General features: G+C 32.4%; 6 protein-coding genes across 7 annotated transcripts in view; 1 reads left to right on the top strand and 5 right to left on the bottom strand.

Annotated features, from left to right (window-relative positions):
- Positions 1-22,177: 22,177 nt before the first annotated feature.
- Positions 22,178-25,245, bottom strand: LOC112791442 (protein RTF1 homolog). Of its 2 annotated transcripts, none has more exons than XM_025834283.2 (2): positions 24,787-25,245; positions 22,178-24,415 (listed from the first exon to the last, which is right to left on the bottom strand). In XM_025834283.2, the coding sequence occupies exon 2, from the start codon at positions 24,384-24,386 to the stop codon at positions 22,434-22,436; it is 1,953 nt and encodes a 650-aa protein (XP_025690068.1). In that variant the 5' UTR covers positions 24,387-24,415; positions 24,787-25,245; the 3' UTR covers positions 22,178-22,433. The 2 variants fall into 2 exon arrangements, with proteins under 2 accessions (XP_025690068.1, XP_025690070.1); XM_025834285.3 differs by having other exon boundaries at positions 24,686-25,150.
- A 419-nt stretch (positions 25,246-25,664) lies between these two features.
- Positions 25,665-30,037, bottom strand: LOC112791443 (phosphatidylinositol N-acetylglucosaminyltransferase subunit A). The gene is made up of 8 exons (XM_025834286.3): positions 29,774-30,037; positions 28,608-29,180; positions 27,273-27,427; positions 26,859-26,949; positions 26,604-26,720; positions 26,419-26,522; positions 26,043-26,133; positions 25,665-25,949 (listed from the first exon to the last, which is right to left on the bottom strand). The coding sequence occupies exons 1-8, from the start codon at positions 29,981-29,983 to the stop codon at positions 25,857-25,859; spliced, it is 1,434 nt and encodes a 477-aa protein (XP_025690071.1). The 5' UTR covers positions 29,984-30,037; the 3' UTR covers positions 25,665-25,856.
- A 166-nt stretch (positions 30,038-30,203) lies between these two features.
- Positions 30,204-32,487, top strand: LOC112791444 (epoxide hydrolase 2). Its single transcript, XM_025834287.3, has 5 exons — positions 30,204-30,548; positions 30,650-30,855; positions 31,345-31,512; positions 31,608-31,843; positions 31,964-32,487. Exons 1-5 carry the CDS (start codon positions 30,479-30,481, stop codon positions 32,211-32,213), a joined length of 930 nt encoding a protein of 309 aa, XP_025690072.1. The 5' UTR covers positions 30,204-30,478; the 3' UTR covers positions 32,214-32,487.
- A 645-nt stretch (positions 32,488-33,132) lies between these two features.
- Positions 33,133-36,278, bottom strand: LOC112791445 (cytochrome P450 736A117). The gene is made up of 3 exons (XM_025834288.3): positions 35,915-36,278; positions 34,835-35,346; positions 33,133-33,991 (listed from the first exon to the last, which is right to left on the bottom strand). Exons 1-3 carry the CDS (start codon positions 36,270-36,272, stop codon positions 33,386-33,388), a joined length of 1,476 nt encoding a protein of 491 aa, XP_025690073.1. The 5' UTR covers positions 36,273-36,278; the 3' UTR covers positions 33,133-33,385.
- A 21,119-nt stretch (positions 36,279-57,397) lies between these two features.
- Positions 57,398-67,145, bottom strand: LOC112791446 (cytochrome P450 736A117). Its single transcript, XM_025834289.3, has 3 exons — positions 66,558-67,145; positions 60,297-60,844; positions 57,398-58,310 (listed from the first exon to the last, which is right to left on the bottom strand). The coding sequence occupies exons 1-3, from the start codon at positions 66,913-66,915 to the stop codon at positions 57,705-57,707; spliced, it is 1,512 nt and encodes a 503-aa protein (XP_025690074.1). The 5' UTR covers positions 66,916-67,145; the 3' UTR covers positions 57,398-57,704.
- Positions 67,146-68,871: 1,726 nt separating this feature from the next.
- Positions 68,872-72,089, bottom strand: part of LOC112791447 (wings apart-like protein 1) — an 8,961-nt gene continuing 5,743 nt past the window's right edge. Inside the window, exons 8-13 of the mRNA XM_025834290.3 lie at positions 71,883-72,089; positions 71,296-71,555; positions 70,500-70,650; positions 69,933-70,030; positions 69,735-69,816; positions 68,872-69,296 (exon numbers count right to left, since the gene is read on the bottom strand). The exon at positions 71,883-72,089 is cut by the window's right edge and continues 371 nt beyond it. Of these exons, the coding sequence (XP_025690075.1) occupies positions 69,213-69,296; positions 69,735-69,816; positions 69,933-70,030; positions 70,500-70,650; positions 71,296-71,555; positions 71,883-72,089 (882 nt within the window). The 3' untranslated portion in view covers positions 68,872-69,212. The remainder of the gene's footprint in view (positions 69,297-69,734; positions 69,817-69,932; positions 70,031-70,499; positions 70,651-71,295; positions 71,556-71,882) is intronic.

The following is a 72,089-nucleotide window of genomic DNA, read 5'->3' on the forward strand; positions in this document are numbered from 1 at the left end:
GGTACTATTTTGGTAATTTACTTTATTAATATATAGCTTATGATTCCAATCATTAGACTATAATAAGAGTATGTCTTCGTGTTTAACTGTGTCTTAATAATAAATAATTTTTATTAATACTACATGTACAAATATTTTTGTAACAAAATCTAATTAAGTTAGCATAAATCTAACAAAACAATATTATCATTTTTTCTTTTTCATGTTTTTTCAGTACAAATTTTTTTTTATATAGCACAAATTTATTGATATAATTTTTACATTTTTACACATAACACATAAATATTTGCACATAACACATAAATCTTTGCACATAGTACATAAATCTTTGTTGCGAGTATATTTTTTTAGTTTGATGAGTCAATATTTTGAGTATATGATCTTTTAAAAACTTTTATGCTGCATACCAAAATTTATATGCTGTGCGTATTTTATTGGTTGGTGTTATTGTTTTAAGCAAGTCGTCCTTCAAAAATTTTATAATGTGCACCAAAATTTCAGTATTTTACATTAAAATTTATATGTTCCAATTTTTTGAATATATATACAAGAATAAGAAGATAAAGAAGACCATGATGATAATAAAGGAGAACGAGAAAAAAAAATTAAACTTAAAAAGAAGTGAAGAGGAAAACACATGAAGTGGAAGAAAAAGAAGAAAGTATTCACACATTAAAGAACGTGAAATACGTATTAGTAAAAGAAAAAGTCTAGAGGTCAGTAATTTCATTAAATTCTGGCCAGTATGTAACAGCAAAAGAAAAGTGAGTAATCTCATATCATTGGATGAAATCCCACACTATTAAAATCATCATTGATAGCTATTTGATGACTACAAATCACAAAAATTGTTGACCCCTAGCACTCTCCTTAGTAAAAAGTTGGAGTGTATCTAATACGCCCTCACTAATAAAATTAGTAACTTAATTGTGTTGTGATAAGATTGAATAGGTGGATGTCCATTCTCAAGAGAGATTAAATTTAATGAATGTTGAAAATGTTACTTTTTGTATGCCTATAAATAGGAAGCTAATCCTCAGGCAATATACACACAACATCAATAACAATAATCTTCTCTCTCTATTATCTATATACGAAACTTTTCTCTCTCTCTTTCTTTCATACGCTACTATATATATATATCATCTCCTTTATAATAGTAATTGTAGTGAATATTACTACTAGAGATATCTAATTATATTTCATATTTTATATTTGTTACCTCTTTCTTATTTATTTATTTAGTTATTTTATAACACGTTATCAGCACGAGATTCTGATCCAATTTTAGGAAGACTCAAGGTAACAAATTTTTATTATGTCGAAACTCTTTCATCTGGAATTTAATGCTTTTGATATATTTGGAAATAATTATTTATCATGGATATAGATGTTGAAATCCATCTTGATTCAATGGATCTTGGAGATACCATTGAGACTGAAAATAATACATTCCAGAAGGATAAAGCCAAAGCTATGATTTTCCTTCGTCGTCATCTTGACGTATGATTGAAAAATGAATATCTCACATTAAAAGATCATGCAGATCTGTGGAAAGACCTTAAAAAAAAGGTATAATCATCAAAAGACGGTGATACTTACTCAAACCCGATATGTTAGAGAAAAATTTCTCGACCTTCCATGCCTCGAATGTGCTCCTGCAGCAGCAGTATCGAGAAAAAGAAATTAAAAATATTTTGAGTTAATTTCTTGCTTTATTGTTGCTGAACGCAACAATGAGCTACTTTTGAGAAATCATGAAGCGCGCCCAGCTGGCGCAGCCCCATTTCCTGAAGCAAATGCGGCAAATTATAACCCCAAAAGAGGTAAATGGCAAGATTTTGATAACAAGAAAAATTATGGAAGGAAAAGAAATTATGTTAATAAGAAATGATCTCACCAGAAGTGGGATAAAAAAAGAAATAATGGGTAAAGTAAATCAATTGAGGATAAATGCTTCCGTTGTGGTGGAAAGGGCCATTGGTCACATACCTGTCGTACCCCAAGGCACCTAGTTGATCATTATCAAGCATCCTTGAAAAGGGATGACAAAGGAAAGGAAACAAATTTTGTTTCAAATGATAAAAATTTCATCACTCATTATGATGTATCTAATTTCTTTAAGGATTCTGAAGTAAATATTGGCTATTTGATCAATGATGGAATAATTTGATATGTGTATGTGTTTGTTAAGTATTCATGTGAATAATTTTACTATGCATGTACTTCTACTCATTTTATTATTATTATCATTTATCTTTGAAGAAAAACGGTAAGGACATATTCTGAAAATATTTGCCTTACGGATAGTGCAAGTTCGCACACTATTCTTAAAAGTGATATATATTTTACCCATCTTGTGTCAAAAGAAGAATGTGTTAATACTATAATTGGCTCAGGCAATATGATAGAAGGCTCCGGAAGATCTATAATTTTATTTCCTGGAGGAACAAAATTTATAATAAATAATGCACTATTGTCTACCAAGTCTCGAACAAACTTGTTGAGATTTAAAGATATTCGCCGAAATGGATATCATATTGAGACTTGAATGAGGGAAATCATGAGTATTTATGTATCACAACTCATGATTTAAATAAAAAGGATATATTAGAAAAGTTACCCTCACTTTCATCTGGATTGTATTATACCAATATTAGTGCAATTGAATCACATGCCATTGTAAACCAGAAGTTTACTAACCCAAATGAATTCATAACTTGGCATGATAGATTGGGTCATCCGGAAACAACCATGATGAGGAGAATTATTGAAAACTCTCATGGACATTTACTAAAGAACCAAACGATTCTTAAATTTAGTGAATTTTGTTGTGCCGCATGTTCTCAGGGAAAGTTAATTTTAAGGCTATCACTAGTAAAGATTGGATTTGAGTCCCCTGAATTCCTAGAAAGGATTCAAGGTGATATATGTGGACCTATTCATCCACCATGTGGATCTTTTAGACATTTAATGGTCCTAATAGACGTATCTTCGAGATGGTCACATGTGTGCTTATTATCTTCTCGCAACCTGGCGTTTGCAAGATTACTGGCTCAAATTATTCGATTAAAAGCACAATTTTCAGAAAATCCAATCAAAGCAATTCGCCTTGATAATGCTAGTAAATTTACTTTCCAAGCTTTTGATACTTATTGTATGGCTAATGGAATAAGTGTTGAACATCCAATAGCTTATGTTCACACACAAAATGGGTTAGTAGAATTACTTATTAAGTGCCTCCAATTAATTGTTAGACCCTTGATTATGATAACAAATCTCCCAACCTCGGTTTGGGGGCATGCTATTTTATATGTCGCAGCACTTATTCGTTTGAGGCCAACGAGTTTCTATCAATTCTCTCCTATGCAATTAGCTTTTGGCCAGCAGCCAAATATTTTCCATTTAAGAATATTTGGGTGTGCGATATATGTTCCCATTGCACCACCTAATCGCACCAAAATGGGACCCCAAAGAAAATTGAGGATATATGTTGGATATGATTCTCCCTCTATAATGAGGTATCTTGAGATACAAACTGGAGATATATTTAAAGCTCGGTTTGCAGATTGTCATTTTGATGAATCAAAATTTTCAACATTAGGGGGAGAGAATAAGCTTCCTGAAAAGGAACTTAATTGGAATGCATCATCGTTGATGTATTTAGATCCTCGATCAGGGTAATTTGAACTAGACATTCAAAAGATTATACATTTGCAAAGAATAGCAAATGAATTGCCTAATGCATTTTTCGATACAAAGAGGATAACCAAATCTTATATACTAACGGAAAATGCCCCAATTCGAATTGATGTCCCAGTAGGACAAGTATCCACTGAAGCAAATTCACGCCAGAAGCGTGACAGGGTGGAAAATGTCCCAATTCGAATTGATGTCCCAGTAAGACAGATAGCCACTGAAGTAAATACACGCCAGAAGCATGGCAGGCTTGTCGGTTCCAAAGATAAAAATCTTCGAAAGAGAAAAGAGGTAAATACTATTCCTATTGAAAAAGACATAGTAAAGACACCTGCAGTTGTCCAAAATTCTGATATAATTTTAAAGCCAGAAGACGTTCAGGTACCTAAAAATTATGAAAATAATGAGATCTCGATAAATTATGTCTTTATAGGAGAGAAATGGGATCGAAATAAGACAATTGTCAATGAAATATTTACATATAATGTGGCATTAAATATCATGCATGAAAGTAAGGATCTTGAGCCAAGATCAGTCGAAGAATGTCGACAAAGGAATGATTGGCCAAAATGGAAAGAAGCCATGCAGGCGGAATTAGACTCACTTGCAAAACGTGAAGTCTTTGGACCTGTAGTCGATACACCTGAAGATGTAAAACCTGTTGGATACCGATGGGTATTTGTGAGAAAACGAAATGAGAAAAATGAAGTTGTGCGCTATAAAGCCCGACTTGTGGCACAATATTTTTTACAAAGGCCCGGTATAGATTATGAAGAAACGTATTCCCCTGTAGTGGATGCGATAACATTACGTTATTTGGTTAGTTTATCTGCATATCATAAACTGCATATGCATTTAATGGATGTGGTAACGACCTATTTATACGGCTCATTAGATCGGGATATCTATATGAAAGTCCCTGAAGGACTAAAGATATCTAAACCATCCAATGAATATTCACAAGGATTATACTCAATTAAATTGCAAAGATCTTTATATGGTCTAAAGCAATCTGGACGAATGTGGTATAATCGTCTTACAGAGTATTTGGCCAAAAATGGATTTAATAATAAGGATATCTGCCCCTGTGTTTTCATAAGAAAAACTGTATTTGGATTCATTATTATTGTTGTATACTTTGATGATTTAAATATAATTGGAACTCTTGAAGAGATTCCAACAATTATAAAAACTCTAAAAGAAGAGTTTGAGATGAAAGATCTTGGAAAGACTAAATTTTGTCTCGACCTGCAGATCGAGCATACAAAAAATAGGATCTTTATTCATCAAACAACTTACACAGAAAAGATCTTGAAAAGATTTTATATGGATAAGTCACATACATTAAGTACCACAATGATTGTAAGATCTTTACATGTGGAAAAGGATCAATTCCGTCCTAAAGAAGAGAATGAAGATATCCTTGGTTCTGAAATAGTATATCTTAGTGCCATTGGAGCGTTAATGTATCTTGTGATACGTAAAAATTAAGAATTTCACGTACAACCGGCAAGTATACCGGGTCGTATCAAGTAGTAAGACTCACTAAGAGTGAGGTCGATCCCACGAGGATTGGTAGATTAAGCAACTTTAGTTAAATGGTAGATTTAGTCAAGCAAACATAATTTTGATTTCATGAGCATTTTGATTTTTAAACATAATTGCAAGAATTTAAATGGCAAAGAATGTAAAGAACTAGAATAAAGAAATGAAGTGCAAGTAAATGACGGAAACTTAAATTGCAAGAAACTTAAATAACATCAAAGGTAAATGGCAAGAAATTAAAGGGTGCAGAAATTTAAAGAGCATAAAAGTAAATGGCAAGAAGTAGATGAACAGAATGTAAATAACAAGAGTAGTAAATAGACAGAATGTAGAAAGGGATTGGGAATTGGGTAATCAAATAGCTAGAGCAAGAGAAATGAGAGTTAATGATAGAGAGGATCATTAGGGATTAGAGATGTTAGTTTTCATGAATTGATGTTAGTCAAATCCTTCTCAATCATGGGTATAGATCCATGGCAAATGGATGATTGAATCCCAATCTCTTGGTGATTCAATCTCTCTCAACATAGCCAATTGCCACTCTCGTGATCTAATTGTTCATGAGAAGAGATGAAGATCAATTTTAATCCAGCCACACAATTTCCAAAATCTCAACCAAGGAGAGTTACATCTCACATACTAACCAAGGTATGTTGATTGAGGAAATCATGAGAGGATGAACTCTAAACTGAATTATGTGGCTCATTCATCAAATTCACCACATAATTCATATAGATTAACCCCTCTCTCGATGGTGGTTGAATCTTTGAAGAACAAGAGTTCCCTCTTTAGATCAACCACTAAAATTGAGAAAGAGAAGATGGGTTCACCAATTCATTCCAACCAACAGAGCTCCTCCCCCTAATGAAAAGGGTTTAGTGAATCATAGCTCCAATTTCAACAACAATTGCCATCAATCAAGGTTAAACTAAATTGCAAAGAAAGATGAAGAAGAAGAGGTAAATGCTTGAAGATTAAGAAAATGAAGAAGAGAGGTTCCAAGATGAACCAAGAGTAGCTCTCTGCGTCTTCTCTCGGAAGTACCCAACAAAACTCCTCTTGAAGCATCACATTTCTCACATAACCGAAACACTCAATCTCCTTCACCATCATTTTCTAAGTCACCGTGCTTACCTCATATCTCTCATTCACAATCATTTTCCTTGTGCTTGAGGACAAGCATTCAACTAAGTTTGGTGTTGTTAGCCTGCGTTGTCCTCAAAAACGCCCCTCATCTCTAGGCTGGCAACGTGCTCGAGGCTCCAAATTAGCTCTCTAAGATTGCTTGGGTGGGCGTTGGCAACTTGGTTCTAGAGTTGGCAACGCCAACCTTGCTTCCAGGGCCAAGTTTGCTTGCTTGTGGCTTGTGTGTGGCGTTGGCAACTTGGTTCTAGAGTTGGCAACGCCAACCTTGCTTCCAGGGTTGCCAAGCTTGCTTGGTATGATTGTCTGTGGCGTTGGCAACGCCAATCCCAAGTTGGCAACGCCAACTTCTTGCCTTGGTTGCCTCCAGGGCTAAGCTTGCCTTGTGTTGTGGAGTTGGCAACGCCAATCCCAAGTTGGCAACGCCAACTTCTTGCCTTGGTTGCCTCCAGGGCCAAGCTTGCCTTGTGTTGTGGAGTTGGCAACGCCAATCCCAAGTTGGCAACGCCAACTTCTTGCCTTGGTTGCCTCCAGGGCCAAGCTTGCCTTGTGTTGTGGAGTTGGCAACTCCAATCCCAAGTTGGCAACGCCAACTTCTTGCCCAGCTTGCATCATTCTTGCTTCCATGCTTCCTTGTTTCATCACCTATCATCAACAAGGGAAATAGCTTCAAAGTCTTACCAATTCAAGCAATAAATTTCATGAGATTCATTCATACTCATTCATATATGCATTCCTTAAATCATTTGCATGAATTTGGCTAGAATTAACATGTTCCTTGATAGCATCATGCATGGAAACAAAACTCATAAAAGGACTTGTTTATTAAGAGAAAATGAGTGAATTTAAGCTAAAACTAACTGAACTAACTAACTAATAAAGCAAATATGCACTTGCATCACAACACCAAACTTAAAGTATTGCTTGTCCTCAAGCAAAATATAAAGGACTTTGTCACAAGCGTTTAAGATGTAAGACTTGAATGTTCTTCCAGAGAGTCATTTCTCATTGAGCATGTCATCCTCACTTGTGTGGTCATTAATTTATTGTAATTGAACACAACTATTCAACTTTTTCAATTAAAATGCTTGCTTCACTACTAAATTGGTTAACTTCACTAGACTTCTTTCATACCTTAGCACATGATCCTTGAACCAATTTTTTTTGCTTATTTCTTTTTCCCCTTTTTTTTTTCAATTAAGCTCGAAATCTTGTCTTAAGGCGGCTCTTTAGCATAAGCTTTCAATCAACAATCCCAAACCAGTTGGTTCAAGTTGTTAAGTGTTGAGACACTCTTAAAGATTTACTCACTCAAGCCTCTTTCCTTAACACATTCAGTCACAGGCATATAACATTGAAATTTTTGTTTGGATAGTGGTGTCCAGCACCTCTTTAGGTTGCTAAATGTTCTATTATAGAGCTACTCTTGATTGTGGGTTTTCAATCGATAATCCCGAGTTAGTTAACTCAAGTTACCGGGTGATGAAGCACCCCTCGGATTTACTAGCCCAAGTATATCTCTTAACATCAATCACCACAGACACATATCCAAATTCTGTCATTGATGCCTAGCCTTTCATTCTTTGTACTCTATTTTCTTTATTGTCAAGGTTATTTGTGCTTTTACTGTTAAAGTCTTTGTGATCCTTAACCAAACTAGTCTTGTATAGCAAGCATTCTTTTGAGTTCATTGAACCTTGATTCTTTCACAATAAATATACTAGCACTTTTCCTATGGGACAACATGATCCTTTTTAAACTAGATTTCTCTCTGTTCTTGCTCAAACTACATCTTTTATTCCAATGACAAGTAAAAGTATTAAAGACAAGCAACCATTCCAAATCTGTGAGTGGTGATGCATGGAATGGGCAACATAAAAGACAATGCTTCCAAAAGAAAATGCATCCTAGAAGGTATACCATATTTCAGACATACATCTTCTTTATTTAATAAAACATAAAGAAAGACATAGGAACTTCACCACCTTTAGTCTTCATGTCCCTTTTCCTTTGCTTGATTCCCCTTGCTTTCCTTTGCCTTTTGGGTCTTCTTTCTTTTTGCTTCTCCTTTCTCCTTGTTGTTGTGTTGTTGCATCTCCTTTTGGATCTTCTTTCTTTTTGCTCCTCCTTTCTCCTTGTTGTTGTGTCGTTGCATTCCCCTTTGGATCTTCTTTTTGCCAAATTCCTGAGCTTATCATTGTCTCCTGTAGCCTCTGTTGATTGAATCTCACCCTTGCTAGTTCTTGCTGTTCAAATATCTTCCGAGCCTCATTAAAACATTTGATTTGTGGGTTGATCAATGGGGGTGTGGAACAGAGGTAACTAAGCTTTTCTTGGGTGCATATGTCATAGTCAAGTCTGTCCTTGTGCCTGGCTTCCTTGAACATTCTGTTTTCATTGAAATCTCTGTAGAGTGTTTCATGTCTAGCATCCAACCTATGGAGAAGTTCTCTTTGCTGAGCTTGCTCTATCCTTAGTTGAGCTTGTTCTTGTATCACTTTCTCCATGGCTTTTTCATGTTCCATAGCTGAATTGTTGATGGCTTCTTGCATCTTGGCATATTGTTCTTGTTGCAACTCCATCATGTGTTTTTGGTACTCATTTTGTTGGTTCATCCATTGAACTTGAACCCCTCTTTGTTGATCCATCAATTGCCAAAGGTCCCTTTGTTGTTGTGCTTGTTCCTCTTGGCTTCTTTGAATTTGTGAATATTGCCCAGAAATCCCTTCCAAGGCGGCTTGGAGTTGGTTCATGTTCAAGGTGTGGGATTCATCCATTTCTTGAGGCTCCTCCTCTTGTCTTACTTCTTTCCTTTTCTTCCTTCTTGCTAAAGGTTGCCTTTCCAATTGGGTTGTGGTGATGAACTCCAACCTTTCTTTGGTAAGAGGTTTTCCAATAGAGACCAAATCAGTTTCTTCAAATTCTCCCAGAGGCACTCCAGCTTCTTCACATAGGCGCAGAATAGTACTAGGATATCCTAGCCAGCTGTCCTGTTTGACCTTTTGAGCTATTTCAATGATGTTCTTGGCTATAATGTCTCCAACATTGATTTCCCCTCCTTTCATTATGCAATGGATCATTATAGCTCTATTCACCGTTACCTCAGAGTTATTTGAAGTAGAGATCAATGACCTCCTCACTATGTCATGCCATCCTTTTGCTTGAGGTATGAGATCACCTCTCTGAAGTTTGAGTGGTCGGCCATGTGAATCCAATACCCAATCCGTGCCTACTCTGCATAAGTCACTCACCACATCCACATATCTTGGGTCATTTTCAACCCTTTCTTCATAGCTAGGTCGTTTGAACTGTTTGTGCTTGACCCTTAGCACCCTATTGATGGTGTCCGGGCTAAAATCAACATCCACACCCCTTACATAGCTCATGTATGGTTCTTCATCATCATATTCTCTTATCACATTAGTGAAGAACTCATGGATGAGAAGCATGCTTATTTCTTGAGGTTGGTCACAGAGAAGCTCCCATCCCCTTTTTCTGATTATTTTTTGTATCTCAGGGTATTCATCTTTTTTAAGCTTGAATGGTAGCTCTGGAACAACATCTTTGCTTGACATCCAACTAAAGATCCGCTCATTGTGTTTGGATTTGAATCTTCTTTCATCAAATTCATCTTCTCTCCTCTCTCTTGATGATGAGGCCATTGAGATTCACTTGCAAGGTTGAATCTCCCCAACACCAAACTTAGTTGAATGCTTGTCCTCAAGCACAAGGAAAATGATTGTGAATGAGAGATATGAGGTAAGCACGGTGACTTAGAAAATGATGGTGAAGGAGATTGAGTGTTTCGGTTATGTGAGAAATGTGATGCTTCAAGAGGAGTTTTGTTGGGTACAGATGAGGTTCAAGGTTAGAATTTGTGAAACATGGAGTAGGTTGGAGGTTGAGTATGAGTTCGGTTAGTGAAGTGAAAGTTGGTGGGTAGAAGAATGAATGATGAATGAATATGGTTGAAGTATTTAAAGTGAAAGTTGGTGGGAAGGCATTTAAGGCTCGGTCATGGCATGCTTCCTTGTGCACAATGCATGTTGATTTCTTTTTCCCCATGCACAAAGTTCAAAATTCATGTGACTACCCTTCCTTATCTATCCGTGATCTTTCTTCAAGATTCCCCATCATTTCTTTCCTTCTTTCATTATATGCTTCCAAGATTCCCCATCACTTCTTTCTTTCTTTCCTGCAACAAAATGCCAAAGGCTTGAGATTCTTAAAGTGATATTAATAGCTAAAAGCTTATGATGATATTCCTATGCAAAATTAACTAAGCTAAAATTAAAAAATTATGAATTGATTCCCTAATCTAATTTTTCTAGCATTAATAATGTAAGTAAAGACACCAAACTTAGTTTGTGACTAAGTGTTCTATGGAATTAATTTCAAAGGTAGCCACATCAAACTTAGTATTTTACCTACATTATATGCTTTTTTCACGTTTTTTTTTATTTTATTTTATTTTATAACTAAAGTAGATGACAAAACTTTCATAGCCTAGCATTTTCGTGTATGTATGGACACCAAACTTAGTTTGTGGCTAAGTGTTATAGAACACACATTTGCCATTACTTCAAGATTGGCCACACCAAACTTAGTGCCTTGCATACACCATGTACTAGTCTACTTGATCATTATTGGTTACTAAAACATGAAAATAAAAGACTCCCTGTGCATGGGTTGCCTCCCATGAAGCGCTTTGTTTATTGTCCTTAGCTTGACATTGCAACTTCTTTGCTCATGTTAGGAGTTGCACACTCTCTTCCTTACTCCAAGGGTCACCAAAGTAATGCTTCACCCTATGTCCATTGACTGTGAATGTTTGTTTTGAGGCTTCATCAAGCAATTCAACATAGCCATGAGGTGATACTTTGGTGATGGTGTATGGACCAGTCCATCTAGACCTCAGCTTCCCAGGGAAGATCTTCAATCTTGAATTGAATAATAACACCTTTTGGCCTGGTTCAAATGCTCTTTGAGAGATCCTCTTATCATGCCATCTCTTTGCTCTCTCCTTGTATATTTTGGCATTGTCATATGCTTCCAATCTGAACTCCTCAAGCTCATTGAGTTGTAGCAACCTCTTCTCTCCTGCTGCTTGAGCATCTAGATTTAGAAGTTTGGTGGCCCAGAAAGCCTTATGTTCAAGCTCTACAGGGAGGTGGCATGCCTTTCCATACACCAATTGAAATGGAGATTTTCCTATGGGTGTCTTGAAGGCTGTCCTATATGCCCAAAGTGCATCATCCAGCTTCCTAACCCAATCCTTTCTTGTTGTTCCCACAGTTTTCTCCAAGATCCTTTTTAGCTCTCTGTTGGCAAGTTCAGCTTGTCCATTGGTTTGTGGGTGATATGGGGTAGCTACTTTGTGTGTAACACCATACTTGTGGAGTAAGGAATTGAGTTGCTTGTTGCAAAAGTGGCTTCCCCCATCACTTATAAGCCCTTTGGGTACTCCAAATCTTGTGAAGATGTTCTTCTTGAGGAATTGCAAGACCACGTTGGTATCACATGTGGTGGTGGCTATTGCTTCTACCCATTTGGAGACATACTCTACTGCTACTAGGATGTATTTGAACGTGTAGGATGGAGGAAAAGGTCCCATGAAATCTATTCCCCACAAATCAAAGAGTTCCACTTCCAAAATGAACTTTTGGGGCATCTCATTTTTCTTTGACAAACCCCCTGTTCTTTGGCATTCATTGCATTGGCTCACAAACTCCCTAGCATCCTTGAAGATTGAAGGCCAATAGAAACCACTTTGAAGGACCTTTGCAGCAGTTCTTTCAGCCCCAAAATGACCACCATAGCTAGAGTTGTGACAATGCCATAGTATGTCCTTCATCTCACCTTCTGGCACACATCTTCTTATCATTCCATCTGGGCATCTTTTGAACAAGAATGGTTCGTCCCAAAAGAAGAACCTAGCCTCATGCAACAGCTTCTTAACTTGTTGTCTTGTGTACTCTTGTGGAATGATTCTTCCTGCCTTGTAGTTGGCCATGTCTGCAAACCATGGGACATGTTGAATGTGCAAGAGATGTTCATCTGGAAACTCTTCATTTATTGATGGAAGGTTGTCTTGGCATTCATCTTGTGGCACCCTTGATAAGTGATCAGCAACTTGATTTTCACTGCCCTTTCTATCTTTGATCTCAATATCAAACTCTTGTAAGAGTAGCACCCATCTGATTAGCCTTGGTTTGGCATCCTGTTTTGACATAAGATACTTAATGGCAGCATGGTCAGTATACACTAAGACTTTAGATCCAATCAAATATTGTCTAAACTTATCAAAGGCATACACCACGGCTAGTAACTCTTTCTCTGTTGTGGTGTAGTTTCTTTGAGTTTCATTCAATACCTTACTTGCATAGTAGATAACATGAAGCCTCTTTTCCTTCCTCTGCCCCAACACAACACCAATTGCAAGGTTGCTTGCATCACACATGAGTTCAAAGGGTAGTCCCCAAGTTGGGGGTGTGATGATTGGTGCTGTGGTGAGCTTAGCCTTTAGAGTTTCAAAAGCATGTTTACATTCATCATCAAAGATAAAAGGATTGTCTACCACCAGCAAATTGCTTAGTGGCTTTGCTATTTTTGAAAAATCTTTGATGAATCTCCTATAAAATCCAGCATGCCCCAAGAAACTCCTAACGGCTTTCACACTAGTTGGCAAAGGAAGTTTTTCTATAATTTCTACTTTTGCCTTGTCAACCTCTATACCTTTTCTTGAAATTTTATGACCAAGAACAATGCCTTCGGGTACCATGAAATGGCATTTCTCCCAATTCAAAACTAAGTTTGTTTCTTGGCATCTTTTCAAGACTAAGGTAAGATGGTGCAAGCAAGTATTGAAGGAATCACCAAAAACAGAGAAATCATCCATAAAGACCTCAATGAATTTTTCTACCATGTCTGAGAAGATTGATAGCATGCATCTTTGAAAGGTAGCTGGGGCATTGCAAAGTCCAAATGGCATTCTCCTATATGCAAAAACTCCAAAGGGACAAGTGAAGGATGTCTTCTCTTGATCCATGGGGTCAACCACAATCTGGTTATACCCAGAATATCCATCAAGAAAACAATAATAAGCATGGCCAGCCAACCTTTCAAGCATCTGATCAATGAAAGGTAGAGGGAAGTGATCCTTCCGTGTGGCATCATTCAGCCTCCTATAGTCGATGCACATCCTCCATCCTGTCACTGTTCGTGTTGGAATAAGCTCATTCTTCTCATTAACAATGACAGTCATGCCTCCTTTCTTAGGTACTACTTGCACTGGACTAACCCATGGGCTGTCAGATATAGGGTAGATGATCCCAGCCTTGCACAACTTCAGAACTTCCTTTTGAACAACCTCCTTCATTGTGGGATTCAATCTTCTTTGAGGTTGTACCACCGGTTTGGAACCCTCCTCTAAGAGTATCTTGTGCATGCATACAGCAGGACTTATGCCTTTCAAGTCATCAATGGTCCAACCCAATGCTTCTTTGTGAGCTCTCAAAACCACAAGGAGCTTTTCTTCTTCCTCTTCATTCAATGTGGAGTTGATGATCACTAGGAAGCTATCCTTCTCACCAAGAAATGCATATTTAAGATGAGGGGGTAGTGGTTTCAACTCTTGTTGTGGTGCCTCTTCTTTGGTAGCTTCACTTGGTTCCTTTGATGCTTTCAACGTGTTTTCTTCTTGTCCCTTGATGCTATGGACTTCCTCTTGTTTCATTTGATGGTTTGTGTCAAGCACTTCTTCAACCAAAGAATCTACTACATCAACCCTCATGCAACTTTCTTTCTCGACAGGGTGTTGTATTGCTTTGAAGACATTTATGGTCATTTGCTCATCATGCACTCTAAAGATCATCTCTCCCTTTTCCACATCAATGATTGTTCTAGCTGTAGCCAAAAAGGGTCTACCAAGAATGACTGAATTATTTCCCTCTTCATCCATGTCTAGGACCACAAAATCAGCTGGGAATATGAAGTTTCCCACCTTCACCAAGAGGTTCTCAACTACTCCATTTGGTACTTTGATGGATCTGTCAGCAAGTTGAAGTGACATCCTTGTGGGTTTGAGCTCTTCAATCATCATTTTCTTCATCATGGTAAGTGGCATTAAGTTAATGCTTGCTCCCAGGTCACAAAGTGATTTGTCAACAGCCATGCTCCCAATCGTGCAAGGTATGAGAAAGCTGCCAGGGTCTTTGAGTTTTGGAGGTAACCCTTGTTGAATGATGGCACTACACTCTTGATTGAGAATCACGGTTTCTTTTTCTTGCCAACTTCTCTTCTTGGTGATCAATTCCTTAAGAAACTTTGCATATAATGGCATTTGTTCTAGAGCCTCTGCCAATGGGATGTTGATTTCAAGTTTCTTGAAGATCTCTAAGAACCTTGGGAATTGTTGGTCTTTTGCTCCTTTGTGTATCCTAGTTGGGTATGGAAGCTTGGGTACATAAGCTTTCACTCCTTCATTTTTGTTTTCTTTTTGTGAATTCATACCCTCCTTGCCATCACGGTTGCCTCCTTGACTTGGTGGATTGCCTTGTGGCTTGACAACCTCCTTGCTTTTGTTAGATGTTGAAGCCTTTTCTTCATCTTGCCTCTCCACTGTGTCTTGCTCTTTGGGTTTTGTTGCTTCTTTATTTGAACTTTCACCAACTACCTTGCCACTCCTTAACTGCAGAGCCTTACATTCTTCTCTTGGGTTGGGTATTGTGTCACTTGGAAGAACATTGGTTGGTCTCTCGGCTTGTTTGGCTAGCTGTCCCACTTGTCTCTCAATGTTCTTCATGATGACCTCATGTTCCTTGTGTCCCTTAGCTAAGGCTTGAGTGGTTTGAGCAAGTGCTTGCAAGGTAGCTTCAAGACTTGCAATTCTAGTCTCATGATGGTCAATTGGGGGTATGATGGGGGGTGATTGTTGTTGGAAGTTGTAGCTATGATTCACTAAACCCTTTTCATTAGGGGGAGGAGCTCTGTTGGTTGGAATGAATTGGTGAACCCATCTTCTCTTTCTCAATTTTAGTGGTTGATCTAAAGAGGGAACTCTTGTTCTTCAAAGATTCAACCACCATCGAGAGAGGGGTTAATCTATATGAATTATGTGGTGAATTTGATGAATGAGCCACATAATTCAGTTTAGAGTTCATCCTCTCATGATTTCCTCAATCAACATACCTTGGTTAGTATGTGAGATGTAACTCTCCTTGGTTGAGATTTTGGAAATTGTGTGGCTGGATTAAAATTGATCTTCATCTCTTCTCATGAACAATTAGATCACGAGAGTGGCAATTGGCTATGTTGAGAGAGATTGAATCACCAAGAGATTGGGATTCAATCATCCATTTGCCATGGATCTATACCCATGATTGAGAAGGATTTGACTAACATCAATTCATGAAAACTAACATCTCTAATCCCTAATGATCCTCTCTATCATTAACTCTCATTTCTCTTGCTCTAGCTATTTGATTACCCAATTCCCAATCCCTTTCTACATTCTGTCTATTTACTACTCTTGTTATTTACATTCTGTTCATCTACTTCTTGCCATTTACTTTTATGCTCTTTAAATTTCTGCACCCTTTAATTTCTTGCCATTTACCTTTGATGTTATTTAAGTTTCTTGCAATTTAAGTTTCCGTCATTTACTTGCACTTCATTTCTTTATTCTAGTTCTTTACATTCTTTGCCATTTAAATTCTTGCAATTATGTTTAAAAATCAAAATGCTCATGAAATCAAAATTATGTTTGCATGACTAAATCTACCATTTAACTAAAGTTGCTTAATCTACCAATCCTCGTGGGATCGACCTCACTCTTAGTGAGTCTTACTACTTGATACGACCCGGTATACTTGCCGGTTGTACGTGAAATTCTTAATTTTTACGTATCAAGTTTTTGGCGCCGTTGCCGGGGATTGGAAAAGATTGACAATGATTAAGTGAATGGTAGTTTAGATTAAGCATTTTCTTTGTTTTTGCTTTGTACAGTTCTTTTAATTTTTTTTTATTTTCTTTTTGACATTAAGGTGTTTGTGTTATTGCCTCACTAAGAAATTCTCATCTGAGACATGTATTTTAATTGCTTTGTGATTGTGTTCTACAAAACTTAAATGGAGTTTATCTCATCTTTTGATCAAACAAACTTTCTGGGATATCACCCACCACCACCAATCTCTAATGGTGGCTGGGAGTATCGCCAAGAACTTGAGGTGATAAAAGAACATGATACGTAAAAATAATTGATACGTAAAAATTAAGAATTTCACGTACAACCGGCAAGTATACCGGGTCGTATCAAGTAGTAAGACTCACTAAGAGTGAGGTCGATCCCACGAGGATTGGTAGATTAAGCAACTTTAGTTAAATGGTAGATTTAGTCAAGCAAACATAATTTTGATTTCATGAGCATTTTGATTTTTAAACATAATTGCAAGAATTTAAATGGCAAAGAATGTAAAGAACTAGAATAAAGAAATGAAGTGCAAGTAAATGACGGAAACTTAAATTGCAAGAAACTTAAATAACATCAAAGGTAAATGGCAAGAAATTAAAGGGTGCAGAAATTTAAAGAGCATAAAAGTAAATGGCAAGAAGTAGATGAACAAAATGTAAATAACAAGAGTAGTAAATAGACAGAATGTAGAAAGGGATTGGGAATTGGGTAATCAAATAGCTAGAGCAAGAGAAATGAGAGTTAATGATAGAGAGGATCATTAGGGATTAGAGATGTTAGTTTTCATGAATTGATGTTAGTCAAATCCTTCTCAATCATGGGTATAGATCCATGGCAAATGGATGATTGAATCCCAATCTCTTGGTGATTCAATCTCTCTCAACATAGCCAATTGCCACTCTCGTGATCTAATTGTTCATGAGAAGAGATGAAGATCAATTTTAATCCAGCCACACAATTTCCAAAATCTCAACCAAGGAGAGTTACATCTCACATACTAACCAAGGTATGTTGATTGAGGAAATCATGAGAGGATGAACTCTAAACTGAATTATGTGGCTCATTCATCAAATTCACCACATAATTCATATAGATTAACCCCTCTCTCGATGGTGGTTGAATCTTTGAAGAACAAGAGTTCCCTCTTTAGATCAACCACTAAAATTGAGAAAGAGAAGATGGGTTCACCAATTCATTCCAACCAACAGAGCTCCTCCCCCTAATGAAAAGGGTTTAGTGAATCATAGCTCCAATTTCAACAACAATTGCCATCAATCAAGGTTAAACTAAATTGCAAAGAAAGATGAAGAAGAAGAGGTAAATGCTTGAAGATTAAGAAAATGAAGAAGAGAGGTTCCAAGATGAACCAAGAGTAGCTCTCTGCGTCTTCTCTCGGAAGTACCCAACAAAACTCCTCTTGAAGCATCACATTTCTCACATAACCGAAACACTCAATCTCCTTCACCATCATTTTCTAAGTCACCGTGCTTACCTCATATCTCTCATTCACAATCATTTTCCTTGTGCTTGAGGACAAGCATTCAACTAAGTTTGGTGTTGTTAGCCTGCGTTGTCCTCAAAAACGCCCCTCATCTCTAGGCTGGCAACGTGCTCGAGGCTCCAAATTAGCTCTCTAAGATTGCTTGGGTGGGCGTTGGCAACTTGGTTCTAGAGTTGGCAACGCCAACCTTGCTTCCAGGGCCAAGTTTGCTTGCTTGTGGCTTGTGTGTGGCGTTGGCAACTTGGTTCTAGAGTTGGCAACGCCAACCTTGCTTCCAGGGTTGCCAAGCTTGCTTGGTATGATTGTGTGTGGCGTTGGCAACGCCAATCCCAAGTTGGCAACGCCAACTTCTTGCCTTGGTTGCCTCCAGGGCTAAGCTTGCCTTGTGTTGTGGAGTTGGCAACGCCAATCCTAAGTTGGCAACGCCAACTTCTTGCCTTGGTTGCCTCCAGGGCCAAGCTTGCCTTGTGTTGTGGAGTTGGCAACGCCAATCCCAAGTTGGCAACGCCAACTTCTTGCCTTGGTTGCCTCCAGGGCCAAGCTTGCCTTGTGTTGTGGAGTTGGCAACTCCAATCCCAAGTTGGCAACGCCAACTTCTTGCCCAGCTTGCATCATTCTTGCTTCCATGCTTCCTTGTTTCATCACCTATCATCAACAAGGGAAATAGCTTCAAAGTCTTACCAATTCAAGCAATAAATTTCATGAGATTCATTCATACTCATTCATATATGCATTCCTTAAATCATTTGCATGAATTTGGCTAGAATTAACATGTTCCTTGATATCATCATGCATGGAAACAAAACTCATAAAAGGACTTGTTTATTAAGAGAAAATGAGTGAATTTAAGCTAAAACTAACTGAACTAACTAACTAATAAAGCAAATATGCACTTGCATCATCTTGCTAATAATATGCGACCTGACATATCATTCGCGATGAATTTACTAGCAAGATATCGTTCCTCTCCAACCAGAAGACATTGGAGTGGAATCAAACATATCTTTCGATATCTTCATGGAACGGTTGATATGAGATTGTTTTATCCCTATGGATCCAAGTCACAATTAGTTAGCTATGCAGATGCTGGATATTTGTCTGATCCACATAAAAAGAGATCTCAAACAGGATACCTATTCACATATGGTGGTACAGCTATATCATGGAGGTCCACGAAACAGACGATTGCAACAACATCCTCTAATCATGCTGAAATACTAGCAATACATAAAGTTAGTCGCGAGTGTTTTTAGCTGAGGAGTGTGATCCAATATATTTTGTCATCATGTGGACTGATTGATCAGAAGATAGCTCCAACTGTCCTGTTTAAAGATAATACAGCATGTATTGCTCAACTTAAAGGCGGATATATCAAAGGTGATAGAACAAAGCATATTTCTCTCAAATTCTTCTTCACTCATGATCTTCAAAATCAAGGAACAATTGATGTCCAATAGATCCGCTCAAGTGATAATCTGGCAGATTTATTCACAAAGTCACTCCCAAAATCTTCTTTTGAAAGATTGGTAAATCAGATTGGGATGCGCTGATTTCGAGATATAAAATAATGTCGGCAAGAGGGGAAGACTGTACTCTTTTTTCCTTGGTCAGGTTTTTTTCCATTGAGTTTTTCTTGACAAGGTTTTTAATGAGGCAGTCCCTATCATTAAAGGATATTGTACTCTTTTTCCTTCACTAAGGTTTTTTCCCACTGGGTTTTTCTTTAGCAAGGTTTTAACGAGGCAATAATCCTAAATGGACATCCAAGGGGGAGTGTTGTGATAAGATTGAATAGGTGGATGTCCATTCTCAAGAGAGATTGAATTTAATGAATGTTAAAAATGTTACCTTTTGTATGCCTATAAATAGGAAGCTAATCCTCAGGCAATATACACACAACATCAATAACAATAATCTTCTCTCTCTATTATCTATATACTCTATTATCTATATACGAAACTTTTTTCTCTCTCTTTCTTTCATACGCTACTATATATATATATATATATATATATATATATATATATATATATATATATATATATAAGAATCATCTCTTTTATAATAGTAATTGTAGTGAATATTACTACTAGAGATATCTAATTATATTTCATATTTTATATTTGTTATCTCTTTCTTATTTATTTATTTAGTTATTTTATAACAAATTAAACTTAGTTGTAAAAAAATTTAAATGTGTAATGAGACTGTTTTTAAATAAATTTAAAAATAATATATGCTATTATTTATTGAAGTAAATAATTATTTTAAATATTTTATATAATTAAAAATTACATTGAAAATATTTTTTAAATTATTATTTATTTTTAATATCGATAGATATTATTATGTTTTTATCCAAAACAATGAGACATACTGTATATTTTATATATGTTATATTCTTATATTTCAAAAAAGATTGAAAGTATTCTATACTTATATTTTATAATTTATAAGATGCACTCAAGCCGAAGTCGTCAATTTTAATTTAGTCCAATTATATTAGTTAAATTATTAATATAGTTGAGGTCAATGCAATATAAATAGTAAATGAGAAGAAATAGAAGGAAACAAATCTTTGTAAATTAATAATGTCACTCAAATGAAATTATTTATTCGCATATTAAAATATATTAAAATATTTAAAAATATTCACACGTGACGTCTTGTGCTTAATTAGACTTAGTCCCATATTAGGCATTGTCTCCATGATTTCTTTAATTTTTCTCTTATTACATTCTTTTAGATTAGGAGCCCAACCCTTCTATAAACACTGCTTACGGTTTTATCATTTTCATCACATCATATCAGATATCCTATAACACGGTCTCTTACATCAAGAGATAGAAAAGAAGTCCATTATTGAAACTAAAACATGAAGGGGCATATGAGGGCAATGCAATCTTTGCATGTGTTTTTGCTTATGATTATCGTTATTGTAGAAGGACAGGTTCATTCTGCTGAACCTTGTTACAATGAATGTGTAAAAGAATGTGAAGCGAATCCGTACGGGCAAGATTTCTGTCAAGAAAAATGTTGTCCTCCTCATTCTTCCTTTGAAAAATGCACCCGTAATTGTGTACATATCTCACATGGTATACTTTCATACTCCCATAAACACTTCTACATGTATTTATACTTCTAGAAGCACTCTTGGAATACATTTGTTTACAAAAACTAATTATTGATTCTGTTGATAATATAATGATTCGATCTTGTAGATAAATTCCGTCCAATAAAATAAGATATAACTTTTTAAGGTCTAATTATGTTTTTTTATGTTACAGGTGGAGTTTATGGGAAGAGATCATGGGATCTTTGCCAGAAAAAGTGCAAGACACTGCTCAACTTGTAATAGATCATTGGTGGAATGTATTCCTCAATATGTGACTCAAATAAAATCTTTCAAATAAAATATATTTTTAAATATATATTTTCCATTCAGAGCGTTAGTTATTATTATTATTATTATAGTTATCCTTATAAGCATATACTTTTTATGCCTCGATAACATCTATTCATGGAATATGTGTAAACTCTCAACTTTGAATTATATTTGCAAGCAGAAATAGTGACATATGCAAATCAATTACCGGATTCAACTTGCCAATAAACGACACTAATCTAATCCTAACTTAACAACCGTAACCAACACATCTAAGCTGGAGTATTTGTAGAGAGAAGATTGGGCTATTAAATTTGTACTCAAATAACTATTTTTGTAATTATTAGTTGTGATCAAATTAGCATTAGTAAATAAACAATTTAATCTTGTTGGAATAAAGTTTGTTCCTTTCTCCAGAGATGCGATTCTGTTGTTTGGTCCATTGCAAGGGACATCGCTGTTTAGTCTGTATGCATGACCAAACTCTATCCGTATACTCATCATATTGATATTTCATTATTTGAGTAATGTTTATTATAAGAGAAGATAAATTATATTCATTTTTATCCCTAATATTAGACCTCATTTTAGTTTGGATTCATGTATAAAATACCCAGATACGATCAATTAAGAGTTCATATTTGTATTGTATTAAATAATTTTGTTTTCTGCATGTTTTAGAAAGGTTAAAAGTAGTGCTATATGTTTCTATACTGTTTTGGAAGTGCTACTTACTTAGAGTCTTCTTTTAATTTTTGTTTTATAAAGGTAGCATTCCAAATAATTTAGGTATGAATTGAACTCTATATATTTTGTATCAGTATGAGATCAAATATACTGATGTAGTTACTATATATTTGCATTGCCGCGAGTGCATCCTGCAACCACAATATCCTAAGCAAGAAAACTGAGAGTAAGAAAATTTAAAAGATGGTTAACATTCAACAAACATATTTATTATTTTAAATTAACACTTTCTCACAAAACCTGATTTTTCTGTGCAATTCATCATTTAATGTGTCTATCTTTAACTAGAATTATCAAATTTCGTTTAGGCACTTTCATGTGAAGTTCAAATAAAATGGTAAAGGCACAGCATTATTGGAGTCAATACAAACCATCCATGGCTTTATGGCACCGTGGAACTTACCTCACTGGCATAATACTTAAAAGGGAAGGAGCAGCAAATGTCAAAGAAGTCCTCTCCTCCTTTTGTAATCGCTCACCGTCAGTGTTAGCGCATGCCTCCGGCCGTCATTTTCCAAGACTCGAAATCCAACGGTAGCTTCAATTCTTTGTTTTCTTGCCATGAATCCTGCCTGAGCTCCTTGAGCTCCACCAAACTTTTGAAGCAATGCTAAAGAGATTGGAAGCTCAAAATTGTGCAGCACATTCGATGAAGTCCCTTGATCCACCGGAGCACTTGTGTCCACCAACTTCCCTGCATCAGCAGCCGCTTCCAAGGCTGCAGCAGTAGCCACCATGCCCGCTGCTCCATTGCTACCTGCACCAGCCACTACGCCATTGGCACTATCATTTCCAGCCTCAGCCTTTTCGCCAGGTTTCGAAGCGTAGTAGTTCCTTGATCTAGTCCATCTCCTTGAGAACGGATCATAGCCTGCCTCCCCTGCTCTCAATCCTGTATTCACCGGCTTCAACTCGGAAGCATTCTTAAAATTCTCAAACCTGTTTTTTCTGTTCATCTCAGCCAGCCTCAGAGCCTTGGTATCCTTCACCTTTGATTTCCTGGATGCCTCTAATTCTTGCAGCCTTTTCTTGATCCTCTCCACTTCCGTTTCATCATTCTTACTTTGTGCTATTTCCATTTCCCTCCTCAGCCGGTCCTTCTCCGCCGCAACATTCAGTGGTCTTGCTGTGGCTGATTTTTTCTCCTGTAACATTTGCTTCACAGTAGCAGCTGAGTAGACAAATGTGAGGGCCTTTTGTATGGCTTGTTTTTTGTCCAAGATATCTTGTTTCGTTGGCATCCGGCCACCGCTTCGATCAACTTCCTTAACCCACTGTTTGAACTCCTCTTCAAGCGGACCAGAGTCACTAACCATAGCCATTTGCCACCTAGCAGCTGAACTTTCGTTCCCCCAAACAACATTCAAATACTTGTGAGTAATTTTGTTCTCCAATTTATAGTGTCTATCTGGTTCTGAAGCATCGACATTTTTCACCATGCAGAGCCTGTAGATAGGTCCAGTTTTTGATCTACCAATTCCAACTCTTACAAAGCAACCAACTATTAACTCCTCAAAGAAAGGCTCCATGAACCATCTTGCAAGTTTCGACCTGCGAATAGTTATTTCCTTTATATCCTGAAATGATAGCCCATCGGAACCTGCCAACGCCCTATCATCATCACTGTCACCGATTCCTCCATCACCAGTTGAACCTTCATCATCACTGTGAGACCTACTTTCGCTATCACTATGGCTTGAACTGCTGAGACTTGCTGCAGTGAAAGCTTTGCGCTTTGGTGGAGTAAAATGCTGGGAGCCTGAAACTCTTGATGCCTCCCTCAATCTGCGGTGAGCTTCTGGATCTTGCTGCTTCAATCTCTTAGCACGCAATTCATTCAATGCATCATTCTTGGCTGCCCTGTCAGCAGATCTGGCTGCTGCTCGCATTCGCGACGACGACAACGGTGGAGATTGCTTTCTAGGAACTGTTATCTTTCCTTTAATATCACGCTTGGATGCTATCTTCCCCAATAAATTCTTGTCATCCTTTTTGGTGGCTCTATCTGACAAGATCATCTCTCTTTGAAGTTCAGTCATCTCAGAAAGCTTGCGTCTATCATCTTCATCCTTGTAGAGATCATCACCAATGTTGGATTCATCACTGCTTTCGCCCGGGCGATCACTGTGACCATCATCATCTTGTTCTTCTTGACTTCCCATATCTTCCTCTCTTTCTGCTGGATCCAATCTCTTCTTCAGAGGAACTTGTGATGCAGAGGGCTTTCTGTTGCCATAATTAAGCTCATCATCAGAATCATCTTCCCTCGAATCACTCCCTCCATCCGAATAAGAACCCTCTTGCGCCCTCCTCGACGATGGCAGAGAATGTCGGTTTCTCCCTGCATTACCAGTTCTTCCTGCAGCCTCCAATAGCAAATTTTCTAAATCCGCCATAATTTCACCAATCCAACTTCAAATGTATCCTGTATACATCACAAATTGTCTTTAACACAATCTAATTCCGCAGCTCAAACAAAATCATAGACAATACCCAGCTATCATAAGCAATAAATGCAGATGAAAAAACATCATAAACAAAATCAATAAGCATAAGCATAGAACTGTTCCCTGGTCTAAATTTTGTAAAGCAAATTCATTTCTTTCCTACTTCCTACAACAGTCAAATCATACACTCATCAAAAACATTCATGAGGAAGCTGCAAAATAATCAAATCCAGAAATCAAAGTCAAACCAGGGTTAGAGAGAGAGAAGCAGCAAGATCTGGGTAGGTACTGGAATCAATAATTTTCTCTTTTTTTTTTTTCGAATGAGTTGATAGATCAAGAAGCTTACTAGTAAGGAAGGATGCTAGGTGAGGCGAATTTGATACCAACTTTGGGGGTATGCAAGATGATGAAGTCAGCTCCAGAGTCAAAATTGAGGACTAGTAGCGTTGTTTGATTGATGATTGATGACAGTTAAAGGAAGATTACAAAGTTTGGGATCATGTGTTGTTACAATTGTTGTAATTATAATAATTAATAAGGAAACTTACTAGGAAGGAAAAACTATAATAATTCCATTAAAAGCAGAGAGACAGAGAAAGAGAGTAGAGATAACAAAAGCTATTGGTTATGGCATCTGACGAGGAAACTACTATAGATTCTTCTATGCCAATAAATTTACCGCATCATATTTGACTATACATTTCATATATATAAATTCACTCTCTTACTTTCGTTCGGGGTTGGAAGCTTTCTCTCTAAGCGCCTCATTTCTTTTTTCTTTCTTACTTGTATCCTTTTTTTTTGGGAGTCCATCTCAAGTAAAACTGTGAAAGAGTGCTTTTTTAGTTTTTTTTTTTTTTTTTTTCAAAATTATTTCGAATCCGCGACCTCTAGATGAGTATAGAGAAACTATGCCATTTGAGTTATAGCTAGTTGGAGAATGCTTTTTTAGTTTGGTTAAAGTAAAATTTGATGATGAATAATTCTCTCTTAAAATATTTACTACTGTATTAAATTGTAGGAAAATGATGAAAGAAAAAAAATATATATATATATAATTAACGTATTAAAATGTGAGTAAAGAAAATGAATCTCTTTTTAATCTTCTTTTATTTTAAGTCACCAAAACAAAAAATCTTCTTTTATTTTAAGAATATTAAAAGTTTCTCAAATTTGTTAACAATGAAGGCCACTGAATAAGCAATAAGGCAATAACAAAATCTCTTTCTACACGAAATAGTTTGCTTTGATGAAAGTTTGTAGCAAAAAACATTGATTACTCCATTGATGTTTCCAATTCCAATAACCGTTCTAAGTTGCTAACATTTTTTCCTTTAACTATTCTTCTGATAGCTGAATTCAGATTAGTCAACAAACAAAAGCTAAAGGATTCAACAAAATGATGTACCACGCTCCTCATAATCTGTCATTTTCTTTTTTCCCGCAAGATCTATCCATCATATTTGTATGGAAAATAACATCTGGAACCACCTCAATATCATCTGCTGGCTAATAATGATTAAAAATAAAAAATAAAAAGGTAAAGCAAAAATAAATTGAATAAGGAGCATATGTTTGACATAGCAAATAACACTAGCCTACCTGCCATAGTTCTAGCAGATGCCATAGCAAAAAACTCAAGATCATAACCAAGCAAAAGAGCTTCCCTGCCCATGCTCCACATGAGAGGTGTCTAAAACAATACAGACAATCAACATTCAGCAGTCACTTGAAGTAACATTTGTGTCTTTAAGCTCCAAATTAATAAAGCAGAAAATCTATTAATGATGATGATACTCAAATGAAGATTCCAAAATACCTTGATTTAGTATAGCTAACTTATGTTACAAGCAAATGAAAGAATTTTGTGCTCAAGTGATGATTAGGAAAATCACAACATTAAACTGAATGGATAAGGGAGTTCCTTTTACAACTATGTTGCCATTAAAGTTGAATTGAATCCTATGAAATTGTGTACCTTGAGAGATGCTCTAGGAGATCTTGATGGGGGCATTTTAAGGCACGACTGTATACAATTTCAGTCCTTCTCGCAACGTCGTGCCAGTTGTAGAGTTCCTTCATCTACAAGGGCAAAAAAGAGTTACTAGTTTCTCACTGAAAGCATTAGACGAGGCTGCTTAAAATTTTGAACTTCCATCTTACTCGATTGTGCATGACTTGCGGATCAATTTTTGGCAGCATAATTATCGCCTTTTGGATTGCACGCACCATATCAGTGGGATTAGGTTCTGCCAAAACAATCATGTCATCCGGTAATACCTATATGAATCAACATCAACCTTCAAATTACATGATGGAATTTTAAAGTTGTTGAATTGGTCTAAAAAAATAAAAAATAGAAGTTCATAAGAAAACTTAACGCCAAACAGGTATAGAAAGAATATTTATGATACCAACCTCAGGAACACCTCCCACACGTGTGCTAACTGTTAACAATCCACAACTAGCAGCCTCCAATATCGCGATACAAAAAGCTTCGGTTAAGGAACTGTGTTCAGCAGAGTTTCAAACACAGAAAACATAGCAGCCACTTAATATGATTCAAAACTGAGTTAGTAACTTAATATATAAAAGCTTCAACCTCTTAAAATGACTCAATTGAACCCTTTGCTTTTAGGCAAAAATTTATGGAAGATTTTATTTTATTTTTTTTACATCCTGTCAAATAAAGTGAATGTTGTGCAGTTAACTACCAACAACAGCTAACATAAATTTAGAAAATATGACCAGTCATTACAACTTAAGACAGAAGTCGAACTATATATTCATCAACTGAAGAACTTAAGGAAAATGGAATTTAGGAAGCTATACCTGTTTAAGAAGATATGCCCTGATATTAGAACAGAACGGACTTGCGTATGTGGTACAGCTCCCAACATTTCAACTCGATCTTGAAGAGAATGATGTTCTCTCATCTCTTCCAATAGCACACGCTTAGGTCCATCACCTCCAATAATGAAACGAACCTTCAAATGCATATATAAGTTAGGCCGTTGAAAGTCTACAACCAACTACAAATCTATATAATTTCTAACCCACTGCAGCACCTGAATACATTGCTGATACATTATTTATACAGACTCTGAATATGGAACCAATAAAACAGTAACACTAATGGATTCCGAATCACCAATAATCACTTCAATAACTGGTGTAAACACGATGTCAGAAGGATAAAAAAATAGTGTCTTGTCAAGTCTCTGGATGAGGGAATCTTTTTTTCTTCTTAACATGAAACAACAACAACAAAGCCTTGTCCCACTAAGTGGGGTCGGCTACATGAATCAAACGACGCCATTGTGCTCTGTCATGTATTATGTCTACAGAGAGACCGTTTACATGTAGATCTCGTTTGACCACCTCATGGATGGTCTTCTTAGGTCTTCCTCTGCCTTTCGCCCTTTGTCCATCTTCCATCTCATCCACCCTCCTGACTGGATGTTCTATCGGTCTTCTTCTCACATGTCCAAACCACCTGAGACGCGATTCAACCATCTTTTCCACAATGGGTGCTACTCCAACTCTCTCCCTTATATCTTCATTCCTTATTTTATCCAATCGCGTGTGACCACTCATCCATCTCAACATCTTCATCTCTGCCACGCTCAGCTTATGTTCGTGCTCTCCTTTAGCCGCCCAACACTCCGTACCATACAGCATAGCCGGTCTTATAGCGGTGCGATAGAATTTACCTTTAAGTTTTAAAGGCACTTTTTTGTCGCATATAAAACCAGATGCACTCCGCCATTTTGACCAACCTGCTTGGATCCTATGATTTACATCATGTTCAATCTCTCCATTATCCTATGATTTACAATCTTCTTAACATGAAAGATTGTAAGAATATACTAGAAAAAAAATTACTTCTTAGCATCAATATCTATACTCTTAGAATTTATTTCAGAAATATTGAAAACATATGCTCTCTCTAATGTTGATGCCATTTGTTTGTAAAAATCAGGAGAAGAAAAATGAGCAACTATTACATCACAGGAAGCACCAAAAGGAAAAAGTAACAACACTGTCAAAGAAGGGGGCCTTAGCTAAATAGTGGCATCAACTCCATATTAGACATAACTCTTGATCCGAATTTCCTAAACTGAGTTATGCAAGACAGACAAATAAACAGTCTTTTTATCAACTCACATTAGGACATAGCCGGCACAGTTCTGGAATGACTTCAACAAGCAAATCCGCACCCTTCCGGTAAACTAATCGACTGATAACAACAATAACAACCTCTGATCTGCTGGGAGGTTCAAATGCCGGTTTGAACATTTCGGTGTCAACAGCATTAGGTATTACAAAAACCTTATCTGCTGACAAACCTGACCTCAAGACAGTGTTCTCCTTGCTTGTATGGGAAACACATATAGCTTGACTCACATCTGCCAAGGTAAACTGCAACACCTTGTTCATGTGGATGCTTCCGGCATCACTAAAACCATTCAGCGAATGATCCGTAAACACAACCTTGTATCCCATGATTCTCGAATTCAGAAGGGCGTGATGAGAAAGTGTTGAAAAGGTTTGATGTCCATGAACTATAGTAATTCTCTCCCGAATAAGAATTGTTCTTATAATTGGCAGCATCCCTAACAAGGTGGGAAATGTGCTTTGATTAAAGAATGGTTTCCATGGAATGTAATAGACTTTTAGACCACCAGTCATATATCTAACCCCAGAGCGGTTTCCATAGGCATGAGTTACAACCACCACCTGAATATTCATATACATGTTTTTCAGTTCAAAATATATGAAATTACACACAGAACAATCATTTCTCAGATAGGAGAGTATGTGAAACTCTTGCATGCTCTTGGAAAAAACAATTACAATCATTCATTTCATTCAAAATAATTAGAAGTTATGTGAAAAATCAAGAATGGTGACTGATTACTCAATCTTCATGCGAAAATGATAGTTGATGAGAATAGTCAGATGATCATATTCACTCAACTGTTATAATAGCTTTTCAATATCTAAATTATCAGTTCCACATGAAACATCGCCACCAAGAATGATCTAATTGCTTTCAAAAACACATATTAAATATCCTTGAAAATAATATAATTTCTATCCTACTACATTCTAAGTGTTTTGCACGAGCAACAATAAGTGTATTTATTTTGCATGGTAGGCTAGCCAACTCACACCTCCAACATTATTAAATTAGGCGTTCGTGCATACATCGGTAACTCGGTAAGTGTCACTCAAGCATTTCTATATGAAAATCTATGCAAACGCTACCCTAAGTATAAATTGAAAGAGGTAAAGATAACATTTTTGATATAAAGGTGTGACCGGACGACCTTGTGGCCTAACTCGAGCAAGCATTGTGAGAGGTAGTAAACGTGATTCTCGACTCCACCAACGTTGGGATAGAAAAAATCCGACACCATCATGATTCGATGCCTTTGATGATCACCCATCTCAAGATTTAAGATACCACAGGAGCTGCACCACAGAAGCACGGAAAATGAAACCAAAACGAAATGGTGAAAGAGCAGAATGGTGAACATTGAACAATATTAAGAGGGTCCAAGCTGCGAAGAAATGAAAGCGAACGGTGTACAGTGTACTACTCCTACTACTACTGATAGTGACACGTGTCAGAATCAGCAGCAGAGAGTGAGAGAGGCAAACACGGAAGCGTAACACACTGTAGTCTCTCTCCGCGTCAATCCACTCTGCATTAATATTTGGTTTACATATTTAAACAGACAGAGAGAAAGAGAGAGAACGTTGTTTAGCACTGTATCAATTAATTTTTATTGTATTATCCTAATAATTCATTAAATTAAATATGCTGCCTAATGCAGTAATGCTGTTGACACAGAAATAAAAATTTCAAAATTAACACAAAAAAAAAACTTTATAGTAGCGATCAAGAGAGTCAGTGATTGATTAGAATAAGAGGTGTTACGTTTCCAAGTAGAGAGTGTAGCGTTGACCGTTGAATTAAGCTGACTTGTTAAGAAACGAACAGAGCAGAAGAGAGAGTGTGAGCGAAAGTCATGGATGAAATCCAGCAAAAGTTCATCAAAGTTGACGGTCTCAACCTCCACATCGCTGAAATCGGAACAGGTCATAATCCACTGTACTCACATGCATGCCGTTTTCTTATGCTTCTGATTTCTTAACCCCTTCCCCTTCTTCAAACTCTCTCTCTGGTTTCTTATTTTCAGGTCAAAACGTCGTCGTATTCCTGCACGGGTTCCCTGAGATATGGTACTCGTGGCGCCACCAGATGATTGCCCTCGCCAATGCGGGTTTCAGAGCCATCGCCCCTGATTTCAGAGGCTACGGTCTCTCCGATCCCTCGCCAAACGCCACCTTCTCTCATCTTCTCACTGACCTCCTTGCAATTCTTGATTCTCTTGCTATTCCCAAGGTACACCATTTTCTCTCCTGCTTTTTTAAGTTTCATATATATAATGCATCGTGATCTTAGTGCAAAGAACACTTTTCTTGATGAATATCGCAATGGAAACTTGCATAACTGATTATGAAATTTACTTGAAGTTGAAATAACACCATTGGACTTCGATTCGAGTGTTTATCCCACCATGAAGTATGAAAGTGTAGCATTTCCCTATTATATAATAACTAGGGCCTGTCAAAGCCGCAATTTTATTGGTTATTTTTTATATAACACAACAAATACAATAGAATTATAGCTCTTAAGCAAATCAATGATTCAGAGTCTCAAATGTGATGTTGATCTTTGATGCCTTCACTGGCTCACTCTGTTCTGTTGCAATGTTATTTGCCACATAGAAGGAATAAGCTTTAATTTAATACCCTAGCTGATTTGACCATATGCTTAATTAATCTGTTGCCTAATTGATTCAACTCCTCAATCTCAATGTACCTATATAAGGTTTTTCTTGTTGGGAAAGATTTTGGAGGCCGTCCTGCATATTTGTTTTCCATTTTACACCCCGAAAGGGTGCTGGGAGTTATCACATTGGGAGTTCCTTATGTTCCACCAGGCCCGTTACATTTCTCTAAGCTCCTTCCTGAAGGTTTCTACATTTCGAGATGGCAGGTAACCTCAAATTCCTTTGATTCTCATCCATAATTGCAGTCTTGCCAATGAAATAATAATAATAGTAATCATGCCTTTGTTTCTGCCTATATCAGGAACCAGGGAGGGCTGAGGCCGATTTCGGACGCTTTGATGCAAAGACTGTTGTGCGGAAGATTTACACCCTCTTTTCAAGAAGTGAAATACCAATAGCTCAAGAAAACCAGGAGATCTTGGATTTGGTTGATTCATCTACTCCTCTTCCCCCTTGGTTCACAGAGGAAGATCTTGCAACATATGGGGCCTTGTATGAGAAATCTGGATTCCAAACTGCGTTGAAGGTTCCATATAGGTGCTGCTATTATTAACCTTCATTGCTTTTTTATTTCTTTTATTTTAGTTTTGTTCAATGAAATAGCCTATCAGATTGAGTTCTTATTCATTGTGGATTTGTTTGCATTTTGTGTCGTAGGTCCCTTGGTGAAAAAATTAACTTGCCATCAGAAGCTATAGTCAAAGTTCCAGCACTTCTGATAATGGGTGGGAAGGACTATACTCTGAAGTTTCCGGGGATTGAGGATTTGACAAAGGCTGAAAAGGCGAAAGAGCTTGTGCCGAATCAGGAGATAACATTCATCCCTGAGGGGACACATTTTGTTCAAGAACAATTCCCTGCAGAAATCAATCAGCTTATCCTTGCCTTCCTTGCCAAGCACACTTGATCTTGGGAAGTTAGTCATGAATGGTGTATGAAGAGTTTAATCTTCAAAATAATTTCAGGGCATCCTCAAAAATATTGGCGTAACAATCGTGTCCCTTGTTAATGCATTAGTATTTAAAGAAAAACTTCTTGTTCAATAATATGGCTCTATAAATATTAGTAGTTTAGTACAAGTTCAAAAACTATACCCCTGTAAAGTATTGCGATTTGGCTAATTAGAGTATCATTTTGGTTAACATTTGAATTAAATTTGATGAATTCAAAAATAATATTTTTCATATCTTTTCATTGATTTATAGCTATGAACATACTGCTTTGTAGTCAATGAATTATAACTCAAATAGCATAGTCTCTCCATATTCACCTAAAAGATCGCGAGTTTGAGTTTCTCTATCTTTGATATAAAAAAAACACTGCTTTGTGATAACCCTGCACCTTACTTGTAGGTTATCAAATCAATTCGAGCAAATCCGATTTTAAATAAGACGGTGCTAGTTGGTATAGTGTGCGTCTCATAAAAAGCACTGCTTTGTGATAACCCTGCACTTTACTTGTAGGTTATCAAATCAATTCGAGCAAATCCGATTTTAAATAAGACGGTGCTAGTTGGTATAGTGTGCGTCTCATTAAATGTGAGTGCAACAGATATTACATTTTCTTGATAAGAAAAAATAAGAAAATAATTTCATTTAACATTGTACTTATCTCACTTTAAAATATCAATCAATTTAAAAATTTGATACATTCATAATTTAATATATTAAAATTTGCAATTAAATACAATGAATTATCAATACATTAAGCATACTACTTGTGATATATGTTCTAGAAGAGAGGAACTATATAACTTTATTCTCATTTTGTGAAATTTTAGAAGATTTGAAGTAATTCTGCAATATTCTATGGTAAGTAATACGCACAAAGAAATACAAATATAATCGACACATCATTTCTTTTTACATTAGATGCAGAAATCCTTATATAGGCAACCTCATACCAAGCCACACAATATACACACTCAAGATTCTAAACCCAAATTACCACTAACAGAATTATAATGGCCACTTTATCCATTATAACTTACGGACTTTTTTTAACTTATCTTTATCATTTACACATTGTTGCCCAAGATTTTCTTTCTCTCTTGTCATAACTTATTGAATTCAATTCAATTCATTCATAATAAGGGGTTGCTATAGCCAAGAGAGGTGATTTCAAATGCAGGGCTAGTCCATGAGTTTCAGACATGTCCACTTCCTTAGAAGCAGCAGACAAATCCCAATCAAAATGATGAACAAGGGTAGCCAGCACAATCTCATCAACAGCAGTGGCAAACTGCAGCCCAGGGCACCCTCTCCTCCCTGCACCAAAAGGAATAAACTGAAAATCACACCCTTTGAAATCCACCGAACTGTTTAAGAACCTCTCTGGCTTGAACTCAAGTGGCTGGTCCCAACACTTTGGGTCCGTTGCAACGGCCCATGCATTCACCAACACCTGTGTTCCAGCTTCAATGTCATACCCATTCAGCTTGATGCCTTTGGTGGATTCTCTAGGAACTAGAACTGGAAGTGAAGGGTGCAACCGAAGTGTTTCTTTGATCACAGCTTTCAAGTAGTTCATGTGAACCAAATCTTGTTCGGTTATGTTGCTTCTGTTTCCAACAACAGTTCTCACTTCATCTTGCAGTTTGTGCATAACCGCCGGCCGTTTTAACAGTTCCGCCATTGCCCATTCTAGCACAGTGTACGTAGTGTCCGTACCTGCCGCAAACATGTCCTGCATAAATAATTCACATTAAATATGTATTAATAATTTAAAATTTTACTTAATCAAAAGTTATAATAATTAACAATTATATTAACAAGTTTCAAGAAAATTGAAGTCAAAATTAATTAAGTTGGACGGCCATACTTGACATGCAGACCATGAAAATTAAATGATCCTCTTAAAAAGTGTGTGCTATTTAAAATATTGGGAGTAATTACTTAAATTGGTCTTTAAGTATTTTAAAATGGAACATTTTAGTCCCCAAAAATACTTGAATTAGTCAATAATCAATTCTATTCTTACTTGAAAGCTTCTAGGGTGGTTAAAGTATTTTTAAGGTCTTTAAAAGACCAGGATATGTTACAGAATTGTAAAAAATTTAGGGATCAGTCTGTAAATAGGCCAATTTAGCATTAGCCTCCATCATTGTTGATGTGGACCGAAAGACTGAAATATAACTGGAAAGGAAAACGTGCTTAATGGAGTCCTGGAAGAATTATGTTGATGCCGACAAACTATACATGTGCTTCTCATCCACTCATATATGCATTTGAATTATATTGATGCCTACCAGCATATTGTTGGTTAACTAACTTTGGCACTATCTATGGGAAACAACTTTAAGAGGAGGGTCACGGGTCGCATACTAGTAAGATACTAACAACCAAAAAAAAAAAACCTTTATTATATAATTAACAAAATTTAAGAGTATGATAATTAACAAGATATATGATAAGTATTCCTCATTTTGTAAAATAAATCTCAGTATCATTATTGTGAAAAATAATTTACTAAAGAATAACATACCAATTGCGTAAATGTTAATATATATCAAACTCAAATATTTCTTACCAGGAGTATTGCCTTCATTGTTATTGTGTCAAACTCAAATCCAACGGCGTTACTGGTGACATTATCAGTAAGTCCCTCTTGTTCTTTCCTTTTGCAAGAACCAACATGCTCCGCAATCACTTGATCCAAAAACTCATCGAGACGCTTGGCCACTCTTGATGCTCTTTTATAAGAACCATCAATCTTGTTCAACCAACTAAGCCATGGAATATAGTCCCCTATTGATATTGTACCCAACAACTCTCCAAACTCCAACAACAGCTCCTGAAACTTGTTGCACCCTTCTCCTCCTCCACGGTATCTCCTCCCTAGAGCAATTCTACACACTATGTCATTTGTAACACCGGAGAATATCTCAGACAAGTTTAACGGCACAGAAGAAGAAGCAAACTCTTTGATGGTTTCAACCATTCTTGCAGCTTCTTCTTCCCTAACACGACTGTACGATTGAACCCTTTTGTTGCTCAGAAGGTGCAACACGGCTAGGCTCCTCATCTGCCTCCAGTATTCACCTGCGTTACATAAAATACGAGAATAAGATATTTTAGAGGATAATAATTTTTAAAAAAATAGATATATATAGAAATTAGTCACTAAATATTTATATTTATGTGTTATTTTGTATAACTTTAATGTATACTTCATATTTATACCGGTGGTTGATTAGTGATTTTTTTTCTCCATATAATGATGATAATAATATTATTAATGATGATAATGATTATGAGTCGGTGGCAATGGCAATGGCGAAGAAGAGAATTGGAGAGAGAGAGGAGTATAAGTGTGGTGGCAGTGGCGAAAAAGGAAGAAAGGAGAAAGAAAGAGTTTCGGAGAATGAAAATAATTGAAGAGTTCAGTAGACTATGTCTCTATTACGAAGAGAGGTTACTTGACATATCAGCATTAATCTATTATCAATTGGTTTTAACTTTTAAGGGTTGGATAGATTGGACGAAAATAAATGAAATCAATTTATATTTTTATAATTGTTAAGAGAAGTTAATCAAATAAATAATTTACGACCAAAAAAGACTTTTACTTTTATAATTATTAGACATGAACTTAGATAGCCACACTTACCATAAGCAGAGTTAGCTATGTCTTTAGAATCGTACAAGAGTATGTCACTCATCTTACGCCGTGGTCTGTTGGAGAACACCAAGTCGTGCGTCTTCATCACCTCTTCCGCCATGTTGGCCGAAGACACCACTAGCACTGGAACGTTTCCGAAGTGAAGGAGCATCAAGGGACCATGTTTTTCAGCCAAGTCTTTGAGTGATCGGTGCGGGAACAAACTAATTTGGTGGAGATTACCGACTATGGGTAGCTTTGGAGGTGAAGGCGGTAAATTTTTATTTGTGGGTTTGGAATACTGCCATTTTATGATAAGTAGAATAATGAACAAAGATGGTAATACAATGATGGTGAACAAATTCATAGTAGAAAAAATAAAGAGTACTCAAGTGATATCAAAAATAGAGAATACTAAGTTTTTAAGAAACCGCCCGAAGGTTTTCAAGCTATTATGGAGGGTGAGAAAGAATAGTAAACTTCATTTATGTAAAGTTTTTAGCCTAAAATAATGGATAAGTATTGCAAAAATTTTTATTTTATTTTAGATTTTAATTTTGGTGGGAGGGTATAAAATTTTATATAATTATTTAATTATATTTTTATATCTTAAATATATTTTTAAATAATAAATTTAAAATAATTGTATAAATTTTTTTTAATAGAAATTTAATTTTTTATTTTATTTCAAGAAGCTGATGATGGGATCATTTATATGTACTCATATAAAGAATATATTACATGTATTTTATAGACCATATAATTAGTTTATTCTTTATTTATCTAACGTGTATATTAATTAATCTTTAAGTTTAAGTTTACAATTTACGAGATATAGTTACAATTAGAGAACAGTAAATTTTTTTAAAATATTTTTAATTATTAGTTTAATTTTTTTAAAAACTATATCCCGTGTAAAGTACGGTGATTTACCATTAGAATATTATTTTGGTTAACATTTGAATTAAATTTGATGAATTCAAAAATATTTTTTATATTTTTTATTAATTTATAACTATGAACATACTGATTTGTGATAATCATGTACCTTATTTGTAGATTATCAATTCATTTCAGGCAAATCCAATTTTAAATAAGACAACGCTAGTTAGTACAGTGAGCGTAACAAATATCTATATTTTCTTAATAAAAAAAATAAGAAAATAATTTCATTGAACATTATATATTACTGTTCTCACTTTAAAATATCAGTCAATTTAAAAATTTGATACATTTATAATTTAATAAATTATACAAAAAATTATTTATCTTAAAAAAAAATACTCCATGTCTTATTTATATGTAACACCATTTTTAACATTTTACTTTTTAAATTGGAATTTTTGGCGGTGTTGTCTCTCGCTATATAAATATTTATCTCTCTGCAAGAATTTTTTCTAATTTTAAAAAAATGAAATACGAAATATTATCCTTAAAAAAAAGCTAACTAGAAGACTAAATTTTAAAGAATAAATAGTATTTTCCATAATAATAAATTTTTAAAAATATCGATAAAAATTGAATTTTAAAAAATAAGTATTACTTTAAATACTATTTGTATTCTAAAATTCAGTTTTTAGTATTTTTTCAAAGAATTCATTATTACTTAATTCATTTGAATATCTATTTTTATGTATCAATAATTCAAAAATTCAGAAATTTTTTTATTTTTTTTCTTCTAAAACTGAATAAAAAATAATAATTAAAATATATCTAGTTAGTAAGTCTTTGATAACCGGTTTTAAAACAAACCAATTTGGTTGAGGTTTTCGAGTATGGGTAGTTTTACAGGTGAAGGCGATGAATTTTTATTTGTGGATTTAAATACTGTCATCTTACGATGAGTAGAATAATGAACAAAAATGGTAATACGATGATGGTGAACGAATCTATAGTAACAAAAATAAAAATTACTCAAGTGGTGGTAAAAACAGGAACTATTAAGTTTTTTGGAACCGTCAGAAAGTTTTCAAGTTGTTATGGAGGGTGAAAAAAATGCTAAACTTTTTTTTATGTAAGGTTTTTAGATCGAAATAATGGATAGGCTTTGCAAAGATTTTTATTTTATTTTAGATTTTAATTTTGGTGGAAGGGTATAAAGTTTTGTATAATTATTTAATTGTATTTTTATATCTTAAATACATTTTTAAATAAAAAATTTAAAATTCTTTTAGTAGAAATTTAATTTTTTTTTATTTTATTTTAAGAAGCTGATAATAGGATCATTTGTATGTACTTATATAAAGAATACATTACATATATTTTCATGAAGTGAAATAATATTACATATATTTTATAGACCATATAATTAGTTTATTCTTTATTTATCTAATGTGTATATTAATTAATCTTTAAGTTTAGGTTCACAATTCACAAGATACAGTTACAATTAGAGAACAGTTAATTTTTTTTAAATATTTTTAATTATTAGTTTAATTTTTTTAAAAACTATACCCCGTGTAAAGTACTGTAATTTAGCAAATTAGAATATCATTTTGCTTAACATTTGAATTAAATTTGATGAATTCAAAAATAATATTTTTTATATTTCATATTTTTTTATTGATTTATAGCTATAAACATACTGCTTTATGATAATCCTGCAGCTTATTTATAGATTATCAATTCAGTTCGAGCAAATCCAATTTCAAATAAGACGACCTACTTGATACAGTGAGCGCAATAAATATCTACATTTTCTTGATAAGAAAAAATAAAAAAATAATTTTATTAAACTTTGTATATTACTTTTCTCACTTTAAAATATCCGTCCATTTAAAAATATGATACATTCATAATTAAATAAATTATATAATAAATTAATATATTATATAACAAATTTTAATTATTAATTTTACTGAAAATTATTTATTTTGAAAAAAAATATTCCGTGTCTTGTTTATTATATAACACCATTTTTAACATCTCACTCTTTAAATTGGAATTTTAGCGGTGCTGTCCTGTCTCTCTCTACATAAATATTTATCTCTCTTTGCAGAATTTTTTTTTTAATTTTAAAAAAATGAAATACGAAATATCATCCTTAAAAAAACTAACTAAAAAGACTAAATTTTAAAGAATAAATAGTATTTTTCATAATAATAAATTTTTAAAAATATTGATAAAGAGTAAATTTTAAAAAATAAGTATTATTTTTAAATACTATTTACTATTTATATTTTAAATTTCAGTTTTTAGTATTTTTTTAAGAATTTATTATTATTTTTTAAATAATTTGAATATCTACTATTACGTATCAATTATTCAAAAGTTAAGAAAAATTATTTTTTTATTTTTACTTTCTTCTAAAATTGAATAAAAAATAATAATTAAAATATATATAGTTAGCAAGCCTTTGAGTGACCGATGCCGAAACAAATTAAATTGGTGGAGGTTTCTGAGTATAGATAATTTTGGAGGTGAAGGCGATGAATTTTTATTTGTGAGTGTGAAATATTGCCATTTTATGATGAATAGAATAATAAACAAAGATGGTAATATAACGATGATGAACAAATTCATAATAGCAAAAATAAAGAATACTCAAGTTGTGGAAAAAATAGGAAATACTAAGTTTTTAGGAACCGCCAGAAGATTTTTAAGCTGTTATGGAGGGTGAAAAAGAATGCTAAATTCTTTTTATGTGAGGTTTTTAGTCCGAAATAATGGATAGACTTTGAAAAGATTTTTATTTTACTTTAGATTTTAATTTTGGTGGGAGGAAATAAAATTTTATATAATTATTTAATTGTATTTTTATATTTTAAATAAATTTTTAAATAATAAATTTAAAATAATTGTATAAAATTCTTATAGTAGAAATTTAATTTTTTTATTTTATTTGAAGAATCTGATAATGGGTCATTTGTATGTATTCATATAAAGAATATATTACATGTATTTTTATGAAGTGAAATAATATTACATGTATTTTATAAACTATATAACTAATTTATTCTTTATTTATCTAAGGTGTATATTAATTAATTATTAAGTTTAGTTTACAATTCACCAATATAGTTACAATTAGAGAACATTCAATTTTTTTTAAATATCTTTAATTATTAGTTTAATTTTTTTTAAAAGTATACCCCTTGTAAAGTACTGTGATTTAGCAAATTAAAATAACATTTTGATTAACACATTTGAATTAAATTTAATGAATTCAAAAATAATATTTTTTATATTTTTTATTGATTTATAGTTATGAATATATTGCTTTGTGATAATCTTGCACTTTATTCATAGCTTATCAATTCAATTCGAGCAAATCCAATTTCAAATAAAACCACATTAATTGGTAAAATGAGCGCAACAAATATCTACATTTTCCTAATAAGAAAAAATAAAAAAATAATTTTATTGAACATTGTATATTACTATTCTCACTTTAAAATATCCGTCAATTTAAAAATGTGATACTTTCATAAATTAATAAATTATATAATAAATTTTAATTATTAATTTTACTGAAAATTATTTATCTTGAAAAAAATACTCCATATCTTATTTATCATGTAACACCATTTTCAACATCTGACTTTTTAAGTTGAAATTTTGGCGGTGCTGTCTCTCTCTATATAAATATTTATCTCTCTTTGCAGGAATTTTTTTATTTTAAAAAAATAAAATCCGAAATATTATTCTTAAAAAAGCTAACTAAATGACTAAAGTTTAAAGAAAAGTATATGAAACCAACTAATAATCAGGCAAGAATGGAACAACATAATTAATTATAATTAGTTATATTAATTTATAATTTAATTTGTTTTTTAAATTATTGTTGACCACGTTCAAAACATGAGGGAAGATACGCTAGTGATAGGAGAGAATCACGGAACAAATGTTTTGATCATTCATTAGTTGGTTCTATATAATTAATTATGTTTTATTAATGCGTAACACATGAAACATAGAAATCATATCCAAAATCATCCAATTTACAAGAAAAAGAAACATCCGTGTACCTATCAGTAGCAACATCCGGTTAAAGTCACCGGTGCCTCTGGTTTACCAGTTGGCTGATTCTTGACTTATATAGAGTTGGTTCCCTAACATTGTTGAAAGTTTAAAGAATAAATAGTATTTCTCTTAATAATAAATTTTAAAAAATATTGATAAAGATTAAATTTTAAAAAATAAGTATTATTTTTAAATACTATTTATTATTTATATTTTAAAATTCAATTTTAACTATTTTTTTAAGAATTTATTATTATTTAATTAATTTAAATATCTATTTTTATGTATCAATTATTCAAAAATTCAGAAAAATTATTTTTTTATTTTCACTTTCTTCTAAAACTGAATAAAAAATAATAATTAAAATATATCTAGTTAGAAGCCTTTGAGTGACCGATGCCGAAACAATCCAATTTGGTGGTGATTTTTTAATATGGATAATTTTGGTAGTGAAGGCGGTGAATTTTTATTTGTGGGTGTGAAATACTGCCATTTTATGATGAGTTTGATAATGAACAAAAATGGTAACATGACGATGGTGAACAAATTCATAACAGCAAAAACAAAGAATACTCAAGTCGTGAAAAAAAACAGGAAATACTAAATTTTTAGGAACCGCCAAAAGATTTTCAAACTGTTATAGAGGGTGAGAAAAAATGCTAAACTCATTTTTTGTGAGATTTTTAGCCCGAAATAATGGATAAGTTTTGCAAAGATTTTTATTTTACTTTAAATTTTAATTTTGGTGGGAAGAAACAAAATTTTATATAATTATTTAATTGTATTTTTATATCTTAAATACATTTTCAAATAATAAATTTAAAATAATTGTATAAAATTCTTATAGTAAAAATTCAATTTTTTATTTTATTTGAAGAATCTGATAATGAGACCATTTGTATGTACTCATATAGAGAATACATTACATGTATTTTCATGAAGTGAAATAATATTACATGTATTTTATAGACTATATAATTAATTTATTTTTTATTTATCTAACGTGTATATTAATTAATCTTTAAGTTTAGGTTCACAATTCACGAGATATAGTTACAATTAGAGAATAGTCAATTTTTTAAAAATATTTTTAAATAATTAGTTTAATTTTTTAAAAAATTATACCCCTTGTAAAGTACTGTGATTTAGCAAATTAGAATATCATTTTAGTTAACACATTTGAATTAAATTTAATGAATTCAAAAATATTTTTTTTTATATTTTTTATTGATTTATAGCTGTGAACATATTGCGTTGTGATAACCTTGCACCTTATTCATAGATTATCAATTCAGTTCGAGCAAATTCAATTTCAAATAAGACGACACTAGTTGGTAAAATGAGCGCAATAAATATCTACATTTTCTTAATAAGAAAAAATAAAAAAATAATTTCATTGAACATTGTATATTACTGTTCTCACTTTAAAATATCCGTCAATATAAAAATGTAATACTTTCATAATTTAACAAATTATATAATAAATTAATATATTATATAATAAATTTTAATTATTAATTTTACTAAAAATTATTTATCTTGAAAAAAAAAATACTCCATGTCTTATTTATTATGTAACACCATTTTCAACATTTCACTTTTTAAATTAGAATTTTAGCGGTGCTATCTCTCTTTGTATAAATATTTATCTCTCTCTGCAGGAATTTTTTTATTTTAAAAAAATAAAATCCGAAATATTATTTTTAAAAAAAGCTAACTAAATGACTAAAGTTTAAAGAATAAATAGTATTTTTTTGATAATAAATTTTTAAAAATATTGATAAAGATTAAATTTTAAAAAATAAGTATTATTTTTAATTACTATTTACTATTTATATTTTAAAATTCAGTTTTTAGTATTTTTTAAGAATTTATTATTATTTAATTAATTTGAATATTTATTTTTATGTATCAATTTTTCAAAAGTTCAGGAAAATTATATTTCATTTTCACTTTTTTCTAAAACTAAATAAAAAATAATAATTAAAATATATCTAGTTAGCAAGTCTCTGAGTGACAGGTGCCGAAACAAACTAATTTGGTGGAGATTTTCGAGTATGGATAATTTTGATAGTGAAGGGTAAAAACAAAGAATACTCAAGTCGTGGAAAAAATAGAAAATACTAGATTTTTAGGAACCATCAGAAGGTTTTCAAGTTGTTATAGAGAGTGAGAAAGAATGCTAAATTCCTTTTATGTGAAGTTTTTAGCCAAAAATAATGGATAGGTTTTGTAAAAATTTTTATTTTACTTTAGATTTTAATTTTAGTGGGAGGAAACAAAATTTTATATAATTATTTAATTATATTTTTATATCTTAAATACATTTTCAACTAATAAATTTAAAATAATTGTATAAAATTTTTATAGTAGAAATTTAATTTTTTTATTTTATTTGAAGAATCTGATAATGTGGTCATTTGTACGTACTCATATAAAGAATACATTTTATGTATTTTCATGAAGTGAAATAATATTATATGTATTTTATAGACTATATAATTAGTTTATTCTTTATTTATGTAACGTGTATATTAATTAATCTTTAAGTTTAGGTTTACACTTCACAAGAAATCGTTACCATTAGAGAACAGTCAATTTTTTTAAATATTTCTTATTATTAGTTTAATTTTTTTAAAAACTATATCCCAGTTTTTAGTATTTTTTAAGAATTTATTATTATTTAATTAATTTGAATATTTATTTTTATGTATCAATTATTCAAAAGTTCAGGAAAATTATTTTTTTATTTTCACTTTTTTCTAAAACTAAATAAAAAATAATAATTAAAATATATCTAGTTAGCAAGCCTTTGAGTGAGAGGTGCCGAAACAAACTAATTTGGTGGAAATTTTTGAGTATGGATAATTTTGATAGTGAAGGGTAAAAATAAAGAATACTCAAGTCGTGGAAAAAATAGGAAATACTAGATTTTTAGGAATTGTCAGAAAATTTTCAAGCTGTTATAGAGGATGAGAAATGCTAAACTCCTTTTATGTGAGATTTTTAGCCAGAAATAATAGATAGGTTTTGCAAAAAATTTTATTTTACTTTAGATTTTAATTTTAGTGGAAGGAAACAAAATTTTATATAATTATTTAATTATATTTTTATATCTTAAATACATTTTCAACTAATAAATTTAAAGTAATTGTATAAAATTCTTATAGTAGAAATTCAATTTTTTTATTTTATTTGAAGAATCTGATAACAGGGTCATTTGTATGTACTCATATAAAGAATACATTTTATGTATTTTCATGAAGTGAAATAATATTACATGTATTTTATAGACTATATAATTAGTTTATTCTTTATTTATGTAACGTGTATATTAATTAATCTTTTAAGTTTAGGTTTACAATTCACAAGAAATCGTTACAATCAGAGGACAGTCAATTTTTTTAAATATTTTTTATTATTAGTTTAATTTTTGTAAAAACTATACTCCTTGTAAATACTGTGTTTTAACAAATTAGAATATCATTTTGGTTAACATTTTAATTAAATTTAATGAATTCAAAAATAATATTTTTTATATTTTTTATTGATTTATAGCTATGAATATATTTCTCTGTAATAACCTTGTATCTTATTCATAGATTACCAATTTAGTTCGAGCAAATTCAATTTTAAATAAGACGAGGTTAGTTGGTACAGTGAGCGTAATAAATATCTACATTTTTTTGATAAGAAAAAATAAAAAATAATTTATTTTAAAAATTGTATATTACTGTTCTTACTTTAAACTATCCGTCAATTTAAAAATTTGATACATTCATAATTTAATAAATTATATAATAAATTAATATATTATATAATAAATTTTAATTATTAATTTTACAAAAAGTTATTTATCTTGAAAAAAAATTCCGTGTCTTATCTATTATGTAACACCATTTTTAACATCTCACTTTCTAAATTGAAATTTTTAACATCTCTCTATACAAATATTTATCTTTCTATGCAGGAATTTTTTTTAATTTTAAAAAAATAAAATACAAAATATTATTATTAAAAAAAGCTAACTAAAAGACTAAAGTTTAAAGAATAAATAGTATTTTTTATAATAATAAATTTTTAAAAATATTGATAAAGATTAAATTTTAAAAAATAAGTATTATTTTTAAATACTATATATATTTTGAAATTCAATTTTTAATATTTTTTTAAGAATTTATTATTATTATTTAATTAATTTGAATATCTATTTTTATGTATCAATTATTCAAAAGTTCAGAGAAATTATTTTTTTATTTTCACTTTTTTTTTAAATTAAATAAAAAATAATAATTAAAATATATCTAGTAAGTAGGCCTTTGAGTGACCGATGTCGGAACAAACTAACTTGGTGGAAGTTTTCGAATATGGATAGTTTTGAAGGTGAAAGCGGTGAATTTTTACTTGTGGGCGTGAAATACTGTCATTTTATGATGAGTAGGATAATGAACAAAGATGGTAACATGATAATGGTAAACAAATTTATAGTAGCAAAAACAAAGACTACTCAAGTCGTGAAAAAAAACCAGGAAATACTAAGTTTTTAGGAACCGCCGTTTTCAAGCTGTTATGGAGAGTAAGAAAGAATGATAAATTCCTTTTATGTGAGGTTTTTAGCTCGAAATAATGGATAGGTTTTGTAAAGATTTTTATTTAACTTTATATTTTAATTTTGGTAGGAGAGAATAAAGTTTTATATAATTATTTAATTAAATTTTTATATTTTAAATACATTTTTAAATAATAAATTTAAAATAATTGTATAAAATTCTTTTAGTAGAAATTCAATTTTTTTATTTTATTTGAAGAATCCGATAGTAGAGTCATTTATATGTACTCATATAAAGAATACATTACATGTATTTTCATGAAGTGAAATAATATTACATGTATTTTATAGACTATATAATTAGTTTATTCTTTATTTATCTAACGTGTATATTAATTAATCTTTAAGCTTAGGTTCACAATTCATGAGATATAATTACAACCAGAGAATAGTCAATTTTTTTAAATATTTTTTATTATTAGTTTAATTTTTTTAAAAACTATACCCCGTGTAAAGTACTGTAATTTAGCAAATTAGAATATCATTTTGGTTAACATTTAAATTAAATTTGATGAATTCAAAAATAATATTTTTTTATTTTTTTATTGATTTATAGTTATGAACATACTGCTTTGTGATAACCCTACACCTTATTTATACATTATCAATTCAGTTCGAGCAAATGCAATTTCAAATAAGATGACGCTAGTCGGTACAGTGAGCGCAACAAATATCTATATTTTATTGATAAGGAAAAATAAAAAAATTTCATTGAACATTGTATATTACTGTTCTCACTCTAAAATATCAGTCAATTTAAAAATTTGACACATTCATAATTTAATAAATTATATAATAAATTAATATATTATATAATAAATTTTAATTATTAATTTTATTGAAAATTATTTATCTTAAAAAAATACTCTTTGTCTTATTTATCATGTAACACCATTTTCAACATCTAACTTTTTAAATTAGAATTTTAGCGGTGCCGTCTCTCTGTATAAATATTTATTTCTCCCTACAGGATTTTTTCTAATTTTAAAAAAATGAAATACGAAATATTATTCTTAAAAAAGCTAACTAAAAGACTAAATTTTAAAGAATAAATAGTATTTTTCATAATAATAAATTTTTAAAAATATTGATAAAGTTTAAATTTTAAAAAATAAGTATTACTTTTAAATATTATTTATATTTTAAAATTCAGTTTTTAGTATTTTTTAAGAATTTATTATTATTTAATTAATTTGAATATCTATTTTTACGTATCAATTATTCAAAAGTTCAGGAAAATTATTTTTTTTTATTTTCACTTTCTTCTAAAACTGAATAAAAAATAATAATTAAAATATATCTAGTTAGCAAGTCTTTGAGTGACCGGTGCTATAACAAACCAATTTAGTGGAAATTTTTGAGTATGGATAATTTTAGAGGTGAAGGCGGTGAATTTTTTTTTGTAGGTATGGAATACTGCTATTTTATGATGAGTAGGATAATAAACAAAGATGATAATATAATGATGGTGAACAAATTCATAGTAGTAAAAACAAAGAGTACTCAAGTCGTGGAAAAAAATAGAAAATACTAAGTTTTTAGGAATCACCGTTTCCAATCTGTTATGGAGAGTGAGAAAGAATATTAAACTCCTTTTATCTGAGATTTTTAGCCCGAAATAATGGATAGGCTTTGCAAAAAATTTTATTTTACTTTAGATTTTAATTTTGGTGGAAGGGAATAAAGTTTTATATAATTATTTAATTGTATTTTTATATCTTAAATACATTTTTAAATAATATATTTAAAATAATTGTATACAATTTTTTTTAGTAGAAATTCAATTTTTTTATTTTATTTGAAAAATCTGATAATTGAGTCATTTGTATGTACTCATATAAAAAATACGTTACATGCATTTTCATGAAGTGAAATAATATTACATGTATTTTATAGATTATATAATTAATTTATTCTTTATTTATCTAACGTGTATATTAATTAATTTTTAAGTTTAGGTTCACAATTCACGAGATATAGTTACAACTAGAGAATAGTCAATTTTTTAAATATTTTTTTATTATCAGTTTAATTTTTTTAAAAACTATACCCCGTATAAAGTACTGTGATTTAGCAAATTAGAATATCCTTTTGGTTAATATTTGAATTAAATTTGATGAATTCAAAAATAATATTTTTTTATTGATTTATAGCTATGAACATACTGCTTTGTGATAATCCTGCACTTTGTTTATAGATTATCAATTCAGTTCGTGCAAATGCAATTTCAAATAAGAAAACGCTAGTTGGTACAGTGAGCGTAACAAATATCTACATTTTATTGATAAGAAAAAATAAAAAAATAATTTCATTGAACATTGTATATTACTTATCTCACTTTAAAATATCAATCAATTTAAAAATTTGCCACATTCATAATTTAATAAATTATATAATAAATTAATATAGTATATAATAAATTTTAATTATTAATTTTACTGAAAATTATTTATCTTAAAAAAAATACTTTTTGTCTTATTTATCATGTAACACCATTTTTAACATCTCACTTTTTAAATTGGAATTTTGACGGTGCTGTCTCTCTCTATATAAATATTTATCTCTGTCTGCAGGAGTTACCAAAAAAAATCTCTGTCTGCAGGATTTTTTCTACTTTTAAAAAAATGAAATATGAAATATTATTCTTAAAAAAGCTAACTAAAAGACTAAAGTTTAAAGAATAAATAGTATTTTTCATAATAATAAATTTTTAAAAATATTGATAAAGATTAAATTTTAGAAAATAAGTATTATTTTTAAATATTATTTATATTTAAAATCCAATTTTTAGTATTTTTTTAGAATTTATTATTTAATTAATTTGAATATCTATTTTTACGTATTATTTATTCAAAAGTTCAAAAAATTTATTTTTTTATTTTCACTTTTTTCTAAAATTAAATAAAAAATAATAATTAAAATATATGTAGTTAGTAAGCCTTTGAGTGACCGGTGCTGGAACAAACTAACTTGGTGGAGGTTTTTGAGTATGGATAGTTTTAGAGGTGAAGACGGTGAATTTTTATTCGTGGGTACAGAATACTGCCATTTTATGATGAGTAGGATAATGAACAAAGATAGTAACATGATGATGGTGAACAAATTCATAGTAACAAAAATAAAGAGTACTCAAGTCATGGAAAAAACAGGAAATATTATGTTTTAAGGAACCGACTTTTCCAAGCTGTTATGGAAAGGGAGAAAGAAAATTAAACTCCTTTTATGTGAAGTTTTTAACCCGAAATAATGGATAGGCTTTGCAAAGATTTTTATTTTACTTTAGATTTTAATTTTGGTGGGAGGGAATAAAGTTTTATATAATTATTTAATTGTATTTTTATATCTTAAATATATTTTTAAATAATAAATTTAAAATAATTGTATAAAATTCTTTTAGTAGAAATTCAATTTTTTTTATTTTATTTCAAAAATCTTATGATAGATCATTTGTATGTACTCATATAAAGAATATATTACATGTATTTTCATGAAGTGAAATAATATTACATGTATTTTATAGACTATATAATTAGTTTATTCTTTATTTATCTAACGTGTATATTAATGAATCTTTTAAGTTTAGGTTCACAATTCACGAGATATAGTTACAATTAGAAAACAGTCATTTTTTTAAATATTTTTTATTGTTAGTTTAATTTTTTTAATTACTATACACCGTGTAAAGCCGCCTTTGTTGCTCTTTTCCTGTCAAAAGAGTTACAATATAGCCACCTAAAAATACAGTTTTAATTGAGGAAGATAGAAAGAACTACAAAATTCAAATCCTTCCATCAATTTCTAACTCTTATGAGTAAAGGTACGCTTCTGCATTATGATATATTTTTGGTGATTTAATTAGATGATTTGAGTTAATAAAATTATTTATTCCAACATAATCATTTACTTAATGAATATTATGTTTCCTAATAATTATAAAAACACAAGTTGATTCCCATTTACTTTCGTATTTGTTTAATTTAGCCTAAGACCGATTGATAGCAAATTAACACTGACGTGTCAGATAATTATATCTACCTAGCTTTGTCTCCTTTATGAGACAGATAGTCCCCTTGAACTCCTCAACCATCTCTCTTTTACTTCACATGCGCTTTCTCTGCCATCGCCTCTTCTTTCTCTCCCTCCGAAATTCTGTCTCCCTTCTTTTATCCCTCTTCTTCATTGTCTCTCTCAACTCCAAAATCCTAACTCTCAACACCCTTAATCTTAATCTGCCTCACCTCCTTCTTAAAATCATTATCAAAATGATCATCAACGCAATTATAATCAAAATCACTATATTCACTCCTCCTCATTTTCATCACAATAATTATTGTCATCAATAATATTATCAGTAGAATTCAAAATTTAAAAACAAAAAACATAATCACACTAAAAAAGTATACTAATTATTTGAAGGAAAAAAATTATTTATTTTTTAAAAAATTATAAAAAATAAAATTTGTGTGTTAAAATAAATTAAACTTACGATGTTGGTGTGACACGGGTGGTAATGAAAAATGATGAAGAAAAATAAAAAATACAAGAAAATAGAAAGAAGAAAAAATTTAGAAAAATATAAATTTTTTATTAATTATCGTGTATAAATAATGGTAAATGATATTATTAAAGACAATGATGATTGTGAATCGTGTATAAATAATGATGATTGAGTCGTAATAGTGGTAGTGGTAGTGGTAGAAGAGGATTGAATAGGGAGAGGAGTGTGAGTGAGGTAAAAAAAAAGGGAGAGGAGGAAGAAAGATGGTTAAAGAACTCAATAGACTATTTGTCCCTCAGCATTAATCTATTATCAATTGGTTTTAAGGGTTGAATTGAATAAATACAAAAATAAATGGATTTAGTTTGTATTTTTTTAATTGTTAAGAGACGTTAATCAAATAAATCATTAAGCAGCGAAAAAGACTTTTACTTTTATAATTATTAGACATGAACTCAGTTAGATATCCCTACTTACCATAAGCAGAGTTGCCTATGTTGGCTATGTCTTTCGAATCGTATAAGAGCATGCCACTCATTATGAAGTACGGATTTGCTCATGGTGCCAGCGTATCCGTGTCGGACGCGAATCCGACGCCGTCACGCGGTGGATACGTCAAACGAGCGTATCAACAGCGTGTCTTCTTGTGGTACAAAATTGTGATTTTATAGTTCGATTAACCGATTTTTCTTTTTTAATTTTAAAATAAAAACAAATCAAAATTTAAATTTAAAAATAAAATAATTAATAAATCAAAACATAAACCTACTTACCGTTTGTTTTTGGTGACTTACCTACTCACTAACTTAGCTGTTCTTGATTATCTGCGTTATATTATTGAAGAAGAAGAAGAAGAATAGAAGATACAAATGATGATGGTCTTGAAGCTCTGGTATTTGTGGTATTTGCGAATGATAAACTTGAAGGAGAAGAAATTGATACATTTTCTGTTAGCGAGATGACAAGAGTAGATTAAAATTTTTAATAATTGCATAATTTTAAGATTTTTTTAATGCAACTATATTTACTCTTATATTTATAATATGATATTTTATTAATTTAATATATTATTTAAATTTTAATTCACAAACATAAACGTGTCGTATCCAATTTTTTATAAAAAAATGTGTCGGCATATCCGTGTCGTGTTGTGTCCATATCGCATGTCGTATCAATGCTTCCTAGGTCACTCATCTTGCGTCGTGGCCTGTTGGAGAACACCAATTCATCACCTCTTCCGCCGCCGTGTCGGCTGAAGACACCACCAGCACTGGAACGTTTCCGAAGTGAAGGAGCATCAAGGGGCTATGTTTCTCAGCCAAGCTTTTGAGTGATCGGCGCGGAAACAAACCTACTTGGTGGAGGTTTTTGAATATGGGTAATTTTGGAGGTGGATGGGTGAATTTTTATTTGTGGGTTTGGAATACGGCCATTTTATGATGAATAAGATAATGAACAAAGATGGTAACATGATGATGGTAAACAGATCCATAGTGGCAAAAATAGAAAATACTCTAGTGGTGGCAAAAAATAGAGAATACTTAAAGTTTTTAGAAACCCTCAGAAGGTTTCCAAGCTGTTATGGAAAGTGAGAAAGAATGCTAAGTTCTTTTTATATAAGGTTTTTACTGTGAAATAATGGATAAGTTTTGCAAAAAAAATTATTTTATTTTAGATTTTAATTTTAACAAGAGAATATAAATTTTTATATAATTATTTAATTATATTTTTATATCTTAAATACATTTTTAAATAATAAATTTAAAATACTTGTATAAAATTCTTTTAGTACATAGAAATTCATTTTTTTGTTTTATTTTAAGAAGTTGTTGATGGAGTTGTTTGTATGTACTCATATAAAGAGTATATATACATGTATCTTAGTGAAGTGAAATAATATTACATGTATTTTTTAGATTATATAATTAGTTTATTCTTCATTTATACAATATGTATATTAATTAATCTTTAAGTTTAGGTTCACAACTCACAACATATAGTTATAATTAGAGAACATAGTTATAATTAGAGAACAATGAAATTTATTTTTTTATTAATATTTTTAATTATTAGTTTAAGTTTTTAAAAGATTATACCGTGTAAAGTATTGTGATTTAGCTAATTAAAATATCATTTTGGTTAACATTTGAATTAAATTTGATGAATTCAAAAATAATATTTTTTATATCTTTTATTGATTTATAGATATGACATCCTGTTTTGTGATAACTCTGCATTTTACTTGTAGGTTATCAATGCAGTTCGAACAAATCTAATTTCAAATAAGACGGCACTAGTTGGTACAGCGAACGCAACAAATATCTACATTTTTTTATAAAAAAAAATAAAAAATAATTTCATTGAACATTATAAATTACTATTCCCACTTTAAAATATTAGTCAATTTAAACATTTAATACATTCATAATTTGATATATTAAAATTTGCAATTAAATACATTGAAGTATCATTACATTAAGCATATTATTTGTGATAGATGTTCTAGAAGAGAGGAAGTATATAATTTCATTGTCAATTTTGCACAAGATTTTCTTTCTCTCGTCATAACTGAAGGGTATTTACAAATTTGATTAATTAATATTATTAATATTATTATTAATATTATTAATATTAATTATTAACCGTTTTGTACCATTTGGTTGAAGGGATACAATCTTTTAAGGATTGTGTATGTTCAAAACATTGTGTCTATTGGCTAAAGGGACACAACTCTTTAAGAGTTGTATATGTTCAAAACATTGTATCTATTGGCAATAGAAATGACACAACCATTTGTATACGTAACTAATCATAATTGCTACGTGCAATATGTATAAATAAGTCATTGTCTACTATTTCAGATATGAAGTACTAAGCGTACAATTTACACTACTATTAAGAGATTTTCTTTGTTCAAGAGAGTTGAGAATTTTTTACTATTGCTAATTAAGAAATTCTTAGGTTTCATTGTTTCCTGGGAGAGTATTGTTATCAACCTTATAGCAACTAAGTGTGGGGACAAATATCTCTCTAAAGAAAGCGATCTAATCGTGCCTTGAAACTACTACACAAATATAAGATTTTGTCATCTTACCATCTTCATATACCCAACAATTTTAGAGAGATATTTCTTGAAGATGGCACAAGATCAAAACACTACGTTCAAGGTCATGAATCAAGAGTTTGTCAAATTAGATCGCTTTGATGGAACGAACTTCAACCGTTGGAAAGACAAGATGATGTTTCTTCTTTCAGTTCTCAATCTTGCATATGTGATTGACCCAAAGACTACACCAATTGCCGATGCCGCTGAAAATTTCACACCGGAAGAGAAAGAAAAGATCGTTCAATTGAAAAAGAAACGTGATGAAGATACTTTTGCATGTCGAGGTCATATTCTCAATACTTTATCCGACCGACTCTATGATCTCTACATGTCAATTCAATCACCATTAGAGATTTGAAAATCTTTGGAAGAAAAGTACAATACCGAACGATAAGGAACAGATAAGTTTATTATGATGAAATATTTTGAATTTATTATGAATGATACTATGCCTGTCATGGATCAAATTCATGAATTACAAATCCTTGTAAGTAGACTTCGTGATCTACAAGTGGTGATCCCTGAATCATTATAAGTTGGAGCAATTATTTCAAAATTGCCTTCATCTTGGAATGGTTATAGGAAGAAACTTTTACATCTTGGTGAGGACTTCACAATTGAGAAATTACTAAGGCATATACGTATAGAGGAGGAAACTCGAAAACGTGATGCTGTGTATCTTTCTCAAAGTTCTAAAGTGAATCATATTGGTGAAAACAACACCAATAAGAAGAAAAGAAATTTCTCTAAAGATTCAAAGCAAGATAAGAAGAGACAAAGAGAGTGTTATCATTGTCACAAGAAAGGATTCAAAGTTGTTATGGAATCCGATAAAGTGATCTTACTTAAGAATGATGTATTCATAGGAAAAGGATATTGTACTGAAGGCATGTTTAAACTTAGTATTAATAAAGTGAATGTTTCCTTGTATGTTGTTGATTCTTGTGATTTATGGCATAGTAGATTAGCACACTTAAATTACAAATCAATTGAATATATGCAAAAGAATAACTATATTGATCTTAATAACAAGGATTTTAGTAAGAAATGTGATATTTGCATACAATCTAAAATTACTAAGAAACATTTTCCTAAGGTTGAAAGAAATACACATTTATTAGAATTGATTCATAGTGATATTTGTGAGCTAAATGGCAATATTACTAGAGGAGGAAAAAGATACTTTATAACCTTCATTGATGATTGTTCTAGATTTACTTAGGTGTATTTGCTTAGAAATAAAGATGAAGCTTTTGAAATGTTTAAGAAATATAAAATAGAAGTAGAAAATATGCATGATAAGAAAATAAAAGTTCTTCGTAGTGATCGAGGTGGAGAATATTTTTCTAATGAATTTGATCACTTTTGTGAATTACATGGTATTGTGCATGAATCTTCCGCTCCATATGCTCCGCAACAAAATGGTTTGGCGGAAAGAAAGAACCGAACCTTAGTGGATATGGTTAATTCAATGTTACTAAATGCAAAATTACCTTACAATTTGTGGGGTGAAGCATTATTGACATCATGTCATATCCATAATAGGATACCATCAAGACATAGAAAGGTTTCTCCTTATGAAATTTGGAAATGAAGGAAACCTAATTTAAATTATCTTAAAGTGTGGGGATGTTTAGCCTTTTATCGAGTTCCTAATCAAAAGAGAACCAAATTGGGGCCAAGAGCCATAAAAGGCACTTTTATAGGATATGCTCAAAATTCTAAAGCATATAGAATATTAGACTTAGTGTCTAATATAGTTGTTGAATCAAGAGAAGTAGAATTTATTGAAAATGAATTTATCAATGATTTAACTTCTAATTTAGAGTATCCCCAAAATGATACTAATATTTCACAAGAAATAAATAATCAAAATAATAAACGTCTAAGCGACAAAGAGTTTATTAAACCAAGGAAGAGCTTGAGAGTAAGAAAAGAAAAGGACTTGGGCCCAGATTTTATTTCTTCTCAGTCTATCACCTTTTTGGTAGAAGGAACTAGGAATTCTGTAACAAACAAGATTCCTATTGTTATGAACATAGAGGGTGATCCTCAAACATTCAAAGAGGCTATGGCTTCAAGGGATTCTGCTTTTTGGAAAGAAGCAATAAATGATGAAATGGACTCAATATTATCTAACAATACTTGGGTCTTGGTTGATTTGCCTTCAGGATCAAAGCCTATAGGATGTAAGTAGGTATTTAGAAAAAGGTATAATACTGATGGTTCATTATAAACCTTTAAAGCAAGGTTAGTGGCCAAGGAGTTTAGACAACAAAAAGGTCTAGACTATTTTGATACCTACGCACCTGTGGCAAGAATGACTTCTATTAGGGCTCTTATAGCATTAGCATCCATACATAAGCTTCATATACATCAAATGGATGTTAGAACGGCTTTTCTAAATGGAGATCTTAACGAAGAAATTTATATGGAGCAACCGGAAGGCTATGTGCTACTCGGAAATGAAAAGAAAGTTTGCAAATTAATTAAGTCTTTGTATGGCTAAAACAAGCACCTAAACAATGGCATGAGAAGTTTGATTCAGTGGTGTTATCAAATGGTTTCTCACATAATAGTGTGGATAAATGTACTCAAAATTTACTAAAGATTATGGAGTAATTATTTGTTTATATGTTGATGATATGTTAATCATCGGAACAAATTTAGAAGGAATTCGTATAACGAAGGAGTATCTAACTTCTAAATTCAAGATGAAGGATTTGAATGAAGTTGATACAATATTAGGCATAAAGGTACATAAGAATGAAGTTGGCTTTACTTTAAGTCAATCTCATTATATTAAAAAGTATTAGAAAAGTTTGATCATCTCACAATTAAAGATTCAAATACGCCGTATGATCCTAATCTTAAATTAGAAGGAAACATGGGAAGATCTATAGCACAATTAGAATATGCTAGTGCTATAGGAAGTTTAATGTATGTAATGCATTGTACTAGACCTGATATAGCATTTGCTGTGTGCAAATTATCAAGGTTTACAGGAAAGCCTAGCAATCAACATTGGAAAGCTATAACAAGAGTTCTTGGTTATCTCAAGAAAACCATAAACTTGGGATTACATTATAGTGATTATCCCGCAGTTTTTAGAAGGTTATTCCGACACAAGTTGGATTACAAATCTTAGTGATAACAAATCCACTTCAGGATGGATTTTCACCATAGGTGGTGGAGCAATAAGTTAGGCCTCAAAGAAACAAACATGTATTACACATTCTACTATAGAGGCTGAGTTTGTAGCTTTATCAGCCGCAGGTAAAGAAGCGGAATGGTTAAGAAATTTGTTATATGATATAAAGCTGTGGCCACAGCAGATGACAGCCATTTCAATCTTCTGTGATAGTGAATCAACCATGTCTCGAGCATATAATAAGAAAGTCTAGACATATATGTTTGAGACATGAATTTGTGAGGCAACTAATAGATGATGGTGTAATTACCATCACTTACGTAAGATCTCAAGAAATTTAGCAGACCCTTTGACTAAAGGTTTGTCAAGGGATAAAATCAAAGAAACTACTGCTAAAATGGGATTAAAACCTATTATCGCTAAATGATGGGAACCCAACCTTATTCTAGTAAACCACTAGTTTCAAGGTTTGATGGGTAATAACAAGTTATTTAGCAATTGGAGCACTAAGGTATAGGATTTAGTGCTATTTACAATAAATTAGGAGGGTGAGTTTAAACTCTTAATGGAATGATAATATTATCTATCAAAAGATTCCACCTATATGAATATAAGAGTGGTGCCGCTCTAATCGAGAATTTTAGAGGTTTTATTCTCGTAAATATTCATGAAACCAGGATGAGCACAAGGCCATATAAGTGCTTAAAATTGTAAACTCTTGAACTTGGAGGGTATAAGTAACGTGTGTGATTTTTGGTACTAGCATATGGAGTATAGGTTTAATCGATTAGACACCTATTACTTTGTTAGAACTTTAAAATTTACACTAAAAGAATGTTTAATCTTAGTGACACATTCTTTATGCATATACTTGTCTGACATTTAAATTTTGTAAATAGTGGGAGATTGAAGAGTATTTACAAATTTGATTAATTAATATTATTAATATTATTATTAATATTAATAAACGGTTACTAACCGTTTTGTACCATTTGGTTGAAGGGACACAACCTTTTAAGGATTGTGTATGTTCAAAATATTGTGTCTATTGGCTAAAGGGATACAACTCTTTAAGAGTTTTATATGTTCAAAACATTGTATCTATTGGCAATAGAAATGACACAACCATTTGTATACGTAATTAATCATAATTGCTACGTGCAATATGTATAAATAAGTCCTTGTCCACTATTTCAGATATGAAGTACTAAGCGTACAGTTTACACTACTATTAAGAGATTTTCTTTGTTCAAGAGAGTTGAGAATTTCTTACTATTACTAATTAAGAAATTCTTAGGTTTCATTATATTTTGGGAGAGTATTGTTATCAAACCTATAGCAACTAAGTGTGGGGACAAATATCTCTCTAAAAAAAGCGATCTAATCGTGCCTTAAAACCACTACACAAATATAAGATTTTGTCATCTTACCATCTTCATGTACCCAACAATAACTTATTCAATTCAATACTATTCATTCATAATAAGGGGTTGGTATAGCCAAGAGAGGTGATTTCAAATGCAGGACTAGTCCATAAAATTTAGACAAGTCCAATTCCTTAGAACCAGCAGGCAAATCCCAATCAAAATGATAAACAAGGTTAGCCAGCACAGTTTCATCAAGAGCAGTGGCAAACTGCAGCCCAGGGCACCCTCTCCTTCCTGCACCAAAAGGAATAAACTGAAAATCACGCCCTTTGAAATCCACCGAACTGTTTAAGAACCTCTCTGGCTTGAACTCAAGTGGCTGGTCCCAACACTTTGGGTCCGTTGCAACGGCCCATGCATTCACCAACACCTGTGTTCCAGCTTCAATGTCATACCCTTTCAGCTTGATGCCTTTGGTGGATTCTCTAGGAACTAGAACTGGAAGTGAAGGGTGCAACCGAAGTGTTTCTTTGATCACAGCTTTCAAGTAGTTCATGTGAACCAAATCTTGTTCGGTTATGTTGCTTCTGTTTCCAACAACAGTTCTCACTTCATCTTGAAGTTTGTGCATAATTGCTGGCCGTTTTAACAGTTCCGCCATTGCCCATTCTAGCACAGTGTACGTAGGGTCCGTACCTGCCGTAAACATGTCCTGCATAAATAATTCGCATTAAATATGTATTAATAATTTAAAATTTTACTTAATCAACAATTACAATAATTAATAGTCATATTAACAAGTTTCAACAAAATTGAAGTCAAAATTAATTAAGTTGGAAAAAAGAACTGTCATCTACCATTAACGACAAAATTCTCTAAAAAATGGTTATTTATTTTATTATAAATACATAGACATCTTAATATATATTCAAAACTCAATTTATAAAAAAATTTACTAAAATCTTTGTTAACTTAAGCATCAGAATTTTTTATTGGTATCACTCTTTAACTTCCTCACAAGAAACTCAAACGGTAGCATTTGACACCAGAAAACACAATTTCAAAAAAAATTTAAGCCTCACGTTCAGGTCTAAATCTATTTGTTTTAGGTAATCTATAAAACACAAATTATTAAAATTAAATTATTCTCTTAAAAAGTGTGTGGTATTTACAATAGTTGACATAAAATTAAATATTTTTAATCAGAAAAACTATAAATAAATAATTTTTAACTAGTCAACTTTCAATAATTACAATTAATAATTATTAATTTTGTATTTTTTTAAAATAAAATTTAAATAATCACTAATTAATAATAATTAATTAGTACGAAATATAATTTAAAAATACTTATTAACTTGTTATTGACTAAATTCCTACTAATTATCTCACGAAATTGAACAACAAATGACTCTTAATCTCTTAGGTAGCGTTTGGTGGGGAGACAGATATTGAAAGACTGAGACTGAGAGACAGAGACTAAGAGACAGAGACTGAAATAAGTTTTAGTATTCTATTTGGTGCCAAGTGAGAGACAAAAATTGAAACAAGAATAAAATTCTAATTTAATTTGCACAAAGGATAAAATTGGAATTAATTAATTAAAATGAGAGTATTTTAGGTATAAAATATTATTAAAGTTTCAGTCTCTATTTTTAAAAATATCAGTCTCTTGTGTCCCTACATTTTGGAGTCACTGAAATACTGAAATTTTGGGGACAAAGACAAAAATTTTAGTGCCAGTCTCTAAACCAACAAACATGATACTGTGTCTCAATCTCTCAGTCTCTGTCCCAATACTGTAAAATAAATGCTACCTTATAGTAAGCTTCCTCTACCTGCCGATTCTATTAGGAAAGGAGACGGTTAAAAGAAGAAAAGAAAACATAATCCTTGATTTTCTATTAGGACTTTAAATACTTTAACCATCCTAAAAGCTTTCAAGTAAGAATAGAGTTGATTATTGACTAATTTAGCCTCCATTATTATTGATGTGGACCGAAAGACTGAAAGTTTAAAATATAGCTGGGAAAGCAAGGCCGATCAACTTAATGGAGTTCTAAATCGTTAAGCACAAATCTAGGTATATGTACGGTTTGCTTCTCATCCACTCATATCCTAGTTGCGTTGATTAACTAACTTTGGCACTATCTATGGGAGACAAATCTTTCTAAGATAAAAAAACTAAAAAAGTCGATTTAAAAAAAAAAGGTCTGATAATCTTTCTCATCTTAGAAGAATTCTTTTTTTTTTTTGTTCAAAAACCATTACTTTAAGAGGAGGGTCACGGGTCGCACACTAGTATACTAACAAAAAAAAAAAAAAACGAACCTTTATTATGTAATTAACAAAATTTAAGAGTATCATAAGGAGGAGTGCTGGAAAGTTAGCAGAATTTGTGATGTTTAACCATTAATTAGTCATCATCAATATTTTTATTAATAGTGTGAGATGACATCTAATGGTGTAAGATTAATTATTTTTCTTTCGATGGTTAAGTACTGTTCAGATTTCAACAAAAATGCTAGTCTCCTAGATTTTTTTGTATGATAAATAACAAGATATATGATAAGTTGATAACTACTATTCCTCATTTTGTAAAATAAATCTGAGTATCATTATTGTGAAAAATAATTTATTAGAGAATAAGATAGCAATTGCCTAAATAACATATATATCAAACTCAAATATTTCTTACCACGAGTATTGCCTTCATTGTTGTTGTGTCAAACTCAAATCCAACAGCGTTACTGTTCTTGACAGAAAGCAAAACATCCACAAAATCATCAACATTATCAGTAAGTCCCTCTTGTTCTTTCCTTTTCCCAGAACTAACATGCTCCGCAATCACTTGATCCAAAAACTCATCGAGACGCTTGGCCACTCTTGACGCTCTTTTATAAGAACCATCAACCTTGTTCAACCAACTAAGCCATGGAATATAGTCCCCTATTGATGTTGTACCCAACAAGTCTCCAAACTCCAAAACCAGCTCCTGAAACTTGCACCCTTCTCCTCCTCCACGGTATCTCCTCCCTAGAGCACTTCTACACAATATGTCATTTGTAACACCGAAGAATATCTCAGACAAGTTTAACGGCATAGAAAAAGAAGAAGAAGCAAACTCTTTGATGGTTTCAACCATTCTTGCAGCTTCTTCCTCCCTAATAAGGCCGTACGATTGAACCCTTTTGTTGCTCAGAAGGTGTAACACGGCTAGGCTCCTTATCTGCCTCCAGTATTCACCTGCGTTACATAAAATACGAGAATGAGATATTTTAGAGGGTAATAATATATATATATATATATATATATATATAACTTTGCTATACTTGCGGTATGTAGTCAATCTCAAACCCGATAAAGAAAAACTTTGCGATACTTGCGATATGTAGTCGATCTCAAACCCGATAAAGGAAGAGGACGTTGTTAGGCCTTTGACAACTAATATAAAAACTTAGTCAAATTTTTATGACATATATCAAAAGCGTTATTGCGCTAAAGTTAGATCATTGTCCGAAAACAACGCAGTGTATAGTCCGTGTACATTGTCAAATAAGTAAGAGCCGCTGCATCGGTGCCCGGGTGTAGCATTAAATGAGTAAAGGTTCCCGTGTTTTCGTGAACGGACGAAGATAAATAAGTTAGTTCACAAAGAAAAAGGTAAAAGTAAGGATCGGAGCGATAGAAGGTTGAAATTTGAGACATGGAACATAAGCACTCTAACAAGAAAATCTATAAAGGTGGTGGATACCATGACAAGAAGGAAGATTAACATCATGTGCCTACAAGAAACAAAATGGGTCGGTGCGAAAGTTAGGTAGTTGGATACTTTCGGGTTCAAACTTTAGTATATAGAAAAAGGTGAACAATAAGAATGGAGTAGGTATTATCATGGATAAACAATGGAAGAAGGAGGTAGTGGATGTCAAGAGGGTGGACGATCGGATCATCTCTATCAAACTTATGGTGGAATGAGGTATTTTTCATGTGATTAGCGCATATGCACCGCAAGTGGGTTCGGACGAGCAACACAAGATAAAATTTTGTGATGGTTTAGAGAGTTTGGTCTAAGACATATCTTCGAGAGATAAGATTTTCTTACGAAGAGACTTAAATGGCCATGATGGAAGAGAAGTGATTTGGTACGAAAGTATTCACGGAGGCCATAGTTTCGGGATGGTCAATACCGATGGTAAAACTATTTTAGACTTTTCCTCAACCTTTGACCTCCTCATCATAAATATATGTTTTAAAAAAAGAGACAAACATCTTATAATCTATAGGAGTGACATGATAAGCTCTTAAATCGACTTCTTCTTGTTGAAGAGAGTCGACTGAAAATTTTGCATTAATTGTAAAATTATTCCGGAAGAGAGTTTAACAACACAACATAAGATGTTTGTCATGAATTTTTGCGTTGAGTAAAAATTGAGAAAAAGACATCATACGAAGAACCCAAGAACGAGATAGTAGCGGAGGAAAGGTGAGGAACAGAGAAGTTTCATAAGACGAGTAGGAGAAAAGGCAAAGTGAGAAGAGGATAGAAGCGTGGAGGAGATGTAGAGGGGGATAGTGGAAGTTATTAGAAGAACAATAAAAGAAAATTTTGGTAAATTTAGAAAGATAGGGCCAAGAGACAACGAGTTCTGGTGGTGAAATGCGAGAGTATAAGAAAAGATAAAGGCAAAAAGAGAATGCTTTAAAGAGTGGTATTTGTGTCGCAATACAAATAAATAGAAAAAATATAAGATGGCTAAGAAAGAGATAAAAGTGGATGTAAGTGAAGTAAGAATAAGAGCATATGAAGATCTCTACCAATCTTTAAGCATGAAGAAAGAAGAAAAATGTATATATAGAATCGCAAAGAGTCTTAAAAGAAGAACGAAAGACTTGTATCAGGTTAAGTGCATAAAAAATAAAGACAAAGAGGTTTTGGCTCAAGATGAGAATATCAATGATAGGTGGAAGAGTTACTTCTACGAGTTATTTAATAAATGACAGAAAACTCTTCCGAGTCTTGGTGGGTTATGCACGAGGGAAGAATATTAAAACTTCAACTATTATCGAAAAGGTTCGAGATTTCGAGGTAAAAGAAGTTTTAAAGTGGAAGAAAAATAGTAGGGCAGTAGGACCCGATAATATTCCGATTGAAGTTTAGAAGGGCCTTGGAGAGAAAGGCATAAATTGGTTAACCAAGCTTTTTAATAAGATTTTAAAGTAAAAAAAAATGTCAGATGAGTGAAAAAAGAGCACCTTAGTACCTATCTTCAAGAATAAAGGGAATATGCAGAGTTACAAAAAGTATAGAGGGATCAAGTTCATGAGCCATATCATGAAGTTATGGAAAATAATGATAAAATGGAGGTTGAGACAAGAGACATAAATAACAGAAAACCAATTTTATTTTATGCCAAACAGATCCAGCATTGAAGCTACATACCTATTAAGAAGGATGATGGAGAGGTAACGTAATAATAAAAGGGATCTACATATAGTGTTTATTGATTTGGAAAAAGCGTACACTAGGGTGCCAATAAAGGTCTTATGGAAGATTTTGGAAAGAAAGAGAATAAGGATCGCATATATTCGTGCAATTAAAGACATGTATGATGGGACTACAAGTAGTGTGAAGACTCAAGGTGGCGTGCCAGAGAAATTTTCTATTGGTATACGGTTACACTAGGATCATCCTTAAGTCCATATATTTTCACATTAGTCTTGGAAGTGCTCATAAAGCATATCCAAGAGCCTGTCTCATGATGCATGTTTTTTGCCGATGATAGGAGAGTTAAGGAAAGAGCTAAATAAAAAGTTGGATTTATTGAGAGAAGCTCTAAAAGTGTATAGTTTACGCATAAGCCATAGCAAGACGGAATATATGGAATGTAAGTTCGGCTACCAAAGGAAAAATCCTAATGCAAATGTGAAGATTGGAGAAAACATCCTACAAAATTTGTGATAAAAAAAAGTGCCTTTAAAATTTAAAAGTAAATTCTATCGCACTGCTATCAGACTGGTTATGCTTTATGACACAGAGTGTTGGGCGATCAACGGGGAGCACGAATATAAGTTAAGTGTTGCAGAGATGAAAATGTTGATATGGTCATATGGATGAGTGATCATATGCGATTGGATATAATAAGGAACGAATATATAAGAGGAAGAAAGTTGGAGTAGCACCTATTGTGAAAAAGATGGTAGAATTATGTCTCAAGTGGTTTGGATATATGAGAAGAAGATCAACAGAATACTCAGTAAGGAGGGTAGATGAGATGGAAGATGGACAATGGGTGAAAGGTAGAGGGTGATATAGGAAGATCATCCATGAGGTGGTCAAACAAAATCTACATATAAACGGTCTCTCTGTAGACATGATATATGATAGAGTTCAATGGCATTATTTGATCCATGTAGTCGATCCCACCTAGTGGGACAAGACTTGAGCAATAAAAAAAAGGGTAAAGTATACTTTTTGTCCCTGAAGTTTACTAAAAGTTTCAAAAATATCCCTAAGTTTTTATTTGTTTCAATTTTGTCCCTCAAGTTTTCAATTTGCATCAATTTTACCCTTATTATTAATTTTTTGATAATTAATATTTTTCTTTTCAAATATACCCCTCCCTTATTATACCTATCATCATCATCATCACAACCATCTGTCTCTATTTCTTTCTCTCTTTTCATCTTCACCGTTCTCTCCACCCCATCATCATCACAACCCTCTGTCTCTCTTTCTTTCTCTCCATCTCCATCACCACCATCTCCGTTGAACCCCAACCTTCGATGACCACCACCTTTTTCTTCTTCTTCGCGCAAACCCAGCAACAACGAAGCCATCGCTCTTCCTCCTTCTCTGTTAGCAAACCCAGCCTCATTAATTATTAGTACTAGTTGGGTTAATACCCCTTTTTTTTGTTTCCAGATTTCACACAAAGCAAAGCAAAATCTTTTTGCTGCCACACCAACCTGAAACCCTGACCCCAACAACAAAGTTTCTTCCTTTTTTTTGTTTCCAGATTTCACACAAAGCAAAGCAAAATCCTTTTGCCGCCACACCAACCTAAAACCCTGACCCCAACAACAAAGTTTCTTCATTTCAATATTACTCGTACTATACTTCATTGTAAAATTAATAACACAAAAATTAAATGCCAAAGAACCAAACATGATTCATTCCAACACACTACTTCTTCTCATTTCTCAAAATGCCAACATTCAAAACAAATAAATTTATCATCATGACCATGATCATACTCCAACCTCCTCTCCTCTCCCAAAAAAAAATTAAAAAATTAAAAAAAAGAGAAAAAATAAGAAGAAAAGGAGGATGAGAGAAAAGACCACATCTTTAAACACCTGCATCATCAAAAAGTATGGTTTTTTTTAAAACTTCATTGTTGGGCAAAAATGCATGCTTTTTGAAATTTCAATGAACATATTGAGAGTGAAAAGTGGTAAGAGTATTGCTAGAGGGATCTTGCGAGAAGAGCTCCTCCAAAAATCGGTTCCATAGAACCTATCCCACATCTCATTCTCTGTTTGCTAACAGAGAAGGAGGAAGAGCGATGGCTTCGTTGTGTCTGGGTTTGCGCGAAGAAGAAGAAAAAGGGTGGTGGTCATCGAAGATTGGGGCTCAACGAAGATGGTGGTGATGGAGATGGAGAAAAAGAAAGAGAGACAGAGGGTTGTGATGATGATGGGGTGGAGAGGACGGTGAAGATGAAAAGAGAGAAAGAAAGAGAGACAGAGGGTTGTGATGATGATGATGATAGGTATAATAAGGGAGGGGTATATTTGAAAAGAAAAATATTAATTATCAAAAAATTAGTAATAAGGATAAAATTGATGCAAATAGAAAATTTGAGGGACAAAATTGAAACAAATCAAAACTTAGAGATATTTTTGAAACTTTTAACAAATTTCAGGGACAAAAAGTATACTTTATCCTAAAAAAAATTTTGTATGTATTTAAGTTGTGTCAAATGATATAGTATTGAAGGATATTTATAGATACTAAGAGAATTAAAATATTAAATACGTAATATCCTATAATAAATATTCAGATATGTTAAATAATTTTAATGGAAACTAATTGATCATAATATATTCTAGCATCTCTCGTCAATCTCAAATGGCAATATGAGTTTGAAACTTATTTAAAATAACAAAATAAAAAGAAATACATAAACTGATGGAACAGACGCAGACAAAACGGTCGCAAAAAAGTACAGACAGAACTGGCGGAAGAAAACACAAACAGATCTGTCACAAGAAAAGAATAGATAGAACTGTTGGAAGGAAGCGCAAACAGAACTACCGCAAGAAAAGCACAGACACAGCTGTCGCAAAAAAAAGCGCAGACGAAACTACTACAAGGAAAGCGCAAACAAAACTGTCGCAATGAAAGTGCAGACAAAACTACCACAAAAAAAGCACAAACAAAATTGTCGAAAAGATGGCGAATTGTTCGAAAATTGTCGAAACCCCGAAAAGGTGGCAAACTGGGAAGAGATGGTAAAATGTCGGAGGATGACGAAAGGTCGGAAGGTGATGAAAGATATATAATTTATCCATAAGAATAAATAATCAGATGACAATAGTGTTTGATTTATTAAGACTTGGAAAAATACAAGACGGAGAGAATAGGCTAATCTGTGAGGTGAAAAAACATCAAAAGAATGACAAAATAAAAAAAAACCGACATAAAAAAAAGTGTAAAAAATACAGTAATTTCATAATAAAAAATAACATATTCTCTTCAAGAAATATACTATAATTCTAATATCGTGTTAGAAAGATAAGAGAATAATAAAAAAATTTATATGTATTTAAATTTATAGATATTAAAAGAATAAAAATAATAAATATTTAATATTCTATAATAAATATTTAAATATATTAAATAATTTTAATAAAAAATAATTCATGCTCGTATATTTTATCCAGCCCTACTCACCATAAGGAGAGGTGGCTATGTCCTTGGAATCATACAAGAGTATCTCACTCGTCTTCCGCGGTGGCCGGTTGGAGAACACCAAGTCGTGCGTCTTCATCACTTCTTCCGCCATGTCGGCCGAAGACACCACCAGCACCGGAACGTTCCCGAAGTGAAGGAGCATCAAGGGGCCATGTTTCTCAGCCAAGCTTTTGAGTGACCGGTGCGGGAACAAACCTACTTGGTGCAAGTTTCCGAGTATGGGTAGTTTTGGAGGTGAAGGAGGTGAGTTTTTGTCTGTGTGTTTGAAATACTGCCATTTCATGATGAGTACGATAATGAACAAAGATAGTAATATGATGGTGGTGAACAGATCCATGGTGGCATAAACAGAGAGTGCTCAAGTTTCTAGTACCTGTGAAAAGGTTTCAAGCTGTTGTGAAAGATGAGAAAGAATGCTAACCAATGATCCAATGTTTGAACTATTAATTTTTTCCCTCGAGTTTCTGTATTCGTTTTACACCAAATTTAAAACTTAAAACAGCATCACTATTATCAATTCTTTGTTTTGTGGACTCAAAAAGTCAATATGCCCAACCACATGTTCACATGTGTTGAGCTTATCGTAAGGAGTTTTGAATAGTTATGATAGTTTATTTGAGTTTAAACTTTAAATAATATAAAGTATTTTACACAATTATATAATTATATTTATTTTTTTGGATGATTATTTATGTAATTAATATAAAAAATAATTATTTTTAATGATATAATATTATATAATTAGATATATGTGCAGAACTATTTTATACTGATAATACATTAAAATTAAATTCTTTATTTTATTCGAAGTTTCAAACTAGAAAGCAAGCACCACGTTTGCATTATTTACTGCTCTGAATCTTACAAGCTGAAAGGACCCGGGTAATTACAACTTGAAAAATTAAAGCATTAAAATTACAACTTTACTCACCATGGACAAGAGAAGAAGACTGATATAGGGAATAAGTTTAATTATATACATAGTAAAATATAAATAAAAGAAGTTTTTATATATAATATTTATGATTTGGTATGAAAATTGACTGGACCGGAAGATCCAAATGATTTTTGTCATGATTTCTTTGTTTATATATTAATGTAATTCTTTTTCTTTTTAACAATATACGAAATCTTGAGTTAAAAGAAAGAAAAAATCTTTCTCATAACCCTGATAAGTTAAAAAGGAGAAATTTATTATCCTATTACAATCTCGTGTTGAATAAGTAAAAAATATTTGAAACTTGTCGTTAGAAAGAAAAACCAAATTTTTGTAATATTGAAGTTACAGGAGTTATACTTACTTTGTCCCACATTAGGACAAAAAATAAATCATCTGTTTTTAGTCCACTATATATTTAAATGTAATGTAATGGACTTGAGAGCCAGTCTGGTATATATATTTTTTTAAAGAGGAGTGTAGGAACCAATAAATTTTTAATGGTGTGAAATTATATTTAATGGTGTGAAATTTTTCACTTTTTTTTTTCCGGTTAAGTGCTGGCCGAATTTTAACAAAAGTGTTAGTCCCTTAGACTTTCTCCTTTTTAAATATCTTTTATTATATATATATTATTTCTAAAATTTAAACCATTAATTAATTAAAATGTAATGCACATTCCATAATGACTAATACCATAATCATTATTTTTCGCATTTAATAAATAAATTGCCTAACTGTGAAAACTGGTTCAGCCGCCACAGTTTTAAAAATTAATTTTCCTTCTCTTCTTTGAGTAGTTTAGAAGTTTAGATAATAATAGAAATAAATAAATAATATATTGCTTCCGCCGTTGGGCATTGACTTGATCCAAATTGTAATAAGATATTCATCATGAAGGTTCATCTGCTATTTCATCTTCTAATCCAAATTTCTAATATATATTTTCAGGTTTCATCCATTTCATTGGCATGTTAGTAATAATGTACGGCACTTCCAAAGTCACAGGCTTACGCTTTCATATAACCTGATCATCTTTCATGATGTTGAAAACACATCATGCTGAATTTCTCTATATTCTTTCTATTCTTGGCTTATTAATTTATCAGAGTTAATACGCGAAAGTTTCGGTTATGCATCAAACGAAATCATCTTGTGCCCATGTAGGTTTAAAACCAATATTTGATTACAGAACATAAGGAGCAACGATCAATGAAATACTAATTGGAAAGAACCCGAAATCATTTGTGTTTGTAAAATGTAAACTGACATATGATTAATGCACAGATATCTACTTAAATATTATGATTATTTAACACTGATTCAATCTCGGCTTATGTCAAGTTGCCGAAAATATGAAGAAAAAGGACGCGGCTATTCTACATGAGCATTTATAACAAAATATATAAGCTTCTGATACACGAAAAATGAATGAATAAACAAAAAATATTGAAAAAATTACTACCATTGATTACACACACAACTATGCTAATAATAATGCAACCCACTATTAATTTTCTGTATACATCATCACCAGCATGGTGATACAAATATAGGACATGGTATAGCATTCATAAAGTATATGTAACTTGGTCAGACTCTGTAATGAACTAAGCTGCAGCAGTCCCATTTTGTGTGGAGTAACAAAAACCTAACTTACGCTGTGGCTGTACAGAGTTTTCCGATGTGCTGGGCTTTCATCGAATTCTGCACGATTCAATGACTTCACTAACTGCTTTATGAGTCTCTGGTGAAATCATGTTCAATGACAGATGAAATTCCTGCAGAAAGAGATATCATCATGAGCTAAGAAAAGTATCAAAGGTGCAAAGTCCGATTTTTGTTTGAAGTGGTAAAGTCGCAAGCCCTAGGCATAAGATGTAGGCATCTCCATTGAAGCATATATTTCAAAAGATCCTCACATGAGGTTGGCTCAATCATAGAAATCTGATGACTTCTGGTCAAAAAGCATTCTAGCAACTAAGTTTTAGAAAGTATTCCTTCTGAGATATGATATGCAGCAAGCTCAAACTAGACTTTTGAAGATTATATTCTCATTTTATGCAAACTCCAAACTAAATATGATAGTTGGCCCACTCATATTAAAGTTCCCAAACTAAAACCAAACTCTAGTTACCCTTCCCAAAAAAAAAAGGATAATAAATTATACTATTTCTCACTAGTTTTCCAGTTTTATCTCAATGGTTATAGCAACATACCACAAATCTGTCCAACACAGGCACAAGAATAGATAAGTTGTGATCTGGGAGATGGTCAGCAATTGCCGCTCGGATGCTCTTACTGTAGACCAAAAAGGAAATTGCAAGCCTTGATGTAAGCAAGAGCAGTTAAAGAGTAAATAGAGGGAGGGGGGGGGGGGGTGGGGGGTGGTGAATTAAAATTGATTAGTTATGGACCTTTCAGTAGAAAGAAACGCTAGAAGCAGGGCAGAATAAGCTTCCACAATCATTTTCTCAGCTTCTTTTTCACCCTGGAGAACAACTTCTTCAGCATCCTGCAAGATGAAACACAAGATTATTGATGCTACATCATCCGCAATCAAATTTCACATCCTTTCACACCCTACGTTGAGCTGGTCCTACTAAACAGGTTGAATTGGCTACACATCAGATAAGACCTAGATGAAAAGATCAATATCTTAGGAGTTTTAAGTCCTCATCCAGTTATTTACTTATTTATGTATGTCAGAATTCAATGAAGTCAAGAAAGACTCCAACCATTCTTTGTCTTTCTCGTTCATCTGAAATAACTAATTTACCCTTAACCGTGGCCTCATTATTGCACGACAAAATTGACTTTTCTTTTATTTTTTTTTGGGGGTTGGGGGGGTGTTGTTTAAGCACAATACAAACCAAGAAATTAGAAAGATTGGGAAATTTCTGGAATTCCACTTTAAAAGTATAATACGCCAATCCAAAACAATAATCCACTCTCTTAAGAGGAAACAAGAATATGCAACCTACCAGTGCCGAATGTTTATCTTCCCCATCTCCCTCAATTCCACCCTGGTTAGCCAAGAAAATAGAGCATAATAATTGAATAACATCCCCCCGAGCCTCATGATCCAAGCCCCGTGATGAAGGAAGCAGAACACTGGCAGCTGCAAGGCGTGATCTGCAAAAAAACCAGCAACAAAATTAAAAGGTGTCAAAAGACATTAATGAAATACATCACATATGATAACACTAAACCAATTTTAGATATCTAGTTTCTCCTTATCAAGTTGTCAATTGTAGTTTATTTGAACAAAAAACAAAATACAATGATATTAGAATTGGTGAGAAGTTAGTTTATTATATTCTTTTTCTTTAGATAAAACAAAAATAAATCACATTGATTAAAAAATGGGTAGTTTTTCAACTTCTATTCTTAATTAAGTGGTTTGCTATATAAATCAAATGACGATATTAGTGTTTCATCATAAAATAATCTTTTAAAAATGTTAGCTATGTCACTACAATATGTGTCGTATGTTGCAACAAAAGAATGGTCTTTATGCTACATTATAACTCTGAAGATATGAGCAATGCATTTAGAAACAAGCCAAGACTTAATTAGCAAATTCCTAAGAGTGAACGATGAAAATAGACAAATGCATCATTACAATAGCATAGTATGAAAATACTACAAAATAACATGACGAGGCATGTGTAACAATTCAACCATGTATGCATCGAAATCATTCTTTCTCATGGTAAATTGTTCAAATTTAAAACTTAAAATAGTAGAACATAAAACATAAAGCAGTAGAACACTTACCTGTTGTGGTCATCCTTCTCTACCAGGTTTACAAGCAAGCCCAGAATGGCCACAAGAAAATCTAATTCATGATCAGTGAGATGCTTATCATATTGCTGGTCTTCAGCACTTGAAGTATTTTCTTTCATCTGACCAAAGGACATCGAAGAGCTGAAGCAAGGGAAATGACCAGCAATCAGCTTAGACATAGTTTCCAGTCCTCCATAGGCCGCAATTTGCTGGCAGCCAACAGGATTGTCATTAGTCAAATTCATCAACACCTACAGTAGCAAGACAACCTTAGTTAGTGCACAAGCCTTAAGTGACATATCGGGTGCTGTAAGACATAAACCCAGATAGGAGTTCTTGCTTAAAATAAAATAAAAAGAGAGATCAAGTGAATAACAGAGACATAGGCCTACTGGAGTATATATAAAACAAAGAAAGAATTGTATTCAGCTGACATTTAAAGCACAAATTAAATGTAAGTAACTGCCAAATGATCTGATTCTGGCAGGTAAAAACCCTTGATTCAGTCATCCAAATCCAAATTCCAGACTATGAAATGAATATGAATGATATACGGAAAGAGCAAATGCTGGAAATACCTTAACAGCAGTTAGAAGGCAATCACTTAGAAGGATGGAACCTTCTTCATCGCCAACAACAGAACTGGAACAATTGATGTCAACATCATTCAATTCTTGTTGGATCTCTATCTCTTTAGTCTGAGATTGACATACATACTCAAATTCTCTGCTTGGCACCTCATATTTTCTTTTAGAATGAGATTTCTTCTGTTTCCCTGATAATAT

The sequence above is a fragment of the Arachis hypogaea genome, chromosome 3 (assembly GCF_003086295.3).
Source record: "Arachis hypogaea cultivar Tifrunner chromosome 3, arahy.Tifrunner.gnm2.J5K5, whole genome shotgun sequence".
Taxonomy (NCBI): Eukaryota; Viridiplantae; Streptophyta; class Magnoliopsida; order Fabales; family Fabaceae; genus Arachis; species Arachis hypogaea.

Coding starts and splice junctions, on each gene's coding strand:
- LOC112791442 (XM_025834283.2), bottom strand. CDS start 24,386: ATGGCGGATTTAGAAAATTTGCTATTGGAGGCTGCAGGAAGAACTGGT.
- LOC112791443 (XM_025834286.3), bottom strand. CDS start 29,983: ATGTTCACCATTCTGCTCTTTCACCATTTCGTTTTGGTTTCATTTTCC. Junction 29,181..29,773: donor TGCTCGAGTTAGGCCACAAG/GTCGTCCGGTCA, acceptor ATGAATATTCAG/GTGGTGGTTGTAACTCATGC. Junction 25,950..26,042: donor ATCTGCTAGAACTATGGCAG/GTAGGCTAGTGT, acceptor AATCATTATTAG/CCAGCAGATGATATTGAGGT.
- LOC112791444 (XM_025834287.3), top strand. CDS start 30,479: ATGGATGAAATCCAGCAAAAGTTCATCAAAGTTGACGGTCTCAACCTC. Junction 30,856..31,344: donor ATTCTCTTGCTATTCCCAAG/GTACACCATTTT, acceptor TACCTATATAAG/GTTTTTCTTGTTGGGAAAGA. Junction 31,513..31,607: donor TCTACATTTCGAGATGGCAG/GTAACCTCAAAT, acceptor TGCCTATATCAG/GAACCAGGGAGGGCTGAGGC.
- LOC112791445 (XM_025834288.3), bottom strand. CDS start 36,272: ATGAATTTGTTCACCATCATTGTATTACCATCTTTGTTCATTATTCTA. Junction 35,347..35,914: donor CATAGCTAACTCTGCTTATG/GTAAGTGTGGCT, acceptor TATGTAACGCAG/GTGAATACTGGAGGCAGATG. Junction 33,992..34,834: donor CAATGAAGGCAATACTCCTG/GTAAGAAATATT, acceptor TTATTTATGCAG/GACATGTTTGCGGCAGGTAC.
- LOC112791446 (XM_025834289.3), bottom strand. CDS start 66,915: ATGGATCTGTTCACCACCATCATATTACTATCTTTGTTCATTATCGTA. Junction 60,845..66,557: donor CATAGCCACCTCTCCTTATG/GTGAGTAGGGCT, acceptor TATGTAACGCAG/GTGAATACTGGAGGCAGATA. Junction 58,311..60,296: donor CAATGAAGGCAATACTCGTG/GTAAGAAATATT, acceptor TTATTTATGCAG/GACATGTTTACGGCAGGTAC.